General features: G+C 41.3%; 1 protein-coding gene across 1 annotated transcript; it reads right to left on the reverse strand.

The window, feature by feature from the left end:
• Positions 1-13,523: 13,523 nt before the first annotated feature.
• Positions 13,524-46,183, reverse strand: FIGF (c-fos induced growth factor (vascular endothelial growth factor D)). The gene is made up of 7 exons (XM_009872903.1): positions 45,567-46,183; positions 25,744-25,954; positions 21,989-22,179; positions 19,585-19,733; positions 18,200-18,297; positions 15,643-15,838; positions 13,524-14,178 (listed from the first exon to the last, which is right to left on the reverse strand). Exons 1-7 carry the CDS (start codon positions 45,654-45,656, stop codon positions 14,052-14,054), a joined length of 1,062 nt encoding a protein of 353 aa, XP_009871205.1. The 5' UTR covers positions 45,657-46,183; the 3' UTR covers positions 13,524-14,051.
• Positions 46,184-61,887: the final 15,704 nt, after the last annotated feature.

Raw genomic sequence — 61,887 nt, forward strand, 5'->3', positions numbered from 1 at the left:
GGCGCGGTTTGCCCTGAGGGGCTGTTGGTAGTGCGGGAGCGGTGCTACGTGCTCCAGGCAGCGGGATGTCCCCACTCCTGCTACAGCGCTGTCCTTTGCTGCGGTGGGAAGCTGCGTTAGCCCGTTGTCGCCAGAAAGAAAAAAAACAAAACCAAACAAACTTGCACGCAAAAACCCACAGTCCAAATCGATGAAATAAAGTGAGCTGTGCGCTGTAAAGTGATGGAGTTGCCTTAAAATTCCAAAGGCTTTGCCTTGCCCCAGTGGAGCGTGCTCTGGGGATCTGTCAGGGCAGGAACTCCAGCAATGCTCTCAAAGTTTTTACCACAAGTGCTGGAAGCTTGCTCTGGCTAAATGAAGATAAAAATGCTGTTACTTTTACAGACAATCCAGGAGCTTGAGCTTTGAGAAGCATGGCTGGGTCACCTGAGTTGTGCCCTGACAGCCTGGGCTGGCACTGCTTGGCTGTGTATTTCTGGTCTGCTCCAGGAGCTTTGCAGTCAGCTGTTGGCAGCAACAGCAGGGGCCCGACTGTTGCTGTCTGCCAAGAAGGATGTTCTCTCACCATGCGAGGGTTGTTCATGCCTTTCCTATACGTTTCCAGAAGTATGTTTGGTAGCTACGTCTCCCTGCCAAGATTTCTGACATGAATTTTGTCAGATTTGATTTTGTCAGATTCGATTCTGTCATCACTCCTGCACAAATACGTGAGTTGTGAGTGACAGTGCAAGCTGACCTAGGCTGCAGTGCTGGCTGGATTCCTGGTTAGGTCAAAGCTTGGACAGACATGATTTGGAGTTACTGATCCCAAGAAGGATCAAGGATGAAATCAGGCATTTCAATCTGAGGACTGAAAGATGTGAAAGCAGTCAGTATGCTGAATAGGTCACTCGTATGCTCATTGTTTGAATTTTTCTCGTGTTTAGAAAGGTGAGACTAGTGTTGGCACATCTGACTTCCTCATTGGGTGCTCCTCTGGAGTGGTAAGAAGCTGAATTTCAAGATGAGAAGCTGAGTACGAGGCCAGAAGGGGGGAGGCCTCTCACCTGCAGTGGCAGGTATCTTACTGTGAAAGAAGAGACCAGGAACTAGGGGCCTGTAGGGAGCCTAGTTCTCAGAAGAAGATGCAGCCTAGGTGTAAAGCAGTTGCCTTAAATTACATCTAGGAAAGAAACACAAAGTAGTGCCAGGAGAAAGAGGAAAGTAGTTGGGAGGTTCACACCTGCAGGACCCTATGATGTGATCCTTGGTAAATGGTGGTGGTTACCTGCCTTGGTGTCAGGTTGCCCTGAAGAATCGAGCTGTACAAGTCATTCCAATTCTAGCTGTCAGAAAAACAATACTTAACAATGTTTTAACTATTTGAAAAATTATATATTTTTTTTAGACTTGATCTTCTTGTGTGCTGTCTAGAGGAGTTTTAATTCTTGATATGCACGCTTAAAAATCCAAAGAGAAATCGTAACTGCTATGCATAGCAGCCACTCTTCAGCAAAAGGTGGGATTTGATGTGTTCTGTAAGCTGATGTTCATCAGCCACAATGCAAATCCAGAATACTGGCACCAACATGCAAATCCTTCCACGGAACAGATCCACTTAATCTCAGAAACTGCTTTTTATGCTACAGCAGTTGTGATTTTTTGTCCCTCTATATTTATCTGAAGCTTGGAGAGGTGTTTTCCAAGCAGCTGGTCATTGGCTCTGAATGTCTTTATGAAGGTTGGGAAAAGTATTGCGGCCAAGCCTTCCTGCCTTTACCCCGGCACGTTAGCTTTGGTGCTCTTTACTTCATTAAACGTATCTAGTTGTTCTTAATGTCAGACCTGTCAGTGATCAGCAGCCTTCTCCTATTGTTATGTTCAAATGACCCTAAAAAATTTGTCTACTAAAGAGCCTAGGAAAAACCTTAATGGAAAGGAAAGGAATAATGGGTTTAAGTAAGGACATAGGAAGTTCCACCTCAACATGAGGAGAAACTTCTTTACTGTGAGGGTGACAGAGCCCTGGCACAGGCTGCCCAGAGAGGTTGTGGAGTCTCCTTCTCTGGAGACTTTCAGAACCAGCCTGGATGTGTTCCTGTGTGGCTGCCCTAGGGGATCCTGCTCTGGCAGGGGGGTTGGACTAGATGATCTTTCGAGGTCCCTTCCAACCCTGAACATTCTATGATTCTATGAATCTTTGCCACTGCAAAGTTAGCAAAGGTGCTGCTAAATTTTCTGTCCATGGCTGGTTCATGAGGATGGGGAGCCACAGACTCTTCGCTGGCTGTGTTGTTGGTTTTTATTTGTAAAATTGTCACAGATCCTGGGCAGATCTAGAGTCTGACGTGCCCTGATCTGAGGTGAAGCTGTTGTGAAGGGACTGATAGCTGGAAAGAGAATCAAATTTTCTTCCTTTCTAAATGCCTGAACTCAATGCATTCACTCCCTCATTTAAAGCATGTTCAAGGTCAGAGCAAGTCTCTGGAATATGTAAAGTGGAGAGTAAAGACGTGAAACCAGTGACAGCAGAGTAATTACTGCTTCCCAGCCTGGTCCTCAAATGCTTCCTAATGCCCCCTTATAAACTGAGTTAAATGAGACAGAAGATGGAGGACAGTTAAAGAGACTCCTGTGGCTTTGTTCTGGTAGCAGATTCCTTCTTGCCTCAAAGAGACCACCTCAGTGTTCTTGAAAATGCAGGAAAACCTTCTGCTGCGTCCTCTGCTCTATCATCTCCCTCTCAGCCTCATCTCAGTTGCTATTCTGGTAGCCTGTTGCTTCTATTGCATGTCTGTCCTAAGCAAAAACTGTCACTATTTGGTTAAGTGGCTTTGCTGTGTGTAATAAGCTAGTGTTAATGAATGTATTTATTTACACTTAATATGTCTAAAGGATGCATGTTTATATTTTCAAAACATTAGTAATTCACAAAAACAGGCACTCAGTTGTACACAAAGTAGCTCACAAGAGAGCTGCAAAGCAGTGCTGCTCTGGAGCCTGATGCCATGGCAAGGGAGCCATAGAGTTCCTGGAAAAGAAACCTTGTGACATGGAATAGTGGTGTGAAAATGCACAAAGGGTTCACAGTGAAGAACATGTTCTTTCCATGGATTCAGGAAAGCAGAAAACTGTTGGAAGCCTGAAATGGAGAACATTAGTGAAAAATAGTACTGCCAGATGGAGAGTTGTGGCCTGTGGATGCAAGCGTACAGTGCGATTCATTAGTTAAACCAAGCAGGAGAGAGCCAGAGACAGCGCAACACCCAATTTGGGAAACCACAGTGTTTTCAGTTTCTGATCCTGCTGGAATTAAATATGCTTCAAAATGAGGAGGAAAGCACTATTTGGAATCTTTGTCGTGAAGGAAAGGACAAACTGTCCTTCCTTTTGTTTTACTTTTATATGGTAAGGCTGGAGAGCCAGTCACTTTTCCTAAGACTCCTACAAAGAGGGAGAGAAGGCCCAACTGTCTAGCTCAGCAGTTGTCTTTGGTGCTAGGAATTAACAACAAGATCTAATAGGTTTCTATAGTACCTTAAAAAGGTTGGGTTTGCCAGTTTTCTTCTATGTAAAGCCAATTCCAAATCTAGGTACAATACCACTCACAAAGTAGCCGAGAAAATTCATGGATTTCTTATTCAAGCACTTGGGTTTTCTTACTGTTTTTTGCCCACACTTGTGAAATCTCACAGAAGCTAGATGAAATGACATGTTAATGTACTTTTAAAATACAGGTTTCAACTTGAAAGGTTAAGAAACTGCAGTGTAGTCCATGTAGTCCATGAAGGAAATTACCATTAAACACAAACTGTAAAACAGGCTTCTTTCTTTAAGCCAGATTTCTCTCTTACATCACAGAGTCACACAGAATAGTAAGAGTTGGAAGGGACCTCTGAAGATTATCTAATCTAACCCCCTGCCAGAGCAAAATCACCTAGACTAGATCACACAGGAACATGTCCAGGCAGGTTTCGAAAGCCTTCAGAGATGAAGACTCCACAACCTCTCTGGGCAGCCTGTGCCAGTGCTCCATTACCATCACAGTAAAGAAGTATTTCCTTATGTTTAGCTTGAACCTGCTCTTTTCCAGTTTGTGACCACTGCCTCTTGTCCTGTCACTGGAAGAAGACCCTGGACCCATCCTCCTGTCACCCACCCTTTAGATATAAGCATTGATGAGATTCCCCCCTCAGCCTCCTTCAAGCTATGCAAACCCAGCTATCTCAACCTTTCGTCATATGGTACATGCTCCAGTCCCCTCATTATCTTACTGGCTCTGCGCTGGACTCTCTCCTGTAGTTCCTTGATCATCTTGAACTGGGGAGCCCAGAACTGGACACAGTACTCCAGGTGAGGCTTCACCAGCACAGAGCAGAGGGGGAGGATGACCTCCCCTGACCTGCTGGCCACACTCTACTTAATGTATCCCAGGATGCCATTGGTCTTCTTGGCCACAAGGGCACATTGTTGGCTCATGGTCAGCCTGTTGTCCACCAGGACTCCCAGGTCCTTCTCTTCAGAGCTTCTCTCCAGCAGGTCAGCCCCCAACCTCTACTGATCCATGGCGGTGTTCTTGCCCAGATGTAATACTTTATACTTGCCCTAATTGAATTTCATTAAGTTTCTCCGTGCCCAGCTCTCTAGCCTGTCTAGGTCATGCTGGATGGCAGCACAGCATGTTGGCCACTCCTCCCAGTTTTGTGTCATCAGCAAATTTTTTGAGGACACACTCTGTCACTTCATCCAGGTCACTGATAAATGTATTGAATAGGTCCGGACCCAGTACTGACCCCTGGGGGACACCACTAGCCACAGGCCTTCAACTAGACTGCCTCACTGACCACAACTCTCTGAGCCCTGGCTTTCAACTTGCTGCCCAGTCATCCAGTTCACACTTTGTAAGCTTGGCTGTGAAGATGCCATGGAAGACAGTGTCAAAAGCCTTGCTGAAGTCGAGGTAGACTACATCCACTGCCCTCCCCTCATCTATCCATCTATTTATATCATCGTAGAAGGCTATCAGATTGGTCAAGCATGACTTCCTCCTGTTAAATCCATGCTGACTACTTATGATAACCCTCTCTTCCTCAACATGGGTCCTTATTGTCTTTCTTGAAGAGTGGAGTGATGTTGACTTTCCTCCAGTCCTCAGGCACCTCTCCTGTTCTTCAGGACTTCAAAGATTAGGAAAACACCAATCGACTGTATGTACCAAGAGTGGCTTCCAGTGTCCTGGGCTTACACACAGGCTACCTCTCTGTCCTTACCAGTACAGGACAGCTGCTTGCAGTGCACTGACAAATTGCACCACCTAGGTGTCAGTTGTTCACCACTTCTAGGCAATGACCATTTTGGCACTGGAGTGCTTGGTCTGAAAAAAACCGTTGGTGCTGGCTGTCTTCTGCCTTCTCAGCTGAGCCAATGATCCCACTTAAGGGCCTCCCAAATGAAGCAGAAAAAGTTCCTGGGCACTCAGTGCAAAGCGATGGCTGTGCTCTTTCTGGCATCTGAAATCTGTCAGAAGGACCAGCTACCTCTGTACTGGCAGACCTAAGGGATATCTGTCCTGCAGCCAGCATACTACCAGCATCACCTCTAACAAGTCATAGAATCATAGAATCGTTGGAGGTTACCTCTAAGATGAAGTCCAACCATCAATCCAATACTATCATGACTTCTAAACCATGTCCTGAAGTGCCATGTCTACACATTTTTTAACACCTCCAGGAACAGTGACTCCACCACTTTCTTGGGCAGCCTGTTCCAATGCTTCACTGTTATGGGTTTGAGTCTGGTGGGTTTTTTTGTAAAAGTGGGAGTAGACTCATGCAAAACTTCGAGAGCCTCCCCACCCCCAGATAGGAGTTTGACCTGCCTCTGGCGAGAGCCAGGCAAATCAGTGCCTGTGCCATCAAGGTATTTAGGAGGCAACACCATTTCTTTGGTCTGTCCTGTCCTGTCTTTAATGCTGGGGAGTTTTTTCTCTTGGGGGAGGGGGAAGTGAGAGGAGAACAAAAGAGTGTTGCCCTGAGAAGAAAGAGGGGGAGAAGAGTCCCAGAGGAGGAGAAGGCTGCTGAAGCAGGACCTTTCCCGGAAGCCCATGGTAGTTGAGATGGCAGGAAGGAGATTGCCTGCCAGCTGGGGGAATTGACTGAGGCAAGAACATCCAGGATGGGTCAGTGCACGCAGAGCCCCATGCAAAAGGAGAGAGAGAGACCAAGCATCAGTGGAGTATGAGCCCAAAGCAATCCGTGGCCCCAAGGGACTCACGAGGAGGAAGAGGATTGCCTCCCGTGAGGTGGACACCACGTGGCATGAAGGAGAGACTGCGAGGAGCCCTCTTTCTCAAGGAGGAGTACCATGGACAATGAGTAATGGCCAGATGGACTGCATTCCCCACCCTCTCCACCCCTTGCATCGATGGGGAGAGGAGGTAGCTGGGAAGATGGGGGGGGGGGGGGAGGGTGTCGAAGATCAGCCCCTATTTATTGATGTATTCCTCTTACTATCCTACTTTGTAAATGGTGATGGTGAATTAAATCTATGTTTTTCTCCCCAAGTCGCTCTGGTTCTTTACCCGTCATCTTAAATGGTAGATTATTACCCTCCCTATCCTTAATCTCAAACCCTTGAGCTTTTTTAGTTGAATTGTCTCCCTCCACATCACTGTGGAAATGGGGGTGGGAGGAAGAGAGAGCTGGAGACCGCATGGTTTTTGTCCTAGTCAGCTTGAACCACAACATTCACCACTCTTTCATTAAAGAAATTTTTCCTAATATCCAATCATCTGACTAATCTGACCAAAATGCAATTCTGCCTGTATCTGATCTAGATGAAACAAGATACAGTAACACACAGATCTGGTAGCAGTTGCTATGAAGCCACAGCCTGCGGACCAGAATAGACTTTGTTTTACTTTTTTTTTTCCTCAGATTTGCTAGATTTTACTGTCTATTCAGTTGCAGACATAAATTTCTGTTTCTGCAGTCCTGCGGCCATACTGAAGTGCTTTAGCATTCATGCACCAGCTGCATTAGAAGAGAAGGCCTCTCTTAGAGGTCTTGTGTTTGTAACTTTAAGACTCTATTTGGCTGACTCTTTTAAAAAATTCTGGGAGCTTATGTCATAAAGTCAATATAAACTGAGTTGCCAGAACTCTCAGATGGGTTTCACTATTAAAATGCTAACAAAATTAGTTTAACTGGAAGTTAAACAAGCATAAGGACTTCTTGGTGGAGGGAAGAAAGGATGCAGTGAGAACAGCAGATGGAGCTATTGGAAACTTAAACTGTGTTTGTCCTGGTGGGGATGCAAAACACTCTCAGTGCAAAGCTGCAGAACCTGCACCTCATACATTTCCTACTACTAATGCTCCTACCACATATATGGTCCAGAACTTTATCAGCCCCGTTCCCTCTGGTCATGATACCCATTTATGTAGTACCTCCCTGCTTTTCTATGTTTTGAATTAAAAGAAAACTGGCTTCCTTATAAAAAAATAAAATTAAATATCCAATATTTTGTTAGTTTATATCCAGATTTAAACTGTAAAGGAAGAAAAATTTGTTGTAATTATACTTGAAAATCCATGAAATGAAACAAGCATTTTTTTAAGGTGATACTCTTATTGTAGCCTTGAATATCTAAAGATAAAAACAAAGGAAGGTCCATGGAGGAAGCAGTAATTTTTTATTGGACTGTTAGATTTGGCAAGACTCAGAGAGGCTTCCAGGAATGCAAACCCTTCTTGATGTTTGAAATGGAAGCCACAGATTTCAAGCTTTGTGCAGGTTCCAAACAAGTGCTTAATTAAGAGTTTAATTCGGTTACTGTGGAGCAAAGCGAGGTATTAAGGTGACTGGCCTCCAGAGGACACGTAGAGAGGTATAGGCATTATTAGCTGTGAAAACTTCAGGCATGAGTTGTGGGTAATTAAAAAATAGATGCACAGGGAAATGGGAGATCAGAGAGACCAGATGACTTTAAAGGGATTTTAATGATATGCCTTCATAACTGAGCTACAGGAAAATATTGCAGTTTATTATGGATACAATATTGATAAGAAACCCTGCGTAGTTCTTGTGAATATGTTGAGCTTTTACTTGTGTTTCATCACTTGTACTGATTATTGTATTCTGAGGAGTGAAGCTAAATAACCACTATGCACCTGTATTTGAGTGTTCAGACACAATTCTGAACAGTTTACCCATTCATAGGGAGCAAGAAATGCTTTCCCAAGGAAGAAAGAAGAGCAGAGGAGGTACATGAGTGTGCTTAGACAGCCATATCTGGATTCAGGGGCAAGTTTCAAATAAATGCTTTGCCAGTGAGTCACCTAATAGAACCTGATGGGTTAGTCTGGGTATCTTGCATCACAATTTTAGCTGGACCTGTGATACTAAGCCACACGTTAGAGAGATAGTCTTCACCAATTAAAAATACCACTTAGCTATTCAAGTGGGGCAGAAAACTGGGTGGAATGCTTCCTATTTTGTTACCTTCTTTTCTTGATGCTTAATTTGTAATCACACTCAATAACTGGATATTTTTTATATAACCACTGTTATATTTTTAAATATATAGCACTTATATAGCAACTATAATTAAATAATTGATTATTCAACCATAAACATTTTGAAGGTAGCTTTTGATGTTTAAGAAATTATGTTTAAATTCTCTCGACGTGGGAGGACCTTTCACATTGACTAGTATTGTGAAGTATGATAAAAGTGGAAACAAAGAAGAGTGTTAATGGCATAGAAGTCAAAATACAGAGTAAGCCCCGACATCATCCTTTTATGTACTCATTTTGCTTTATTGGCTAAAGGACCAGTTTCTTTTTAACTTAATTTAAAACAGTCTTTCTCCCCACTGAATGAAAAGTTTTTGAGTAACTGCTGATGTAGGAGTCTGACAGAAGCAAAATGAATAGCAGTACTTCATTTGTAACCCCTGACTTGTTTGTTTTTTAATGTAGACTGTAATAAATGAGAACATAGATTCACTTGCCCTGGTAACCACCTTTTAGTTCCAGAGAAACCAATTCCTTCCATAAGTCCAAAATTAGAAGGTGACAACCTCATTGATTTTTTAAAGTTGAAATGCATTTATCAGTCATTTAGAAAATACAAAGGAAACTGGCAGCTGAAGGAGTTTTCATGAATTTTGTTTTGAGGTTTCAAAGTTTATCTTTTTTTTTTTTGTACTACTGTAGAGCAAAATAGCTCTTGATTTAAATGGCTTACAGTGGTACAAGAAAACAAAAGAACACCCCAAGCAGATTAATTTTTTTTTTTGCTGGAAAACAGGAAGGGACCGTAAGAGTCAGCTGGAGTTTATGCCCAAAGGATTCATATAGATTTATATGTATATTTGCAATGCATATTAGTATGACAGGATTTATAGATGGTCTGTCAACCTTCCTATGAATAATGTGCAATATCAGCAATGTCACAGTATGTGACGTACGACGGCTTTCGAAGTAAATGATAGCAGAACTTTTAAGATTTGCTTGAATTTCTTTAGTGTCACCGATATTTTGTAAGATCACACATACCTCTGTCCTTCTAGAAGTCAAGTACATTTTCTGCAAGTAAAGATTTCCCAGCTCTTACAATTACAGTGTGTGTATTTTGCTATTATTCTCATTCGGTCTTTTCCTTTGCCCCCTCCCTGCAAAAAGCACATGCAAATGAAAACTAAGTACTCATAAAACCTGGTGATTTTAGAAATTTTGTGTGCATTTATTTAGAATTAGCAATTATTATTTAAGTATTCTTATTCATATTATACATATGAATATGTAGAGGCCATAATCCAAGTATCACATTGAAGACCTCCACAATATAAAAATTCAGACACACAGTAACAGGAAGTTTTAGGATTATTATTCCAGCTATGAAATCTGTAAATCATGTCCATATGCTTAAAAAGCAAGCCACGCTGAACACAGTAATAAAAGGCATTTCAAACTTCAAAGCGAATGTTCCTCTGCTTAATAACCTTCCCTCTGAGAAGGTCATTTAGTCATAGGTTAAGAGTTAATGACATCAGTCAAAAAACAGATCTGCTATGAATTTTACATACCTTGTTTAAGTCTTCTGAATTGTTATAGTAAATCTGTTACGAAATTCTGATGTATCAATATGAAAGACAACATAGCACGTTTCTATTTTAAAGTTTATTGGATATTTTTAATGGCTTGATGAATCTAGAATTTCTCAAACAAAATAACATCATGAGTTTTTTATAAATCCTCATCAAATTCAAATTATCTGATTGTGTTTCCATCTCCACCTAAGGCCTCCTTTTAGTTTTGATTTTCCATGTAAAGAATTTATGGCCGTGCCACAGCGTTCATGACATCTGGATCTTTTTGGGGCCATGGCAATTCAGACCATCACACAACACTGCCATTAACAGCATTGTGCTTAAATTTTTGAGCTTTTCCACATGAAATGTGGATGTGAATGTTACAAATACGTAGTATGTGCTCTAGCTTTGGTCATTTTCTAATCATACAGGAGAGTGGGGTGGAAAAAAGCAGCATACTGCAATGCAGAGACTGGCACAGGGCCTTAGGAAAAAATGATCTGCTAGGAAGGGAACTTGTAAGGAAAAGAAGCTGTAAGATCGCTCTGCTGCAAACACAGTAGTGAACTATTGCAGTCCAAATGGTTGATGGGTCAAGGCTTCAGAAAGTGGAAGTTCCTTGCTTCTGCAGGAGCCAACAGGAGGGAAAGGATGGCCAATGCTCACACTCAAGCAATTGTTTTGTAGGACTATGGAAAGATATTTTCATGTTCCTGCACAGCTAAATGTGAATCTGGTCAACTCAAAGCTCTTAGGCATGTCCTCTTTCCTGTCCAAGACAGTGCCATACATTAGCTGAAGCAAGAAGGAATGAATCTCTCATACTGAGTTGCAGTGGAAGGCTACAGGACTGCAGCACTGTCTTGGTGTCTTTGCATACTGAACACCAGCAAAAGGCATCCCCTTCACCTGCGGGTAAAGTGTGAGTGCTCACCTTCACCTCATTTTGTGATCTAGTGGGCCAGAGACAGTTGGGTGACAGGTTAATGGATTACAGAAGGAATTGTGTGAGGTCCTGTGCTGCAGAAAATGAGGGTGAGGTTAGTGTGCACCTACTCACACATGTACACACACACACCCCCCCCCCAAAGTCTGTTAACCTGCAAAGGTTTGAGTTTCAACTTTGTGTACCACAGTTGACACTCCTATTGGAGGCACAAAAAAGTACATTCATAAGCCTTCTGGAAACAAAGGCTAAGATTCTCTAAGGAGAATATAAGTTATAAATGAGGTAAATATTTAAGTGTGCTGGCTGCTTAGGGCACTCTTGTTAGTGAGTGCCACCACAAACAGTTTCCTTTTCCATCTTCACAGTAAGCCTAAGACCTGTTCTGATTTCAGGAGCTTTCTGGAACATCACTGCTGCAAAATGGAAATCCCTCGTAGGTGAAGGGCCTCTAGGGAATTAAATGTGAAAATAATGCTGAATTTTACATTACACTTCAGATCTAGTTTTGGTGATCACACAATCTCTGTTGTTTGAGCATGTTTCTATCAAAAATATTTACCTAAGCATTTCACAAAGCAATCCACAAGTGCACAATTTTGAGGTTAATTTGCCCATAGGCTTAGGTGGAATGAAGCCTGTGGACATGGCAACATCCCATTCCTTCCCAGTGGGATCTTCAGTCCTGAGTTAGACTTTGAGGCACAGGTCTGCTCTTCAGTGCTCTAGGAAGCTGTGAAAACCTCAAAACAGAGTTCACAGTGGTGTTCAGTGATGGTACATTTTTAGCCTGTGTTTCTTAATGGCTACTGCACTTTTCTGGGGGATTAAGGGGCTCATGTTCAAATTGCTCTCTGTCTAGTGAGAGAAGCTTTTGAATATGACTTTCAGCCCCTCAGTGACTACTTTGTCTAAGAGCCTTTTGGAGCTGAGGCAGACTTATTTGCCTCTCCAGATGGAACAGTTCTTTTCTGTAAAGAAGATTTAATACATTCACTGTTCAGAACAGAAATCTGAGGAAGACTCTACAGATCAACATTGATGAGACTCAGACATGATTAATACAGGTTTCCAGTTGCTAAACTTCAATGTAAAAAAGGCTAGGAAATGCATAAGCTTGAAGTCTTTGTATGGAATTTAGCTGTACAAATGCTGTAAAGGTGTGTTTTACTCAATATGCCTCTGGTGCCACCAGTTAAGTTTCTTGTTTGCCTCTGCAGCTCCCTGGCTCTCTGAAGGATGTGCTAATGGTGTAAACTATCACAATTCAACCACGAGGTCAGGGTGCTCTTGACTGAGCTGGATGGGAAGTAAGGGAGTAGTTCATTCCTTTTATGGACCCCCATCAAGTACACATGTATGAATTCAGAGCCTCTCAGAGGAGCGAGGGAAGTGTAAAGGTGTGCTTCTGCTGCCAGGCTTGTTCACCTGGTGTTGCTCTGGGGTCACATTCCTCTTCTTGTCCATGCAGAGCACTTGCTAGTTGCACGTGGCCTTTGCTCTGGAGAAGTGTCAGCAGCTGAGCCCAGTGCAGACCAGTAGGTAACTCTGCTGCAGGGCATCCACCCAGTATGCTCCCAGGTCAGAACACGTTGCTTGGTCAGAGGATCCCAGGCCAGTTCCCAGCATAGATAGCAAAAACAGCCTGCTGATATGTTTGCCCAGACCTAGGTCGCAGACAGCTTTGAAAGTGCTCAGAGCAATCATCCAGAGTTGAATTCTAAATGCCTTACTCAGATAAAAGGCACTTTAAATTGTTTTGTCAAACAGTTCAGTCAATCTTACAGGGTTTAGCTCTGTTTTAGAGTAATTTGTTTTTTCCCTATATACATATAAAAAAATCTCAGATGCACATGAAAAAGCCATTTTCTGTTCCCTGTCTTTTGCTAAGCTTTCCATCTCTGTAGCAGTTGTTTCATTTGCTCTATTCCTTTCATTCACAGTGCAGCATAGAATTGGAGAATTCAGCAAAGGGGAAAAAATGATTCAGTCATCAAGACTATTACTTCCAGTTCAGGATTATTGCTCACAGTATTTCCTCTGGACTGGCTCAGTCTGGACTTCAGTGGCTCAGAGAATACTGTCCTTGTACTTGATTTGGTTAAAACACTGTTACTCAGGCCTCACACTAGTGAACGGGATTTCAGTGCAAAGGAGATATTTTCACAGCATAGTAAGCTAAAGGGAAAATTATCTTTTAGTGCACCGTGCTTTGAAGAGTTAGTACTAGTGTGGCTGTTATCCCTTAGGGAGATTAACACACTGCACCAGGAACAAATAAATAAATCACACATGACTGTCGGGCAGATGTGGGGAAAATTATTCTTCTTTACTGAAACTATTGGATCAAATGACCTTGTTTTGACCTGGGTTTGGGCAAGAGCCAGTCCCAGTGGGACAAACATAAGAAGGCTGTACTTGAGGTGGGTTTGGGTTTTTGCTTGTTTTCTTTTTGTTGGGCAGAGTTTTAAAATAACAGAGAAAAATCAAAACCACTGGAATAACTGATGCATTTATTTTCTTATATACACTTAAATATGGCACATCTGACAGTAGTTGTACAATAAACTCAAAATGATAATCAAAGCTGGACAGTAGATCAAATAACTCAGTGCTGAACCTGTTAGAAGCCAAATCCCGTACACTGAGTTTCTGAAGAAAGTTTCATCCAGGAGCTGCATTATCTAAGGATCTGGAGGCTGAGATTACCTAGTCTCAATTTCTGAAAGACTGGCTGTTGACTGTGACTCTGTTATCGATATACCAGCTTAATCTTCCGTAACACTGAACTGTCTGTTTCCACTTTTTCTTCCACACAGCCAGCGATTCATCAGTTGTTGTTACCTCGTAGAGAATGATTGCCAATGTCCCAGGGGATTCACTTGCAGTTGTGATTACTCTAATAAATACATGCAGACCGGATTCATTCTTCTGCCATTACTGTGGAAGATGTTTGTGTTTGCTATTGTTTGAAAGTCAGTGACAGCTACTTTGCAAAGCAGTGGACTTTTGGAGAATAGGGGAAGCTCAGTCAAGGAGTTTCTTTGCTTTGGGACCCATGAGAACCTCTTTTCTCCTTCGGACAACGACAATGCCTGGGACACACTGGTTTTGCAGTTGGGCATGTTCTGGGTTGTGATGGACATTTGTCCTCACAGCTATTTCATAAAGGGGAAAAAAGCAAAAAGAGAGAAGCATCGTCATATGATAATTCTTCACTGTCACATTCCTCAACTTTTTCATCATGGAACACTGAAGTGTTCTTGGACAATGTTTGGAAAAGTGTCGATACCCTACAACACAGGGAGACAAGACCTTGCTGCCTAACAGTTCTTGTCTACTGCAGCATGTCTTGCTGTTGTCCATTTGTCCACAGTCATGACCTAAATAATGCTTTCTTGAGAGCAGTGAAGTCCAGAGTGTCAGCAATGGATAATGCTGCCCTCAAATTTTGTGAAGTACCTTAGCTCACCTGACACTTCAGCTTTGGTCGTCCAGGAATACCAGGCTGGCATAAAAGTCATGTGCCCAGATTATAGTAGTTTCTAGAAGCCAAACTCATGTAAACAAATTATTGCATAGATCCTCTCCCACCTGTCTGAAACACCTAATGACCAAGTCTCTCGTGCTCAATTTCATCTGTGCTGATTCACTAAGCTGTTTTTATACTTGTTGACTACTCTATGCTTGTCTGTATTTTCAGAGCTGAACCTAAAGATGCAGAGGTTACTTCTTCCACAGCTTCTTCTCTGTGGATGAACCTATGAAGTCTATGAGAATGGATGCTGTGGGTGACGGTTAAGTGAACCGCAGCTCTGCTAAGGTACCCAGGGAAACTGGGTGCTGAATGTCCTTACATAAGCTTTCAGAAAGAGCTCCTGCATGCTCATGGGTCTCTACATGTGGCCAAGGCTTTCTGAGAAGGAAATTCTGAAAATAAACTAATGCATGGAAAAAAGGTGTTTTGAAAGGATATTTTCTATTAAAGTCTTGCCAGAGAAACCTCAAAACTAGTTACACAAAAGGATTAGGGCAATGCATGGAGTGTAACAGCCCCAGAACAATTTCCCACAGCTTCTCAGTGGAATCAGAGCTGATGAGTCACTTCGAGTGTGTAAAAAACTGCATTAGCTCTAGAAAATCACTTGCTCTGAGTACAAACTGAATAAGGAATGAGTTGTATAGTGTGGGTGCCAACTCAGGGAGCTTTTGTTCCTAGATGTCTGTGAGTCTGCATTCAGCTCTGACAGGGAACACAGGATGGGTTCTACCTACCTACAAATGTGAGACTCAGTATCTCACTGTAAATCCCATCTGTCACACAGTAATTTTATTTGTAGCACAGTTTTAACCATCATTCCCTTAAGATTAGAGGGAAAAAGTATTAAATATTTATAGCGGAATAGCATCCTTGTCCAGATTTCTTTAAAGCATATTGATTAAGTAAACCTTAGACTCCTTCTATGAAGAAAGTATGTAAATATATTCTCAATTATTATTAATCACAGGGATGGTGCTATCCCAGCTGGACCTCCTAGCGAATTCAGCACTTGTGCCTCCAGCATCTACGCAAGCTAACTCACATCTTGCAGTGTAGACACTGAATGGCAAGGAACACTTACCTGCAGGTTTCAGCATGAAATATCTTGTGTTTTAGAGCACAGCTCTCCTGGCTCTCCCTACACAAATAGCAGCTGCAGTTCTCTTTACTTTGAAAGAAGTCTGTGGGACATCTCTGTCTGCAGATGCATTCACAATTTTCTTCGTCAAATTCCATGTGTTGTCCACACATAGCCAGCTCAGAAAGAGGTGGGAGTCCTGCAATGGCACATGAATCTTTTAATGGTAAGTTTTACATGTCTGAATCCTGCTTTACTAGAGACTGACTCTTTCTTCACAATCACTAGGGCTCACACATGTACTCTCTGGTAGATTCTAGTCTACAAAATTTTTGTATTGTAGCTTAGAGTGCAGAAAAGGACCTGAGAGGACTGGGCTGATTTTTTCACTCTTGTAGGTTGAACTCCATATAAAAATACTTTATTTTGGTGCTGTATACTAAAAGAGCCTAGTATTAGGTTTGGGATGCACAAATCTTCACTGGACAGTGGGTTTTAAAAAGAAAATCTCAAAGAAGGTTTAGTCTATATTTGTGAAAATAAATGCACATTCATGCAAACTATCACACTCACTACTCAGTATAATTTATTATCCATAGCCTTTGGAAATTTTTGCAAAAGTAATATTAAGTCTAGTAAGGTGCAAGCTGGTCTAGCACTTTGATAAGGCCACATAGGAACACTTGTCAGTTAAAGAAAGAAGCAAATACTTTGCTTCAGAAACAAAACCCCAGCCAAGTGAATGCACTGTCCAATACCTCATCTATCTGCCCTCAAAATACACATCTGGAGTACAATATGAGGTTAATCCTAGCAAAAAGGGAACACATTTTGTGAAAGCTTTATTAAAATGCTAACAGCACATCCCTGGTAAAAGGTCATGGCATATAATGTGTCATTGGGAAGGTAATTTCCTGTAGTTTCACAATTAGCTCTTGGATTTAGCCTATGGAATGTGGAATGTAGCCTGCGTCTGTGACCTCTGCAGCCTCAGTTCTGATCTGAGTGGCCAGAAAAGGCTTGCACATTGCTTGAAAGAAACCTTCATAATTATTTGCTTAATGCTGGAAAACCAATATCCAGACGTTATAAAACCCAAGTCCTACTGGAAGAGAGGAAGGAATCTGCCCCAAATTCTTGGAAGACAAGCCCCTTCCTCAGGGTGATAACGCTTGGCATGTGTGAAGTCATGTAGAGTGTTTCAGTCTCACTTTGTTTCAGCCTCAAAGGCAGATTTTAAGTTATTTTGTCCGAGCCACTGCCAAACACAATGTACTTCACAGAATGATATTTTATCTGAGGAAATACTGAGCCTATGTCAACAAAAGCTGTGATTCAACAAGCCACAATTGTTAATGCTCCAAGCTGATCTTACAAAAGGCTAAGAGTTAGAAGGATTTCGGCTATTCACAGTCCTCTGGACATACTCTGAAATATAGAGTGCTAATTCTTTTTTGAATGAAAAGTCTAACTTGAGCTTAACGACCTAACCTCACAGAGAAATGATCTGCTCCAGAATGAGAACAGATCCTACAGAAGCCACTACACCACAGATCTCTTGCTTATTAACAGTGGGACATTGCAAACAACATACCAGTTTATGAGGTTATTTAGTTTTATTTTAGCTTGCTAGTCTAGGAATTGCTTGCCAAGTTGTTTTTATTGTTGCCTTGGATGGTTAATTTTTTTGCTTACTGAATGTAGGTTAAACCACAAAGACAGAGCTTCCTACTGTGTCTGTCTGCTCTTGTGCTATGATAATTTTTCTTTTTTGACTGTAGCAATTTCCTGAGAAAATACAATTTTTATAGAATCTTATACAGAACTTGGAGAAATTTTAACTTCTCTTAATGTTTACTGCTATTAAGTATCCTTAGACTTACACAGTTACCCCTCAGAATACTTCCTGCAAATTTCTTTGGCAGATCAAAGTTTTCCAGGAAAAACAGATGGAGAAGGAAAGTAGTGTAAATTTCTACTAATTTTACTCTCTTCCATTTCCTTCCACAGACCTGAAAGGGCATACTTGCATACTCCTGAGTATATAGGACATATTCATTTGAAATCTTTCTAAATGTCTCGATATTATCATAAAAATAGTGAAATAGGTTGCAAGATCGTATAATCTGTCTAGAGCTAATAGTCTTATTGCTAATATGCCTATTCTTAAGAATTTCACACAATAAAGATTCAGCACCTTTCCCACGCAATATATTCCAGGCCTTATTTTTGTTTACAATTAGAAAATTTTCCCTAATGTCCATCGTGCAATTTAAGGACCACATAAAACAAAAATGTATCCAAGGAGCCTACTTCACTAACTCAGTTTAATACTTTCCTATTTCCTATTCAGGTTGCTAATACAGAGGGAATAAAATGTCCAGGCAAAAAACGTGATCTGGGGATATGAGTGCCTATTTTCAGGTGAGTTTCTGCACCATAAACCAAGTCTATCTAGGAATGTGGAATCAAATCTATAGTTCTCTCAGTGAAAAAACCAAAATGAACACAAGCGGGGGACACAGTAAGAAAAAGTGTTCAATTGTAGTTTCATCTTTACCTTCTCGTCTGTTGGAGTGCTGTACATCTACAACACATTCACATTTGTCACTATCCCAGATCCACCCATTATGGCAGAGTTTGTTGGTAAAGGGGCATCTAGAATTAAAAAAAAAATAGTATTTAGGATAGGAATTAAAAAAATAAATAAATTAGGAACATCAGTGTAATCATCTGGCATAATGAGCCTGCTAGCATGCTGGGTCTGCAGCTCATACTATGTGAAGGTACAGGATGTGTGTGCATTAGTGCTGCAAATAGAAAACCTTGGGACTAGATGGTTTTGCTGATAGGGCTGAGCTGTCTGGCTGCCAGCAACTAGACAGAACAGGTACAGCACACATTGCAGATCACATCCTTGGGAAGTAGCTGCAGTTTCGCAGGTCCACTTTTCCGTAACACAGCTCTACCCAACCCAGGGCAGTCTTTGTCCTACAATATTCATGTTTGCATGTCTGGCAGCGCTTTTGCCACTCAGACAGAAAGTGCAGCTCCATTATAAATTTGCCTATTCTTAAGGATGTACAGTGGACTGTTTTCAGGGTCAGAGGGCCAGTTTGACTTTTAGGCTCTTGGCTCTGGGAGGGGAACTCAGACTGGAGGAAGGCTGAGGTTCTTCTGTATTTGTGTAGGAAAACCGACTCAGAGTGGACATCAGGCTGAGTGAGGTCTGGAGTGGCTTTGCTGAAATGCCACTTGTCCCCCAGCCCATATATCTAACTGAAGGGCAGTTATGGGTGCAAGCTGATGTGCAGGGCTAGACAGAGACATCTGAGCTGACTTCCAATGGGTCACTCAAACTATCTGTGTTTCTAGAGCCTTTGTTGAATTAATGTAACCTATTCTCACTAGGACAATACGGTGTTTCATACTGTATTTTGAAGTTAGATGTGAAATCACCTTTCTCCAGCCAATGAACCTGACAGATGCAAACCAGGACTGGACCAGAAAGTGAAAAGCCACGATTCAGATTGTTTCTATCCTTACATGCCATGAGGTACAGCGGAGGGCTTTAGTTTGAGTACACCACCGTGTGCCCTGGCTAAATAATGCACGAGAAGAGTTGGTTGTGTCAGGTCAAAAAAGTCTGTGCACACATACTCAAATAACTCCAGTGGAGCACTGTGCTAATACGTGCACTTCGAGTCCCCACACAAGCGCCTAAATGACTCCAGATTCAGCTGAGCTAGCCTGTTGTTTGTCAGATTCTGATGTCCATTCACTTACAATTCACTGGGTTTAGTTAAAGTTTTCTATCCCTGAATGTTTATCAAGTTATTTGGAAAGAAAGTGAACGGACCATTATAATGACCAAATCGTAACAAAATAACTTTCATACTTTGGCCTAGATGACATCTGTAGAAGTTTATAAATGAACGAACTTACCCATCTTCTTCTGGGTACTGGACAGATCGTCGTATGATGGTGTACTGGTGGCGCGGTGTATTTGACAGACACTTACAGCCTGTGTGATTGGCAATTTTGATTGGCACAGGCTCAGGAACACTTGTCAAGGGAACTGAGATCTCAAAGAGCTAGGTGGTGAAATAACATTTATTTTTCAGTTTCAATTAAAATTTGCAGTTTAAAATCAAAACCTCTTATTCTTTGACACCATTTTTCCCAGCCTTGTTCTTTTCTAGAGTTATTTACCATAGGTATAAATGAGCAGGTGGGCACTGAGGGTTTTGAAGAGTAAGCAATGCCCACCAAGGTAAGCACTTCCTAAAATGGTGCTAAAATTCCAGTGCTGTATTACCAGCTTTTAAACACCCAAAGTCATTCAGAATTATTTGTAAACACACTCAAAAGCCTCTTCTGAATGCTACAGCCAAATGGCAAAGATATAGGCATTGGATCTCAGCCGTTCATGGGGCCAACTATTTGACTGTCCTATGATGTAATCATGGCATGCATCTTAATCCCTAACTTAATCCCCACAGGCTCCTCAGAGAGGGAAGAAACAGGAGTAAATAGAGGAGAGTTCATTCTTCTTCAGCTGTGTTCTTGCAGGGAATCATCCTGGAAACATCTCTCTGTTGGCTATAGCAGGACCCTAAGGAACCAAGGAGCCTACCTTCAGTGCATCCAGGCTGTTTGGGATGAACTCAGAGTAGCCTTGTGGAAGCCCTGGTTCCTTGGACAGCTACGTGTAGGAGCTGCTCAAGTGACTCACACCCCAACACTCTGCCAAGCCAGCTTCTTTCCCAAGGAAACCAAAGCACAGGGTATGTCTTCAGGCACCAGCATGTCTTGGGTTAATGCTGGGGCTGAGAAGTATTCCTAAGCCAGACTGCTTAGACATATAAATTTAGGTGTTGTAGTGTCTAACTTTAGGTAGCATGAGTATCCTTCAGTGGATATTTTATACCAAGGACAAAACAGGCTCTCACTAGCATGGGAGTAATTTCATTCATTTTAGATGGGTAAATCTGGACTGATGGTGATGGATCCAGGAGTGGAACTTAGCTAGGGGCTTTTGAGGGAATGATTATTTTGAGGGATGCGAAAGGAATGTTACGCTCTGCAAAACTGCAGTTTTTCAACAAACTTATGAACTGCTGTTCCAAAAACATGTAAATAAATAAATACTTTTAAGCCTGACCTAGCTCCCTGAGCTGATCAAATGTCTTTTGTGTGTGGCCAGCAGCTCATAACAGCTTCCTTTCCGATGTGGAATGAAAGTAATTAGCGAACATTGACGCAAGAAGGATGGGCCCTGGTTTATTTTACTCCAGCTATATTCCAGTACAACCAGACGTAGTGGAATTACATTGCAACAAGCCTGAAACAAATACAGAAGTGAATTGGATGTGCTTCCCATGAGGACTTCAGTTTCATTTCTAAAACAACTGCCCTTGATCTTTGTTCTGATTTAAAGAAAAGCCTTTTTCAATGAGTAGAACTGAAGATATTACTCCAGGTCAAAAGGTGCTATCAACTGTAAGCAGGGATGCACAATGTGAAGATTAATCAAGGAGGACCAGTCTCCTGTGCTGCTTCTGTAGGTATGAACAGAGGTCATTTTATCCATAAAGCTGATTGAAAGTACTAAACTTGGAGCTCTGCTCAGTCACCTGCTGGACCAAGATCTCTCTATACATAGACACTAGAGGGAGTCCACAGAAAGAAGCTCTCTGGCCGCTCTGTACTCACTTTTTGGCACTGGTCATTAAAACTCAAGTATTTGTTGCCTGCTGCACCTAAGCAGTAACTGAATACTGGTTTAAGCCTTTCTTTTCCCAAGTGGCTTTTGATTTGGGACATTCAGATCCCGAGCCATTTAAATTGAGAGTATCTGGTCCCTCCTGATTTAGACTCGCAAAACTGCACATCCAAAATCAGTAGCCAGCCTTTTTGGCACTGATGGCAATTCTGAAAAAGCAGCGCTTGAACTCCCAGCCTCACACAGAAAAATTTCCTGGAGTCTTTCTTAATCCTTTATTCCAGAGGATTCCCATGAACCAGTACTCTCAAGTGGTCTCAGGTCCAACAATACATTAAAGAAGACTTAAACTCCTCAACATCCTGTGAGTCTGCAGTTACTTTCTCAGGGCCTGATTTTCTGTCTCTACATATATGTATGCATTTTTAATAATGCAACTTCAGTATAAAAATGGCTGTTGCACATGCCTGCGTTCACTCTGCATGGATAAAAAATTAATTCTTCTGTTTGTTATGACAGTGCAGATAGATCTTTCATAACAGGATCTCAGAAACCAAACATCCTCCTTCCCCTCCCTTCTTGGAGAGCCAGGGTAAAAGAAAGCAGATGAATTGCCTCATTTACCGTTTTTGACACATAAGTTGTACTTGTATTCATGCAGCTCAGACTCTCCTCATTGCAGCAGCCTCCACATCTGAACACGTTCACACAGGGAGGCTTGAAAAATTTGTTGGTTGTTGTACCCAGCTCCTTGGCAACTTCCACGCAGGTTTCCCTTGGCACACATTGAGTCTTTTGCCATTCCTCATCTATGACTGGAGAAAACACCATTTTTATGAGCAATCATGGCAAAGTTAAACCTCTGATTAGTGAGGCAGAAGCATTATATAAATAAAAATGAAGTGTTGGCAGGCCATTTCCATTTACTTGGATTGATTTGCACTTACTTGGATCAATCTAAGGACCAGAGAGTGTCTGAGTGCAAAATTATCCCAGTAACTTACACCAGCTGCACTGGCAGAGAGGTCATTGCATTTATCCGCCTTCAGCTTTCAACGTGGATGACCAAAACCTCTGCTAATTCCGGTGGGTTAAGTAGAGCTGCTTCGATTTCGCTTAGGCAAGAGTCAGCTCAGTGATATCTGTCTGACAAAGCTGGCCCACACCCTGTTCTCCTTCTCTCCTTATTGTCATTTTATCTTCTTTTTTTGTGTGCCCCACCGCAGACTTAGTAGAGCCTGAGCCTGACAGCAAATGCACGTTAATGATTAACAGATTCTGGTCAGAGGGTATTAATACTCCTACTGGATGTCAGCCAGTGAGCACCGTTTCCAAAATGTCTAAGGAAATCCAAGACAAACACTCTCACACCTCAGTACCATCAGGGGTTTCAAGTCTAAATAACAGGAATGTGAATTCAAGTGTGATTTATCCATTCAAAACACTGTGGCATCTTTCAAATATTGGATTGTTGTCGACTAGTAATTTATTTTCAACAGATCTGACTGAACTTTAGATAAGACTGACTGAACCAGAGGGAGAAAACAGTGACATTTACATAATATTATTTTAAGTCTGTTAAGAGGTGGCCCTGCTATTTTTTTGATTTTGTTTACCTGATCCAAGTTATGGAATTACTCTAGAGTCATCAATGCTTATGCTTTAAGCCTTTCTTAAAATCAGGAAAAACATTTTTCCTGCCTGCCCCCCTCCAGCAGGCTTCTGAAAGATCAAAAGCAACGTCTATACTATTAGGAAAATTGCTCACTCTTTCACTGCAGTCCGCCTCCCTACTGTTGCACAAGCAGTTCATATGTTTACAGGGAACTTCTCTGGAATACTTTTAATCTGTATGACATACTTTGTTTTTAGATAGGCATTCATTTCTCGCTTTCCTACCTGACTTTCCTTTTATTATTTTTAACTTTTTCTCCAACTGACTGTGCATATTTTAATCAGATTTTTTATTGCCCAAGGTTGACTCACTCCACTTTCCAGTCATGCAAAAAATGCAAGAAATAAGAGTTTGGGATCTGACTTTTGATTTTATGACACAGATTTAGAGAAAAATCACTAAAATCAATAGAATATTCTAGAGTAAAGTTAGTCTATCAAAATAGCAATCTAATCCTAGGTCTTAAAATAGAAAATAAAGTGCTTGCCAAAGTCATTAAAGTATCTGCATGTAATCACTTCAGTTGTCACTTCAATGAGTGTAAGCGGTGGTGACCTTTCCAACTGCACACATCCTCACTTTATTAACCACTTCTCTAGCAGAAGGGTTGTTACAGGAAGGGGGGGGGTCAAAGAAATAGGTGTCACATTTTTTTCAGAAGCACCATGGTCACCCTGACCTTTTCTGTAAGCCAGCAAAGGGCAGATGCTGAGAAATTTGCCTCTGATACAGATTCTGGCTTGAAAGTGCTGCAGACCTAGGTGAGCTGAGCTGCTCAGAGGCGGCTGTGATTAGATAGAGTGGCATGAGCTTTCACTGAATTCGTAGTTAAAGCTCTAGAAAAGAGGAACAAAGTCCTGAATTTGCCCTGCTGAAGTATGGGGTGCTGTAGAAGAAGGTCTAGCAGTGAAACAAGGAGCCCTGACCCAGCCTTCTTTTCAAAACACTTTGTTAAAACAAAACACATGCCCTTGGCAAAAAGGTCAATGCTTAATAACTGGAAAGGGTGTGGGAAAGAAATACATGTTTATAGGCTTAGGGTTTTTCTAAAAAGGAACTTTAGTACCTTGAACATATTAAGATCACAGAATCACAGAATGTTACGAGTTGGAAGGGACCTTGAAAGATCATCTAGTCCAACCCCCCCAAGATATTAAAGCAAATGTAGTTTCTGTCCTGGGATAATTCCACTTTGGACGGAGGAATGGAGAAGATGACCTAACAGGCTTTTTTAAACTTAAATTTCAGTGGCTTGACTTTGAATGAGAAAGCTGACATCTCTGTGTCTCAAGTTAAACTTTTAAAGGGAAAGTAGGAAGTGACCTAAGAGCTGTTCCAAACAGAAAATTACATCTATATGGCTAGTGGTTATCTGGCTTTATTGCCTGAACAGTTATGTTTTTCTGCCATTGAAAAAAAGCCCGTTGCAATATGAGCTTGCATATCGGTTAACTTGATAACATCCTCTCTTGTCTTGCTGTTTTGACAAAAATAATGTTTTAGTTTTTCAGAAATGCTGATGCTTAAATAGTGAGTAGAAAATTAAAGCTTTTGACACCGGGTATTACTTCTAACAACTCTATGGGTTGTTAGTGTTGCTGTGTAGACTTGTAAAGGTAAGTAAACAAAATGTTTATCATTAATTAAAGCCTTCTTAATTGTTCATCCAGAGTGGATTGGATTTATCTTTTTTCCATACAGAATTTCTATGAGAAGTTTCAAATCATACCTGCAATGTGAAAATCGTTTTCAGACTGGCACTCATGTCTGCATTTCTGTGCTATGGCTCAGAGAAGCAAATTAAGGCCTTTGTTCAGATATAATTTAGTTGAGTAATGATGTGCAAATGTGCCTGCGGTTATTCAAAAAGTAGTACTGGAACAGGATCAGCAGTATCTGATTTCCCTAAAGGAAAGTGATATGATCATATCGCTTCAGGGAAAAAACTGAACAAAAACAATAGCTTGGTCAGTCCTTCATTACTCCATGGTGTAGCTTTACTGCAGGATATCCATTCGCTAGACCAAAGTATGCTAACTGATCCTTTATTTTACATCTATGACCATATAGCGCCTCTTGAATCTGTCACCTACAAGGAACAATATTCATTTTTGCTGCGGATGAGGGAAGAGACTGTGATTCCCCACATTCAGGTGTTGGTTGGTTGGTTGTTTCAAGATCTACTTGTCTCTGGAGAGACTTCCTCAAATAAACTGAGATTAGGGCAATGCCTCCTTCCTCTGCAGTTCACAGCCAGACACTGCTGCTGATGCGGTGCCTTACATCAGAGCACACCTAAGAAAAAAAAAAGAAATTTCTATGCCTGCAGTAAAGTTTGTTTGTTTCTGCCTGCAAGCAAATTCTGAGATTTCACACAGTGCTGCTGGCTAGCCCCTCAGGCAGTCATTCCAATTGATTCTTTGCACGTTAACTTCCCCTCCTTTGTGCAGATTGACAAATCGATAAATAATACATATTCCCTTTGGAGAGTATACAGAGAACAATAATCCTTATCTGGCCATAAAACAGGGAGGTGTACTCAGGTTGTTGCCTGGCATTTTGCCATACCAAGTTATTTTCTGCAAATGCCCTGGTTTTTTCAGTACAGGTGTATTCTAGGGAACCCCCAGTACCTAATGCTTTACTGCACAAGATTCAGTGATCCTGAAGCCAAGATCAGACTTAGCCTCAAAACAGCACCTACCTTTCAGTGTGTCAATGTCATAGAAAGCAGCAGCAAATCTGGTGGAGCGATGTGATGCAGAGCGGGAATCTAAATTGGCCAGACTCTTGAGTTTTAGCCTGCATTTCCACAGCTTCCAGTCCTCAGAGTGAGTGATGCGAAGCAGCTCTTCAAGGCTGGATGCTCTCCTGATCTGCTGCTCTGACCGCTCCAGTGCTGACAGAGATGTCCTCTGGAAGGGAAAGGGTAAGTCAGAAAGTCAGCACCTTTGGAGCCTGTCCCCAGTGCAACATATGGAGCACTTGTACAAAAAGGCAGTGCATGACCAAGGACCTGGGAAAACAGGAGCACACAGGGGTGTCCTGTGCTTTGACACTAGCTGGCATGAGATTCATCTGCAGGATTTGTGCCCATATAAGTTCAGAAGCTGAGATACCCACCTTCTTACCCTTTCCATCAGCGCCCTCAGAGCTGTTTGACAAGTGCAGGCTTTACTGTATCCCTGGTCCCCAACGGAACCTGGCAGACACAGATTACATCACTACTGTGCCTGATCTGGCCAGTCATGCCAGTGTGAAGTCCAGGTCACCCCTACAGACAGCCTGAATGAGTTCAGCTGCTGAGCACAACCCATGTGCCTTTGCAGAAATCCACCTCGGGTGCCAAAACACTGGTGCCAGCAGTGAGACACCACTGCAGGGACAGGTGATACCACCGTAAGCTGCCCTAAGTCCGAGGGCCCATCCATGTGGCGAGTAAGCACAATGTTCAGTGTGCTGCAGAGTGCAGGATGCATCAGCCATTTCCCATCCTGACTGCCATTTGGGTCATGCCCAAGTCAGCCAAAGAGGCCTCAAGTCCAGCCTCCGTGCTGTGACTGTACAGCAGCATTAGCACAGTCCTTGAATTTTCACCTGTGTGACCATTCTCCGCTCCCACGGGAGAACACTCTCTCTGAAGACCCACCCCGTCAGCTTAAATTTGTTATTCACTTAAAAAATACCCTTTTAACAGAAACTTAATATGGCACAGAATCCCATAACAATACTTGGTTTCTTTGTCTGCTGCTTTCCAACATCTGTGTTTGTGCCTTTATCATGGCATGGAGTATTTATTTCCACTGACTCACCAGATCTGCTGAAAACTATTGCCTCCCACCCAAGTAAAAGGTTATCTTTGTAAATCGCTGTGTTGCACTGGGCTGGTGCTCTTAGCTGTACTCTCTGGTCATGCAGTTGACTGTACTTTTTGACTTGCAAATAAAGGGCTGTGGTGCCAGCTATCATATATAAAATGCCAGTTCCTAAAAGCAAAGCTGAAGTATAGGAAGCTGGTGGTGAGGTGTGTCAGAGCCTGCAGTCTGAACTGGTAGCAAGAGAGTTCTCTGTATAGGACTGGGGAGGGGATGGAGAAAAGGGTCACCTATAAGAGGAACATTTTTAGATGAGATCTGAAACCCAGGCACTAAGCACATCTGTTATTTGTTATTCAAACATCTGCGGCATTTATTTTGCAATGATACAGATGTTAGCCTGCACATACAGGCCAAGTTCGTTTTTGGGTAATTACCTTCCACTGACCTAGAATTCCCTATGTAGTTAACTCAGAATAAGTTATTTGCTCTTCTTTTATGCCTATACGGAACATAATATTGTGCTCTAGCAAGCTGCCATGTTTCATTATAGAGATGGCTGGTTTTCATAGGTGAATGATTTCTCATATATTTCATAAGTAGCAAAAACTGGAAAGCCCATCTCAATACTTCTGGACAAATAGCTCTGAAGGAATGTGAATACTTAGCACCAGTAACGGAATTTTGAGATAGTCTTACAGACAAGCTACCCAGAATTTTGCTGATCTAGGAAAGCTGAAATTCAACTTGAGGTCAATGCGTCAAGACTTATTTGTTCTAAGAAGCACAGCTTATATTCACTCCCATTCACAAACTGTCTCTTTGATCTTGCAAAACATATGAGTGTAGGACCAGCTGGCATGATAATGGGACCAAAGATATTTAAACTGAACTCTAGTAACCATTAATAAGACTTTTTTTCTCTTTTTGTGGTAAAAATATGTGCTAGCTGAATCAACATCCAAGACTTTTAAACTAGACTGAATTTACAGAGAACCTGTAAAATGAGATGACCATATCCTATAAATTAGAAGACATATCCCTGCACTTCTACAAGAAGCCAGTAGTTTGGGACTAGCATTTCAATTTCTTTTACTTAAATATCAAAAGGTTTTATTAATGACTATTATATGAGCAAAATAAGATTTAAACTTAAGATGAAAGAGTACAGAAAAAGCATACATCCCTCCTCATAGTAATCAAAGATCTTCGGGTTTATCTAAATCAAGAATTCATACTCTTTTAAGGATTTTTTGTATTTTTGAAGCTACAAAAGTTCCTTCATGTGGATGAATACACTGAAATTAACTAAATTTGTGCCTTCACAAGTACACAAGTACACAAGTACACAAAGCCAAGTATAAGAAGAAGGAAGACAATTATTCCAGCATTGTGATGGTAGGCAGCTGGTAATCCTCTTAAACTACAGAGCTTGGATAGGTGTAGGAAACATGAAGAGAGTAGAGGCAGCAGATTCACTTCAGGGTTGAATAGCCCAAGCAATGCTGAGCAGGGCTGGAGCTGACAATGAAATGGTAACTCAGTTCCAAGGGCTCTGCATGAGTTTTGGATGATCATTGGTTAAGTTAATTAGGATACATTTCTGATGACTGCAGAGAGAATTCTGTAATAAGCATTGCTCCTTCATTCAGTTTCCAATATTGGGAAAATTGTAAGAGAAGGAATAACCTCTACACGTAGGCATTCTTTATCAATACCACTATGATGCGTTAATATCAGAGGTACATTTTTTTTTAATTACCAGAATTCAAATTCTGTTGGAGCTTTTTGGTATAAAATGACTCCTCCTAATAAAACCTATTTCAGTCTCTATACAGTAGAATCATAGAATTGTATCAGCTGGAAGAGACCTAGAAGATCATCAAGTCCAGCCTTTGTCCCAGCCCTATCAACATACTGAACAATTACCCCCAGCGCAACATCCAGCCGTCTCTTAAACACCTCAAGGGACGGTGACTCAAGCCCCTCCCTGGGCAGCCTGTTCCAATGGCTGACAACCCTTTCAGTATAGAAATTCTTCCTAATATCTAACCTGAACCTCCCCTGATGCAATTTAAATCCACTTTCCCTCATCCTATAACTTTCCACGAGGGAGAATAGATCAACTCTGCCTTGCTACAACCTCCCTTCAGGTAGTTGTAGAGAGCGATGAGGTCTCCCCTCAATCTCCTCTTCTCCAGGCTAAACAGCATCAGATCCTTCAGCCTTTCCTCATACGACTTGTGTTCTAAGCCCTTTACCAGCTCGGTAGCCCCCCTCTGTACCCTCTCCAGCACCTCAATGTCCCTCTTGTCGTGAGGGGCCCAAAACTGGACACAGCACTCGAGGTGGGACCTCACCAAAACTGAGTAGAAGGGCATGATCACCTCCCTGCTCCTGCTGACAACACCATTCCTGATCCAGGCCAGGACGCTGTTGGCCTTCTTGGCCACCTGGGCACACTGCTGGCTCATGTTCAGCCGGCTGTCCATCCACACCCCAGGTCCCTCTCTGCCTGGCAGCTCGCCAGCCACTCTTCCCCAAACCTGTAGCACTGCTGGGGGTTGTTGTGGCCAAAGTGCAGGACCCAGCATTTGGCCTTATTGAATTTCATGATGTTCGCCTTGGCCCAGTAATCCAGCCTATCCAGATCCCTCTGGAGAGCCTCCTTACCCTCAAGCAGATTGACACTTCCACCTAGCTTGGTGTCATCTGCAAACTTACTGAGGGTGCACTCCATCCCTTCATCCAAATCATTGATGAAGGTGTTAAACAGGAGTGGACTTAGTACTGAGCCCTGGGGGACACCACTCATGACCAGCTGCCAATGGGATTTAACACCATTTACCACAACTCTTTGGACTCAGCCATCTGACCAGTTTTCACCCAGCAAAGCGTATGCCCATCCAGGCCAAAAGCAGCCAATTTCTCTAGGAGAATGCTGTGGGCAACTGCGTCAAATGCTTTACTAAAGTCAAGGTAGATGACATCCACAGCCTTTCCTGCATCAAGCAAGCGGGTCACCCTGTCACAGGAGGAGATCAGGTTTGTCAACCTGGTGACTGGATCTGATCACCTGGTTGTCCTGCATGTGCTGCATAATGGAACTCAGGATGATCTGCTCCATCAGCTTACCTGGGACTGAAGTCAAACTGACCGGCCTGTAATTTCCCTTCTTATAGATGGGTGTTATATTTGCTGTCTTCTAGTCAGATGGGACCTCTCCAGTCAGCCAGGACTGTTGATAAATGACAGAGAGTGGTCTGGCAAGAATCCTCACCAGTTCACCTGGTACTGTAGGGTATATCCCATCTGGCCCCATAGATTTATGAACATCAACATGTATTAGTATGTCCCTGATCATCTCCTCGTGAATTGTAGGGGCATTTTGCTCCTGGTCCCATTCTCTTGGTTTGGGAGGCTGGCTTCCCTCAGTACAGGTGTTACTATTACTAAAGAATGAGGCAAAGAAGGCATTAAGCACCTGAGCCCTGTCCTTGTCTTTTGCTACTATATTTCCTTCTGGGTCTATCAGGGGCTGGAGGTTCTCTCTGTTCTTTCTTTTGTTATTAATATATTTACAAAAACTTTTCTTACAGTCCTTTACTTTCAAAACCAGATTAATTTCCAACTGGGCCTTGGACCTTCTCATGATCTCCCTACATAACCTAACATCCTTATGCTCACTATGAGTGGCCTGCCCTCTTTTCCAGAGGCCATAAACTCTTTTTTGCCCTGATCCTCAGCAATATGTCCCTGTTCAGCCAGGCTGGTCTCTCTATGCTGCCGGCTTGTCTTAAGGTACATAGGGAAGGCCTGCTCCTGTGCCTTCAAGATTTGCTCCCTAAGTAGTGTCCAGGCTTCCGGGACTCCTATACCCTTCAAAACCAATTCCCAAGGGATTTTATTGAGTAACTTCCCAAACAGATCAAAGTCTGCCCTTCGGAAGTCCCAAGTGGCAGTTTTGCTGTCACTGTTCCTAGCATTGCCAAGAACAGAGAACTTGGTAATTTCATGATGGCTGATCCCTAGACAGCCTCCAACTGCCACTTCTTCCACTAGACCTTCTCTGTTCACAAACATAAGGTCTGGCAGGGCATCTTCCCTTGTCGGTTCACTTACCAGCTGTGTGAGGAAGTTATCATCCACACATTCAAGGAACCTTCTGGATTGTCCCCTCTCTGCTGTGTTGTATTCCCAGCAAATACCTGGAAGGTTAAAGTCCCCCACAAGAACAATGGCAAGTGAGCGTGAGATTTCTCCCAGTTGTTTATAGAAAGTTTCATCTACCTCACTGATCTGGCTGGGAGGTCTATAGCAGTCTCCCACAGCAATATCATCTTTATTGACCCTTAGCCTAATCCAAATGCTTCCAACCTCATCATCACTGTGCTCAATTTCAGAGCTTTCATAACATTCCTTAACATGCAGGGCCACCCCACCACCTCTCCTTCCCTGTCTATCCCTGCAGAAGAGCTTGTAGCCATTGATTGTGGCACTCCAGTCATGTGAGGAATCTCACCATGTTTCTCTGATGGCCACTAAGTTCTAGTGTTCATGCTCCATCATGGTATCAAGCTCCCCCTGTTTGTTGCTCATACTGCATGCATTGGTGTAGATGCACCTCAGGTGAGCTAAAGATCCCAACACCTTTTTGTGTGTGTGTGCGTCCTGTTTCCTACCAGACCCTTCTCAGATGTTTCTATGATTTTTAAACACTTATCCCTTGTCCCAGCTGATATGGCAGAGCAAGATTCCTCACTGGTCCACCATCCTACGGGCCCTGAAGCACTTCCCCTGGGCTTAGTCTTAACAGGCCCAGTTATCTCCCTTCCCCCTTCATAACTAGTTTAAAGCTCCATCAATAAGCCCTGCTAACTCCTGCCCTAAAATCCTTTTTCCTCTCTGCAACAGGTGCATCCCACCTGCCGCCTGCAGGCCAGGCACCTCATATATCAGCCCATGATTGAAAAACCCAAAACCCTCCCCGTAGCACCATTCCCAATGATCAAGGACTTTGTCCCCTCTCTCACTGGTATTGTGTGGACAGCAGTTAAAATCAGCATTTGAACATGTGGGGAGCTCCCCGCTCTGCCACAGAGCAGAGGGAAACATGCAGAGAGGTCAAACCTCCACTGATATTTTGGGACATCCACCTCTTTGCAAAAAGCAAGAGGAACAGAACCGTCATCTGTCTGCTACTCCTGACTGTAGTCATCTGCACATGTTATTCCAACTTTTCAGACACCCCTACCTCCCTTTTTTAGGTTGTTCCTGATAACTGCAGTCCTTCCTTCCAGGTACCCCTCCCATTCTCCTCTCTGCTTTCATCGTCATGTACTGTTTGGATCTCACTGTGCTTTTATGTTGTTTATTTTTACTCTTTTCCCCATATTCTGGGAATCTATTGAGACCTACCTCAGGCTGAGCTGTTCAGCCTTCTGGTGCAGAGGAACACCTGTTTTTTTCTCCCTGACATGCCCTCACTCCACTTGCCTTACATTGACCCAGATTTTAGTTGTCAGCTATGGTGATCTGTCACTGTTGTGGGAGTTGTTGGTTGTAATGGCTGCAACCTAGATGGAGAGCAGGACTTCGCTGTAGCTAGTGTGATTTGCATTGGTAGAAAAACTATGATCTCTTGCCCCAGAAATCTCAAAATATGGCTTGAGAGAGAATGGAAGTAGAGAAGGAGCCATTTGCAAAGGGCCATGGCAATGTACTTTACATGCTCCCAAAATGAACAGGTTGCCTGTGGAGCCTTATCACTGGAAAGCTCCAAATTTCCTGAACTTTCAGTATGCATAAATGTACACCCTTGTAGTCAACCAAATACATAATGCTATTGCCTACAAGAAATGTTTTTGTAGAATTCATCAATATCAAAGTAGTAAGTTTAAGTAGTTCTTTTGTATCTCTTCAGCTTACTGCTGCTCTTAATATATTTTTTCTAAGAATGGATCTCATACCCAAAAATAAAAATCAGATTTGTATTTAAATAAAGTTGTATGTTTTTCATAACATTAATCTCTCGTATGTTCCAAAACTATTCTTCAACACAAAAAGGAGTATCTGTTTTCCTCTATCTGGGCTATGAGCAACATCATTGACATCAGGAAATGATAATGTGGGTTAGCATTGTGATTTTTGGATAATTACAACTTCTCTTCTTCCAAAAGAAACCATAACGGGCTATCTATCTTCTTCCTAGCAATCTCAGATGCCAGAAAAACCCTAAAAGTAGTTAGCATTGGAAAGGAACAAGAGAAAAAGCAGTGGTACATTCAGTGGCCTTTCCCACCTTGGACACTGGCTTAAGTCAGACACAGAGTTCATTGCTCTGTTGATTTATCCTAGTCAAATATTTGGCTTATGCATCATGTCATACAGATGCACAATCCCACACATAGTCTGCACTGTTCATACTGGGCCCCTTCTTGAGACAATCTCTTACCAGGTACTGCAGCTCAGAAGTTTGCATCTTTTCTCCATGCTTGACAAGCTCCTAGGTTTTTTGCCTAAGAAAAAACACTCTGCCCTTTTCAAACTGATGTCTGAGTGAGTCAGCAAAACTCACATGTGCAAACCCCCTTTTTTTTCCTCATGTGCTGCTCTTTCCAGCCTGACACAGATGGCCTTTGCATTAATGCTGTGTTTTAGGATCTCCTGCAGGTATTTTGAACAACAGAGGAAAGTGTGTAGAATACAATAGTAAAAGGCCCACTGGTGTCCTAAGTTTATTTGAGGACCTGTAGCACAAACACATGCCTAGGACTTAAAAATAATTATTTTCAAGGCCGTTAGTAACTACCAGTATTTTTATTTAGGAGAAGATATGCACAGGTCTTGTGTGCATGAAAAAACCAAAAATACAGGTTGATTGAAACTCATCTTTTCTCAGTTTGAGGAAACGCTTGCACATCACTCTGTAGTCACACCCACAGACGCAGGAAATGCATCCTGAAAGCTTTCACAGATGACTACTTGCCTTAATCCCCAGCCTCGCCATCTCTATCCACAGTGGAACATAAACCTCTGTTTAAAGCTTAACACATGTAAAAGCTCTTCTGAAAAGGAATGTTTTTCTGAGTTAGGGTCACAGATACTATTGTGGCAAGTGCTGCATAAATACCAATGGAAGTCTTCAACATTATCACTGCATCTGAAGCCAGGACAAATGATTAAGAAACCTCTCAATAACCTTGCACTGTTTTATGATCTATCCTCTCAGCAGTTAAGCAATAAAAAGAAGGTAACAGCTTTATCTTGCCAGGGGGAGCAGATTGTAGCTGCATAACACATAGTGATGAATCTTTTAATGTCATTGTATCACAAACATGGCCAAACAGGTTTCAGCTGAGGTCAGAATAAATCTTTCAAAATTCACCGATCTCGGGGGGGGAAATTTCATCGCAAAGTGAGGATACTTGGACATCAGCAAAGGGTACTGGCAGCATATGAGGACATTTTGAACCTTTATGTGAGTGTTCTGTGCTTAATGCAGTAGTAGCAGCATTCAGTTCAAGAGAAGTCATGTAGAAGACAAAGACTTGAAGCAACCAGAAGTTGAATTCCTCCTGTCCCAGTGCTGCCTGAAGGCTGTTCTCAGAACTAGACTCAAACCAGTTTAAATACTAGGCAGATGATTCATCACCACATGAAAATACCAAGGAGCTTTGCTGCTATGTGTGCTACACCTGAAAATAACCTCCTTTTCTTCCATGATACATTCCCCAAGGTGTTTATACAACAGTGCAGGAGCTGATCCTAGTTATGGCTCATCTTGCAGAGGTAGAGTGCCTACAGCTCGCTGCCAGCCCACAATCATTAAAAATAAATAAACCCTGATCCTATGGGTCATTCAGCAGACTGGATATCTGAGACTCCTATTATAGTTAATGGAGAAACACAGGTCCATTGGGTGCACATACATCTCATTCTAAAGTCTGTGCCGCCAAACTGCCTCTTTCTCTCCATGGGTGCTAAAGGGTGAGTCAGCATGCCACCACCTCAGCTGTACTTAGGTGACCTGAACCCCACTCAACTGAAAACAGTAAAATGAGATGAAATCCCCTCTCCTTAAGCACAATGAATTTATGAGGGACAGAGGCCAATTTTTCTCAGGTACACAGATATAAACAACCATCAAGTCCAACTTCATTGGGATCTGAAGTACCTGGACTGGCTGAGGGCCAGTGTTGGCGACTGCCTGAGCAAAGGAAAGTACTTCATTCCCTCCCTCAAAGCCATGGGATATTTGTCCAGCCATGCTGTGGCTCGCAGCACACAAGACTGTGAGCTGATGTAGCCAGGGAACTGCAAGGGAGTTCCCATGGAAAAGTCTTGTTCTCTCTTGGCAGGAGAACGGGGAGGTTCCTGCCATTGTGAGGCAAACACAAAAATCTACATGGTGTCTGAGAGTCTCTTGTTTGACCATTTTCCTGGTGAAGATGACAAGCTAATGTGAAGTCTCTGCAGTAAGAAGAACTCATTTGGGAGATTTTCATCATTGCTAGTAGTGGTTTTAGCATTACTGTGGTTTCTAGGAATAAGGGGTCAGGTACAAACACAAAATAAAGAGATGATCCCTAACCCGGTGTCTACAATCAAAGTAAAAGAGAGAAAACAGAGGAAAGCATTCATCCAAATGGAGTGCCAAGGAAACACAGAAAATACTGCTCAGAGTGATGGGCCATGATTTTGAGATAGCAGGGGCTCAACTCTTGCCAAATTTTATCATAACAAATATTGTCTGTAATACAGTATCTTGTATCGTTGGGGTGTTGCATAACAGGTGATAAAATAGCAAGGGAATCTTCTGCAGCTTGAAAACATTGGGCTTGCAGAACTAACTTACTGCTTTATCAACAAGTGACTGTATCACCCTATAAGCATCTAGCATGATGCATTTAACATTACCACATGTCTGAAACATACTAGTTTGCACTAATTTTATCAGCACCATTGTATTTCATTTCTGAGGAGAGAAAGAACATCTACTTTTCAACAGCTTCAATAACACCAGAATTTTGATTCTTGGTCGGCTATGAACTTCTGATATATGAAGTCCAATCCCTGACTGCATTCCTTCTGGAAGCATAATTATCTATGTACTATTAGTTCACAAATAAGCTATTTTCAATTATAGTGAACATGACCACAGAGAGACAAAACAATGAGATATTTTGACTTCCTACCAATGTTCTCTGAAATAGATGGGCACATAATGGGATTTTTCGGTCACTATTACAGTCTCTGCCATCTTTATCAGAAGCATGGATGAAGTATCAGGGTCATGGAGTACTTCATTCCACCTTCAAGTGGTGACTGTTTAAACAAACATTCAAATCTGTTCCAATATGTAGAGAAAAGTTTAGGCTCTCTCAGTGCACTGCCTTATCCAGACTAAACATGCAATCATTCGCCACAGTTACCACATTAGTAATGTGGAGGCACGTGCTGCTTATGGTGGGGACAAGTTTAGGTTCTGTAAGGCAGATTTCCAGCTGTCACTTTTTTAAAAGAGTGCTTTTTGCAGTGAGGATTGTATTGAGTATTGTCCAAGTATAGAGCAAAAAGTATGCAAGTGGGCTAAATTTCTTTAGGAGGCTGAAAATGGCCTCAACATTCTTTCACCGAGTATAAAATTAGCAGAGATCTTGTTACAGTTGAGAAACTGTAGGTTTGCATCAGACATAGGATAGTCAGAAGTTGGTGCTCTGAGGTGAAGTACCAGGGCAGCGCTTTTTGTTTTCCAAAGCCCTCTCAGAAAATTCATGCCTTGATTTACCTGCTTATGTTTCCAGCTGTGCCCACTGCTACAGAATTTTCTGCAACTGCCTCAATGGGAAACTCCATATAACTCTCACTAGTAAAACTACACATGTGTCAGCCACCCACTGCCTGTAGTTACTCCTGCTGTGAGGAGGAAATGGTACCCAGAGCAGAAAGCCTGAAGGTCACCCCTCTACCCTCATTCATGCCTGCTTGCCCAGAAAAAGCTCAAGGACTGAAGAGTAGGCACAGGAAAAAGCTTTTCCCTCTCCCACCCACAGCCTCAGGGCAACCTCTCCCCGTCTTCCCCCAGAGTTAAAGAGGGTTGTCCTTGGCCATGCATCCTCTCAGGAAAGGGTGACTGTGATCACACCACTTCATGCTGAAGTCCTGTGTCATAGCAGCTGAAAGAGAAAGTGCACAGAGCCCTGTCCTGTGAGAAGAGCAGTGAAGAATTGCCAGAGCACATAACTGACTGACAGATATGTAACTTGTGGGTTTGAGAGGAACATAAAATGGTAAAACTGATAGTTTGACCAGGTGTCATAAGAGGGGTTAGAGGGCTGACAGGGAGACACTAACTTGAGACTGTCACAATTCTCACTGTTGTTTAAGGGCCTCTTTTGCTAAAACCTTGTCAGTATGTCATCAGACCAAAGCTAAAAATAGAGGTGAAGCAACTTCTAGACTGCTCCACCTCTGACATTCAGTGTGGTAAAAAGTTCCTTCCAGACTTTCCTCCTGGGGGAAAGTCTCCATGAGAGTCTGTCTCCTTGGGCTCCAGCCTTACCCCCAGTGAAGACAGGAAACTTAATTACCTGTTTCCTAAACTTAGTGGTCAAGGTGGTGATAAAACAGCTTCTACTAAAGCTGCAGATGATATGTTTTCACAAGTAAATCATATTAGCTGCTCTATGGCTTCAAGAGAACAGCTGTTTTATATTTCGAATGGACTTTTGAACTGGAATAGATCTTTTGTGGTGCTACAGCAAGCAAATCAGACCTTGCACTTTAGTAGCATGCTTACATTATCAAAATCCTCAGAGACAAGACATTTTAGTTGTTGTGTTCTTGATTTAAACGAACCAAAACATTCAAAACCAAGAACTGAAAACGCCAGAATTATACATGATTTTGTGAAAGTATAAATCTCAGAATATTTCATATTCTTTTTCACATCCAAAGCAATCAGACTGATAATAATTTATCAAAATATCTCTCACAGCTATATACTTTTAGCCAGCTAGATCTTTACACCAAAATGAGGGAGCTGTTTTTTTCCAACCAGCAAACATTTTGAGAATCCGCTACAATCTTCATTAAACAAACATTTCTGCCCACAGCCAGATCTTTCAGATCTTGTGGGAAACAACCTCATAGCAGCTGAAGTGTGATTTTGAAGTTAACAACATTCACTGCATATCATTTTGTCAACAGTGATGGAACAGCCGGATGGGCGGATGGGAGAAAAGAGCAGGTCTACTATGGTGTTTCTTCCTGTTCAAGCCCAGTCATCTACATTGAGAGTTTACCTTTAGGTCTCTCCTATGGTGATCACACAAAATATCTTTGCTTGGTCAAATAAAGGACACAGATGGACTTTCATAAATGTCCAGGGTGTTAACTCATTGATATATCCGAAATGCTACTGACAGCTTTGGGAGTCTTATAGTACATTTTCTGAGCCTCTGTTTTCACACTTTTTTGTATCAACTTGCATTGCTGATGTCTGTTCAGGCAGCTGTGATGCTCAGTACAGAGCACAGCCAGCATTACGGAGGACTCACTTCATCTTACACAACATTAGGTGCTAATCTAACACTGTGGCAGGGTACACAGGTCCAAAACAGCATTTTGTCTGAGTCTGCAAAGAGAGTGTCCAGACTCTAGTCACTTTCTTTTGATATTTGTCCATTCTTTGGAAATCACTGCGGTTTGGACCGTGATTTTGGAATGGCTCAGAAACAGAGACCTGAATGAAATCAGATGACTATGTATTATTTTAATACTCAAAAATATTTTTATTTGAAGGTTCCTTCAGTTAGTACTTTCACCAGTTTCTGGGTTTACCCCAAGACACTTTAATAAATGTTTTGGAAGTAAGTGTGACTAGGCAATTGCACAGCCGGGTTTCAAAATGTCACTTCACAAAGCAAAGTCATTGCCAATACTGAATGAACTTATGTTACCCCAATCACATGCACGCATTTTCCTGGAATTGTAGTTTTTCTTAAGTAATATTTCCCTAGCAGTTCAGGAAAGTATCCTAACGTGGTTTCTGAGTCACATTGCTAATTAAAGTGAAAAGTTTTGCCTGTTTGTACGGCACATTCTCTACATGCAATGTGACACTTGATATGGTAACATGATGCAACTTTTTTTGCAATTCAACCCGACTCAAATAGAATTTGCTCCCCAACTGCACGCCATTAGTGACCACGCTGTAGTCGATGACAATGAATTCTCAAAACCAACCCAGCATGCCTCCCATCTGAAAGTAAGGCTCAGGCAAAGCCACCCTGACATCCTGGTGATAAGGAGAGCAGTCACCCCTTTCCAGACACGCAGGGCACCCACTTTGCATTGCCAAATCCCATGGGTTCAGTGGCACATCTGTTGTACTCAGTAAGACTCTGCTGAAGCAGCAAGGGCCCTGAATAGCACTCTACCACTAGCTGAGTGGTCACACAATTTAAATCACATTTGGGAGGAAACCAGAAAAAGTATGCAGATGTCTTTCAGGGGTCTGAATTTATCTTAATGTGAGCAAACTAAAATACACTGCTCAATTGTTCTGCTATCCATTGAATCAGAGGCTCATATATAGCTCTTTGACAAGGACACACAAAAAAAGCAAATTCTGCTTGGTCTTCCCATGGGTAAATAGGGTCTCTGCAGCTGTAGTGAGGGCATGCAGCATTTTGTTTCCATTCCTCAAATTCTAACAAGAACCATGAAGATTTGCAAAACATGCCGGGGAGGTATGGAGCAGGTGGAGAAGTAGATAAGAGACTGGCACACAGCAGGACAAATAAGGAACTCCTAAGGAGTAAAAGTTTAAGTAGGAAAGGTATTGTATCATATTTACTTCCCTGCTGCAAAATATCTCAGGTCATTTTTTCCTCTGAGCAAAGCCAGAGAAATACAGTCATTTTAGGACTGTGTCTCAAAGCCAAGCCCAAGAAAGAGCAATGGTCAGTTTTATGACTGGACTTACTTGCCCTGAGAGAAAGGCCTAGAAGAAACACAGATACCAGCAATTTAGTGATAACTATAAAAAAAATAGTGTACAATGTTTTTAATGGGAATAAGAATAAATGAGTTATCACCTACAGCAACAGTTCCTTATTTATTTTTCCCAAATACCAATGTGGTGTCCACAGAAGATAAGACACAAATAAACCTTACACAGGTCTAGTCTGGAGTAGGGACAGTATGGGTAAGAAAAAAATTTACAGACACAGCAGCAGAGGTCTCAAAAGTCAGAGTTTGCACCCTTTTCTTGGGGTGTTTTTCCATTTTCAAGTGGACTATTTCTCTGCATCCTGTGAGAGCCTGCATCAATACCACTGCATTAGTAGGTGCCTGTGAGGGAGAAAGCACAAGTAAGGCTGCAGGAAACAGAGACATGCAACACCTGCTGAGCCTGAGCTGATTGCTTGGTTTGGTTGCCTTGTGACCACAAATTAACAGAAAATTGCTCCATTACTTTCCTGCCTCCCCTTGGTTTCACAGAACTGAACTGCTGACTATTAGAATGAATTTCTCAAATACTGCATCTGATTAATCTAAACAGCCTGATTTACTTTTCAGAGCTCTGCTCTATCCTCAGCCATTACAATCCTAGCTGAGATGGACTGGACTGAATCAGCAGCTGGGAGGGGTTTTTTTTTTGCTATTTCTCAAGAGTGAGAACTGCTCTTGGTAAAGTAGCAGCGTGTTAGTAGTTCCCTTTCCAAATTGATAAGAGCCGAGACTGGATGCTGTGTGTCATGGCAACAGTACAGAATTGTTCTCTTATCCTTCACTGTACCTTGTCAAGGCAGTAGCAGATAAGTCAGAACAAATTGGCTTTCCTCACATCCTCCCTGATAGCTTCCCACTTCTGAAGGAAAAGCACAATCATTCATTTCTGCAGGAATGTGGCAAGAGCATTTTCACACATTTTTGGCTCATCCTGCCTATCAGAGGTGGTAATCACAGAGAATCAAAAGCAGCAGTGACAAAGCTGGCATAGTAAAATACTTCCAAAACCCACAATTTCATAAACTTTATTTAAAAGAGTTTGCTAACTTTGAAAGGAGGCTGGATATGAGGATGAAAAACCTAGTTTAAACAGGATTTTTTTCCAACAACCATTAAGAGATGCTTTTTCTAGCTGTTGCAGCAGTTTGCTGTAATGCCTTTGAGGCAGATATCCCATGAGATAGCAGATTTGTTAGAATCTCTTTTCTAGAAACTGAGCAACATTTGCAAGCAATTATTAGAGAGTTGTGTATATCTAGCTGGAAAACAATGCCAGGGGTGATTACAGAGACAAAAGCTGACATCCAGCTCTGCTGCTCAGGTTTCTTTGCAGAGCTCTGGTTTGGTTCTACAGACAGACACTGCAGCTGGCCCTAGGAAGGGAGAGATGCAAAGAGCTTCCCAGTTCCTTCCACTCAGGGTGTGATACCTTTCTGGTATTTCCATGCCTTCCCAAGGGCCACCTAGGTGGTCCAGGGCCTGACGCTCATGGGGAAATGCTGGTTTACTCTCACCAGTGGACAAGGATTATGTAGCAGCTGTGTTTCAAAGTGGTTTACACCTCTGTCCAGCTCGCAGTGGCAATCCGAGATTGTCGAATCTAAGAAGATCTTTAGAGCAAAAATGATCATTGAAGGCTACATCGATGTTTAGTGCTGAACTGAAAAAGTTCGGCTGTGGAAAAGGAGTAAAGGAGTGCATGTAACAGAGAGCAGCCACATTTACCTCCTGGGCTAAGCACACCTAACCCCTCGGTCTTCTGATCAAAAAGCAGATTTCTAGTTCAGTGGTAGCGCTCAGGCCTACCAGCTGTGGGCTTCTCTCCAGTGAACCGAAGAGAGGTTCACCATGGTGAGAAGACCCCTGCAAAAAAGAAAAGGCTGTGAGTCTGTTATAACTTGGACATTACCAGTTGTTGCCTTCTCTTTCCTTCCCCCTAACACTTTATTAATAACATAAGGGGCAAAATAAGGCAGGTAGCAACGAGGCTCAAATTCTCAGAGATCAAGACCTTGCAGCCTCATTAGAAAGGCAGTTTTAGTGTTGGAAGGCAGAAGCAGCTTTGACAGATCATTGGCTTTTCTTGGCAAAAAAAATCACTTCAGCTCTGATGAATATAGGACTTAGATCTTTGCATCTAATTTTAAAATTCTGGAAAAAGTAACCTATGTCTGTCATTGCTCTAGGAGAGGAAAAATGTGCGGAGGAGAAACAGGAAAAGACAGCAGTTTGCGGTTTGCTAGCTGAGGGGTTCAAAAATGTAAGAGACTGCGAGGACAAAACTTCAACAAAGAGTTTTTAAAACATTTCCCGATGAAAAAAAATAATTAAAAATAATAATTCTCAGTCTTCAGAAAACCCATGTGGAAATCCAATTTTTCAATGAGGACTTCATATGTCAGGCTGGCATCCAGAAGCAAGCCACTGGCGTGCAAGGCAGAGGGCTTGCTGCCAGCCTTGATGTGAGTCCAGCTGAGGAGTCCTGCCTGACACCTGCGTGGCTGCGCTGCCCCAGGCTGAGGCTGCCCACCTCTTCCCATCATGAGGCTATTTTCCAGTTGTTCATGACACTGCCAGACTTTAGATGTTCAGGCTGAAACTTTCCACACTGGATGTCTGCCCCTAAATGATTTTAATAATTTTTTTGCTTCCTCTCTCAAAATGGTTTCACCGCAGTTGAGGATGAAGCTCCTTCTTTACCCATGCAGAAACATTTTCTGGCAATCTCATCTCTGCAAACATCTGGCGTTTCCCCACTGTGGATCACAAATGTGAAGTTTTGACACCTGAGGAACCTTTGTTGGCCCAGATGTGTCTACTGCTCTCTCTGCAAAAATCCACCCAAATGTAAAAACCTCCAAGAGGAACATCAGAGACCTGCCAGGGCTTAGAAGCTAGATGCTCAGCAGATGGGGTCTGGGAAGACCCCACTCCATTCGGGAGTGGAGCAGGACATGAGTGCAGGCCACCGCAAGTCCAGCCTATGGGGCTGAGAGCAGAGAACCTGCCCTTCCTCTCCCTCAGGCCATAGGGTTCAGGTAACAAGGGAAGGGAAGCTGCCAGATCTGTCTGTGGAAGGGGAAGGAGATGAGCATTGATGGAAGATGGCAAGATCTGGAGGAGGAGGCTGAGAACATTAGGGGAGACCAGAACTAAAACCTGGGGGCAGAAGAAGGAAAGCTGGGAAGGCATGACCACAGAGACAAAGTGAGAAGCTAAGGATGGAGGAGAAAAGAGAGAACCATGGCCAGACTGGAAAGCAAAAGTGTCTGGGACTTAGAGAGACCTCCTGAGGGTTTGAGAGAGAAATAGGAGGAAGCAAGTGGGAAAGAGGGTGGGCACACAGAGAACATGAACAGAAGCCTAGTAGGTAAACTGAGGCCCTGAATCCTGGAACATTGGTCAGATGCTGGGGCTGGAACAGGCCAGGAATGGAGAGAGGAATGAAGAACTGAGCCTGACAGGCAGGGGACAACTGGCCTTGGTGTGCACGTGGATGGAAAAGGGATTCCTGCATCCAGAAGAGGATGGTGTTTCTGAAGAGTTGGGAAAAACCAAGCACAATGGAGATATTTGCTGAATCACAGCAGCATAAGCTTTTTAATGTTCACAGCATTAATTACGATATTTGCGAAAGTGGGGTAAGAGAATATTTCTTAGCCCCCTGAAACTCTGTCATGTGATAGCACATTGACACCACCTGATCACTGAAATCAAGAGGTTTAAAGCTTCAGGTGCCCTGGGCAGCGCTCAGCTGCTTGAACTCAATATAATGGAGGAAGAGCACATTGCTGGTGGCTAACCCTTCTTGGGTTTCATTGATTACCTGCGCCCCAACCTTGTCGGTTTTATCCAGGCAATACTGCCATGGATCTTAAAGAACTTTATAAAAACAAGGTATGGTAGATGATTGCAATATATCATTTCTGTGTTCTGCAAATTCAGTCTGAGGTGCAATCAGTAAGAATAGGCATGGCCTTGTGTACCATTAAACACTGTAACATGAAGGACTTTTTGTGGGGTATATGCACACACAAAAACCTATGGGTCATACCTGCTAAAACAACCCAGAAATCTAACATACTATGTAAAACATTAAAAGAAAAATAATCATCAGCTTAGCAAAAAATCTCTGTCTACACAGAAAGAGCCAAAACAAGCAGAAAGCCAATCTTTTCCTTGTGGCAGAGGCCAATGCATGTGAAACACAGCCGTTTTTAGTGTAATCTACTTGATACCTTTAGGATAGCCTTGGAAACTAACGGTGATTTGTTATTATATACAGCACCCTGTGGCTAAGCTGCCTCCTTGAAATTGGTAGCCAAATTTCAATGAAAACAATTACAGATGTTGCATGGACAGTCCTATCGCAGTGAACAAATTATAAACCATTTTAAATTAGCAAGAAGAGCTCTTGCATTTATTCTAGTCAAGGTGGATATGGTTTCAAAATCTAATTAAAGGGATAACTAGTGGTTTACCATTATGCTGGATAAACTTGTGTCCTCCATGAGGACAGAATTATCATCACTGCAAAATATGCAATGTTTAGTATTCTGTATTAGAAATCCCTTTCTGGTTTAAATAAAGTAATTCCTACGTGTAAGAAAACAAGGTAATTTATACAAGATTGATTACTCTGATCCTAATGCCTTCAAAGGACTGATTGCTGAGGTTCTAAATTAAAAGCTTGTAAATGGGGAGCAGGCAAAGGGGTTAGTCATTAGTCATCCTGAGGCACACATCGCTCACCACTTCTAACTTCTGCTGGCAACAGCAGTCTGCAATTAAGCACGTAACTTAGCTTTTCTTTTCTAAAACAAAGGTCAGCATGCAGTGCACTTCACAGACTAGTGTGTGGTCATCTCTTGCAAGCAGGAGTTTTTTCTGAAGTAAAACCAAAAGTATTAGCTTGTTTTGCTCTGTTAGTGAAAAACAAATAATTTGTTCTGGACCACACACTGAATGAATCATTTCTGGACACACCGCAAATGTAGAAATTTCTTCCAGTTTTTGTTCTGATTTTTCTAAATGATTATTCTGGATGTTCTCACATTGTCTCACAAAGTCAGACCTGAGAAATCCTACTTTCAAGGTGAGGCTTCAGCTTAAATTTTGTTACATGTATTATATAGGGAAGAAAGGTTAGTTTCTGGTAAATGTGCTCTATTATTACTAGTTGCTGCTTATTTTGAAGTCCTGGATAACATCTAATAAAACAGAAGAAAAACATTTCTATGATTTCTAGCAAACAAGTGAAAAACTGGTGAACACGTGTAGAGGAAAATTTTCAATACTAGGGTACTAATTCCTGCAATTATAAATACCTGAAATAAAAGAATGTATTTAAGAATGTATTTAAGAAACATTCTAAATACTCTGATTTGCATTTTTTGTTTATATTTTGCAGTTATTTTTAACAACTGACACTAAAAGTTTAACTTAAGGACAAAGTATACAACAATAATAACTAGTAGAAAGACATAAAATATTAAGCAGCAAGTATGATTTAATTTCTTTATAGAGTCTCTTTCTGCTATAGCTGCTAAATATCTGTGCAATTATAACATCACAAAAAAACCTCCCAACAAACCCAAGCAGCAAAACAGCAGAAAGACCACCTTGCACATTAAATGTGTGTAATTCTGGCAGTTTGAGTTGTAAAGAATGGCAGTAAATAAAGATCACCTACCTTCACAGATCCATTCTCATAGTCAGATCCTTGCAGCAGATGTAGAAAAGAAACTACGAAAATATTCACAGTTGCCCACGGTTTGTACATTCTGAACTTTAAAATCCACAGGTTACTATGCAGTCAGTGTCATACAGCTAGAGGCGTCTGTTTTGAAATGCATTTCTCTACCACCAGTACAGAAAAGAAAAGCCTCCTGAATTTCTCTTACAAACTCACAAAGGATTCCAATATCCGAGAGTAAATATCTGCCTCTTTACTGCTCAAAACAGATGTAAGTTCATCTAGAGAATGTCATTTCTTAGAGCAGATTTTAGATGCACTTGAAAGAAAATCATGATAAGGATTTAAAGAGTTGTCTGTTTGTCTCACAAGTGATCGGGCATGGATTCCAGTTAATGAAGTTAGTATATCTTCCATCAAGACACAAAGAGGCATTCAAAATCCATCTGTGGTCCAGAAAATGTAAGAAATCTGCTCTGTTCTGTGCTCCGTATTACAGCAGGCTTTTAAGAAGGTAGTGTAATGGCCAATGTTTTGAGCTCGAGAGCTGTAATCCAACTCTGTATTAAAACTTTTTCACAACCTTCATGGAAGCTTGCAGAAGCATGTGTCTTAAATCTGATACAGACTTTGGCAGTAACACAGTCAACTTTTGGCTCTAATCCCATTTTGTTCCTACCAATAGCATAGCAGTTTTTAAACTAACTGATGCAATCTAGACTGCCATTATTTTAAAGAAGATTACCTGAAACATGAAACTTCAGCACACGTTCTTACACAGCACACATATTTTAAGTTACTTCTTTAAAAAAAAAAGAGAGGCAGGGAAAGCAAAAGGAGAAAGGCTGGCTTTAATGTGTTCTAATTTGTGTGGTATAGAGTTTTTGGTATAGATTTTAAAAAGGATAGTTAAAAATTATCTTTGACAACAAACAAGATTTTGATTTTTTTAATGAAAGCACACGAATCTACAGGTACAAAAGGGAAAGGTCTATTTTTATTGCAGCAAAACAGGGTCATTATTTCTGCCTTGAGATGTGTGTGCATTTTCTCTATATATTTCCATGGTTTAAAACCAAAATGGAGATCTATCATTAAAAAATAACATAGACAAAGATAATTATTCATATTAAAACCTATATTTATCTACTCGTATATTGTGTTCTATTTCTCATTTTTCGGTTTCCTCTCCCATCCAGCCCACACTGGTTTGTACAGGGACAGCAGGAATTTCACCTCTTTGAACTGGGTGTGAAAAAGCTCCTCTGCATGAACCTGCCTCTTCCCCTCATACCTTCCCCATACTCAGGCTCCCCATGTTATTCACGCAATTTCACAGGTCCCACACTAGAAGGGACGGAACACTATCTGCCTGTGCTGTAGTTTACCATTAAAATAATTCAAGCATTTAATTCATCATTTTAAATTAATGTGTTATCTACTGCTTACGTACAGTCACCTTGACTTCACTTAATGTCTCTGTTTCCCTTCTATATCCTTGCAGGAGCTGGAAGCCTGCTAAAATAAATTAATATGCCTTGGCCTCAGATGTACTGCTTCAGCATAAGGGAATCAAACAAAAAAAATAACCATCACAACTTTTTATTGACCTGTAGCTAACTGGAGAGAGTGTCTGAACATCGATATCTCTCATTTACAGGATCATTATTCAAAACAGATCTGGATTCACAAAGCAGGCAGGAAGCAATGCATACCCTCATGCCCTAAAGCCTGGTGAGGGGGTATACTTATACAGCCTGTCTCAAGGATGAGTTCTTCCCTTCTCCTGAAGGGGCTGGGGATGAAAAATTTCACCAGACCAGGCACCTGGAGCAAACCTTCCCTCCATCCATCAGCCACATTACTTCTGTCCTTCTCACAGGCATCACATCTCCACTTCAAAGTTGGCAGAAGCAAGGGAAAGCACAGAAGCACCACTGAGGTTTTTATATACTAGTTATGGTATTTCTCCCGTCAGCCCAGCAAGTGTTTAACCACTTAAATGAAGCAAAACAGCTTTTGTGGGCAGAGTGAAAGCACCTGTGGTGGTATGTTCTGCAATTCAGCAAAGAGGGCATGTTTCTGAAGAGCACAGCTCAAGTCTCTGCTCTAAGTCAAGAAGGAACATGATTCAAACCTAAGGGGTCTCACAGTGTGAGTGGTGATTGCCTTTCTGCCCTTGCAAGAGCCACTAACCATACTGAAGCAACTGTTAGCAATCTAGCCCTAAAAAATCAATCTAGCACTAAAAAAATCTAGGGTGTTTAGTTTGGAAACATCTGAGGGAAACACCTCAATAATATTTAGTGTATGTTTTAGTTCATCATGTTACTTAACCAAATTCTATACTTAGCACATTCAAATTGCAAATACGTTTAGAAAGACCAAGCTTGCATCTTTCTTAAAGCAAACCATCCATCAGAAACTTACACCCACTTCTGGCTTTTTGACAGGAAGACTGAACTGACCCTCAGGCACTGAATCTAACTTGTTTACAAAACAAGTTAGATGCTGCAGGCAGAAGACAAAAAATACTTAGTCTCTCCCTTAGGACTCAGACACTAAGACTAGCAAAGAAATAAAAAACCCTTTTGTTAATGCAGAGGACTAAATCTAGCTCAAAGTTGTTAGTGTAAGCAAAGGCAAAGCAAGAGAAATCAATTGAAAGGATAGCAGAGAAATTTTTTTAAGAAACAGTGTTTTCACTGTCTACACCACTGTCCCCATCCCTTTCCTTATTGCTCTTGTCTCTCTCTTCCAATATAGGGTATGAATCAAGGCTCCCTCCAGCACCACCCAGCCCTGCTCTTTACATAGCTTGCTTTCAATTTTTCCTGTCTACTGTTGCAGTGAACAAACTTGCTGTCTGACCAGACACCTCCTGTGACTATGCTCTATGTTTACGTTTAATACACAAACACAAGTTAACAGCACTCACATTCTAGTTTCTTGGTTTATCTTAGTTTGCTATTATACAAGCAAGTGCTCAGTTCTGTACATGCCTTGGATTTGTATTTCTTTTAAAATCTAGCACTGTATAAAAAAGTACTTAAAATTTACATGGCTAGTTACATGGCTTTACTTTTGTAGCTGAATAAGCAGCTCCATTGACATCAACAAGGCTAGACATTGTGTAATGAACCAAGAATTCAAACGTTTATGACACCTTTGGGCGAGCAGCTAATAGATTAGTATGGTGTCAATTAGTCAGCTCTTTACAAGAGGGTACAAAAAATTTGATTTAGTTAAGTCTATTTCAAATATTGATCAACACTGGTATCTCAAATGGATGAACGATATGAATGAAAATAAATTTAAATCTATTTATCTGCAAATATGTTGTATAATTTTTGAATAATATTTTAAGCCTATGAGTCTTTATTCCAAAGTAAGTCTCACATACATTGCACAGAAACCCTGATTCACTGATTCCCATTCTTTGTTTCTGTAATAGAACAGAATATATAAAAGACTCAGAACTTGGTAGATATTCCTAAGAACAGATTAATCATAATTTCTGGGTACTTTCCAATAATTTTCAAGATAGAACACTGGAACTGCTTACTATGGGGCACTGCAGGTTTGATACTTGGGCTTTACAACACATAAAGAGAAAAAATGGCCAGTAGAGTTGACTAGGACTAAAAAAATAGCACCGTATTTAGCTTACGCATTTCTTGCATGCATACACACCCAAGGAACAGAAGAATTTCTTGCAAATGTTGAACAACTCATATTCTTCAAGCTGAAATTCTTTCAAGTGAGACAGTAAATTCCTTCAGCTATCTGAAAATAACTTACACCCACAGATAGGTCCAGACTAGTGTTACTATTTGCCAGACAAAAAGTGGAACACCTCAACCAAAAAACATCTTCATTTGGAGAAATGTATCAAAACATGAAAGGAAGATATTTCAAGCCTTTTAACACAAGAGTAAGCCATGAATCAATAGGGCTACTTAGGACATGGAAGGTTTGAGAGGATATAACCTGAATAAACTTCAATTAAAATGTTCAGCCTCAGATTGCAAAGTTAAAATTGGAGATCAATAAAGCCAGTTCATTGACTTTATTTCAAATAAAGTATTTCAAATAAAGTATTTCACCAGATACTTCACACTTGAGAACTCCACACAATTTCAAGTTTCAGCATGGTGCAATGTGCAGGGAAATAACATAATTCCCAGTGAAACTAATTAAGTAAGTACTTGTAAGATTATTCTATGAGCAGATCTGTATATTCCCACACACAGACGAACTTTTGTTTTCCTGAAAATTACATTGAAAAGGAAAAATTGCGTCAAATACTACAAAAAAGAATCTAACATAGACGTAAAGATATCCATAAGACAGCAATTACATTGCAATTTGAAGCCAGACATTATTAAATAGATGATCAAGTAATTATTAAATTGTAAATACTCTTGGAAATAAAGCAGTGCTTATTATAATGGCTACCGACATCAGAAGCTTTTATTGAATAGCAGGATGCTTGAAGTGCCACACTAAGTGCAAAACTGAATTGATAAAATTTAGAAAAAAATAGGCAAAGTCCAATCTGCAGAGACTGGGATCCAGAGCACGACAAGACTCTGCCAAGGCCGTGCTGGGGGAGCGACGGAGGCAATACTCACTAGCCCCTTCCTGAGCCAGCCCCCGTGCCAGCCAGACCACTGCTTCACAAAATCGCCAAATCTCCTAGACTGGAAAAGACTTTTAGGATCATTGAGTCCGGTCATTAACCTAACACTGACAATTCCTCAACTAAACCACATCCCTAAACATTATGTCTACTTGACTCCTAAATACCTCCAGGGACAGAGACTCCACCACTGCCCTGGGCAACTCATTCCAAATGCCCTTTCAGTGAAGAAATTCTTCCTAATATCCAACCTAAACTTCCCTTGGCGCAACTTGAGGCCATTTCTTCTTGTCCTATCACTTGTTACTCGGTGGAACAGCTTCATCTCAGAAGCTTACACTTTGGCTACCCTTAAATTAGACAGTCTAATTGCCTACTTGCTGCAGCAAACCTGGATCTCAGCTCAGGCTGAGAAGCGAGAAGCAGGCCAGCCCAACTGGGTGCCAGGCCTCTGCCCTGCTCCGGGCTGTGGTGGCTAAACCGCTATCCATACCTCAATCGAGCTAACTGAAAGTTCACCAGGGAATGCCTGCACAAGCTACAAACACACCCTTGGCTGAAGGGCAGGTGTACTCTTGAATTTAATATGAAGCACAACTTCCACCAGTTGGGTTCTCAGCCAGGCCACACTGCAGCCTGGCCTGGGGGCAGGACTCTGCTGCTGAGGGCAGGCTGCAGGAGGAGCACTGTCAGCAAAAGCTGGATAAAAATCATAAAGAAAGCATTTTCAGTCAAACTTACGAGAGACGAATGCACCTTTGAATTGCTCTGCCTCAGAAAGGCTCTGCCCCAACCTCATGAAGAGCACAGCTACCTTGCTCCCCTTCTCTAGTTCACATTTGTAATTCCTAATGCCTGGAAAGATGGAAAACCACTGTGGGGATGGACGCTGTGCTTTTTGTGCTTTATGCTGTGCTGTATTTAGCCCAAGTACAAAGAAATCGGTGTTTCTTTGGTTTCAGTGCTTCCTTTGTGTCTGTTTGCACAGCTCAAACTTCTAAGGAGCCTAACCTACACAGCCCCCAATCCAGAAAGCAAGACTCTCTCTGTATTCCAGTAATTCATATTTAGCTGCAATAATGGGAGCTCTGTGTCTGCTTGTCTTCACATCCATCTGTGTTTACATAGCCATTAATGAGGGCACAACTGGAACGATAATCAAACTTTAATTGCAGAGGCATGTAATAGCATTCACAAGCCTTCATTTCACTTGTGACTTTTGTAAGTCCTCGGTTCTTTCTAAAGAGAAATGAGGCAACCTAACAGAAAGATAAAAGGCATCTGACAGTTTAGGAGAAGAGGGCAAAAGAAAAACAGGGAGTGGGAGGGGAGGAAGGAGAGGGGTAGCTCTGACCAGGGAGCAGATGTCGTCCTTCACATCTATTGTTGTAGCAAGGGCCTTGCTTCCAGGCAGACTGTGAAACACTGGCTGGATGGGGTTTAAGTCCACCTGAGGATCACTACCTGTTTGAGTCAGAGGTCTGAAACAGCTCACAAAGCCAAAGAAGGAAGCAGATACCCTGAGGATGCATTCAACATCAACAGTTCAATGTCTGCATTCCATCTGACACTTCATCCTCTGCTCCTGCACAGTAAGAGAGGGAGGTATAACTGCAAAGCACAGTGAGTATCTGGAGTGCTGAATCCTGAGTGGGTTGAGAGCAAAACAGATGAACTCATGGGTGCTTCTAAGGAAGAAAATGAAAATAGGTTCTCATTTTCTCCTGTACACATGGCACTGTTGCTAAAACACCCAGGGACTTAAGGGTATGCACATCTTATGCCAACTTGTGTGACTCTATAGACATTTGTTGTATTATGAACATCAAGCCTAGAATTTCTCAAGAGAAAGATGTGACTGCAGATGTTATCAACATCCTTGACCTTGCAGTCTCTGGTAATGTCTCGAGCAAGTTAAAGAGCCTTATCTCCTCCTGCTGTACACATTTCTGTTCTCCTGCTACATTGAACAAGGCAGCACGAGCTGGAAATTACTCTTTGGTCACACCAAGATGTTAGATATTTCCATGTGGAAGAGCAACAACACACTTGTACTTTAAACATTTAGTTTGTTCTCATCCAGTACTGTAGAGTACTATAGCAATGCAATTTGAGTGGCTGGAGGGTGGAGGGTGGCTGCAGAGCAGCTACTAGATGTCAGGGAGATCTAACACAACCTTATAATGATGAAAATAGCATCATAAAACATCTGTTGGGTGAGAAAATACTCCTTTATTCTAGTGACTGTTGCATTCCCAGAAGTCAAAGAGCAAACACGTTACAGGCCTGGCCAGTTAAAGCTGAATTCTGAAATGGTCCTTACCACAGGATCACATTCAAGCAGCCCTGGAGAGCTTCACCTGAGTCATCATGACACTGTTTTGAGGTAAGCAGGGTTTGTGATAGAAATGGAAAATGCAAAATTAATTTCATCTTTGCACTTCAGACACCAGGTTATACTTCACCAACATAAACAATCGATGCAACTGTAGGCATGACTTAATTTATAATAACAGGATGACACAAAAAAAACTAGTCTCACAACCAAATGTATTTACCTAAAATGGAAAATAGCCTTTGGCCTTTTTCTGGACATTTTAATCATATCCAGTCTACTCAAAAGGTCTTAGTTAAAAGTAATATAGAATACCTGAAGTTCAAGAGCCTGGCAAAGTTCCAGGGCTCAGATGTTTCTTACTTCCTAGTCCTGATGTCCTGTCAGGGAGATGATGCCTTGAAATAAGCAGAAACAACCCTCTGGGAACAATTTCTGTGCCCTTATCCCAGAGTCTTGCCAGAGTATACTGTGAAAACATCCTGTCCCTCAAGGCCAGCATGGAACACCAAGGTTAAGCCAGAAACACAAGATAGTGTAAAGACACCTGTATTCAGCCTCCCTGCCTCTCCTTGTCTTCACAGAAAAAAAAAGAGCAGCTTTTTTCAGGAAATCTCAGCAGTAAAAATTCCTTAGAACCACTGCCTTCCCCCAGTATTTCTCCTGAACTGAGGCTCCAACTTTTTTCACAAGTAAAGACAACTAACTGATCAGAGATAAGAGGCAGAGAAGTAGAAATGAAGAGGTACAGAGGGAGAAAATTTTGATACAAATCCTAGGCAAACTGAAACCTTATTGTGGGAGGTATGACAGCAAGAGGACAACAATAGAAGTGTTTATACATTGATTTTCTACAAGTGATTTCCCTGCTTTTCCCTGATTTTCTGTAGCACCCTGAAGTAACATCCTTGGAGCAATATATATGCATATATAACAGATGGTCTGAGAACAAGAAAAAGGTTCAGTGTAATTGACGTACAGTGAACACTGAGAGTTTAAACAACACAGTTGTTTAAAATGGTAGCTAAGCCCTGAAAGTTAATTTCAGGATTTACATCTATTTGAGGACACTTTAGAGTAACAACTCAGTAATCTGAAAGTAAAACTTATCTGGTGCAACTTAAAGTTTGGGGATGAAATGTTTATTATTTACATTTGGTTTCACTGCTTTAACATTTACAAATACTAGGCTAATAAAAGGGTAAAGCAGCTCCCTGACATCAGCAGGGGAGAATTAATGATCTCTCTCTAGGGTGTTTAGAGAAGTAAATGTATACTGTAAAGTATGTATATCACAAAGTTCATCTCTAGCTCTAATAGGAAGATTTTTTCACACTTAAAACACAAAAGCACTTCTGTACTATTCCAGGAAATGCTGTTTCCTGTTTCTACTACATTCTGTTGCTATCAATATTGTACAAACATAAAGACAATATTCTACTGAAAACAAAATAAAAGATATCCTGGCCAACCAGGTTTTGTAAAAAGTTTTCATCACCAAGTTGATAGCGCTACTCCAGCTCTATCTGCCTGCATACCATGATCAAATCAACAGTCATTTAAGTGAAATGACCTACTAATCCCAAAAACCCATCCACTGCAGACATCAGGGTTCAGAAGACCAGGTGCCATCAAGGCTTCTCAAAGGGCAGTAGTCCTGAAGCAGCTCAGAGAGTGCCCTGGCATTCATTTGTTTGCTAGTCTGTTCATATCACACCCAATGCAAACCTATTTTTTTTATGGATCAGTTCCCCACATCTGCTCCGAAGTGTAAGATTCTGCAGCTGTGTTCAGATAACACAGAATGCCTGATGGATCACCCACAAGCCAGGGTACTGTGGAGTAGAAGAGTTCACTTGGCTATATAAACCATAAGGTTTTACACAGAGTATTTTACAATGTCATGACAGCTCTGAGAGACCTCCTTGTCCTTCTGAGAATTACTCTGTTGGTGATATTTGATGAATATACCACAAGCTTAAACCTCTAACGCTGCCTTTTGACCCGGGTATTCATAACAAAATCCTCCAGGTTCAGGAGGGCAGTCAGGGAATAGCAAGGAAATCTACGCTGTTTGAAAGAAAAGGGAAAATATAAGAACTAAGTAAAATAATGAGGTATTCTTAAGTTCATATCATCTGCTAAGTTAATCTTTAAATGCAGTGGAGAAATTTGATAGAAGAATTTCTAACGTAAAAAAAGAACAGTGGAGAGATTTGATAGAAGAATTTCTAACGTAAAAAAAGAACACTCTAGATTCTGAAATAGCATTTATTTATTAAAAGTAAGAAATAAAAAAAAGCAAAGAAAACAGGCACACATGAGTCCAAAGGAAATGAAACCTTAATTATCTAAAAAAACTGCTGTGACAGATTAGAAAATAGGAGTTAATATCAAATTTTTGACAGGTTTTAAAATACTGAAAAAAACCCCTCATCCTGAACTCTTGCTCTTGTGTTGCCTTCCAGGAATAAAATCAGTCTTTATCTGACAGGTACCAAATCTTAAAGAGCTGAAGATGTAGTAAAATATTTCCAGGTTTTCAAAATATATGAGCAATGCTCCATAAAAGACAATAAGAAGCCGATTTTAATCCAATAAGCAAGTTTTAATTTTTTTTTTCAGGATTGACTGGCAACTGAGGATACCTATAGATTGTTAAATATTAAAGAGACAGTTGGGGAGTTTTGAGTATTGGATCTATGTTCCTCCAGCCTAATTCATGATTACCTTTCTCCCTGGCCCTGTTTTTGGACGACTCTGCTTAGCTCACACCAAGGCAACACCAAGGTATGGTTCTGACAATAGTTAATTCCAGAGATCTCTATATCATTGAACAAGACCACAGCAAGGGGATTCCCTGATTCTCCTCACACAGAGCTTCACAATAGTTTTCAAGCAGGCTTTGCATCTTCAAACATGCACAAATGTCTTCCTGCTATGCCCTAAAGCATGGTACATGCATAATTACACTCTAAGAATTAAGTCATTAAGGATAATCATATTTAAAAAGTCATAAAAAGGGATTAAAAAGAAAAAAAAAGAGCCACAAGAACATCACATGGAGCTTAGAGGAGATGTCTGGCCAAATAGTCCATAGCAGAGATTCACCCAATCTGCTCATAAGTACTAGCCTGACAGGCTGGCTTGAAGCAATCTGGGCGTAAGCCTCCTGACCTTGGGAGAGGGCCTGTCACTCTTCAACAATATGTAAAAATTTCAAGGGATCACCTGAAGCTTAGAAAATGTATGCTAGTAAGAATGTTTCGTGCAGTTCTGCATCTTCTATGACATTTGATGCAAGAAATGTTGACTTCCTTGATTTTAATTGTCTTCTGCTCTTGAGGGACCAGAGCACAAATATAGTAAACACATTTCAACAGATAATTACTTATGAAACTTTTTGCCAAGCTGGACTCCACATTAAGAATATTTGTCTGGCAATCATACCACCCCACCCATCATGGTTCTGAATAAAAAGACCACTCAGCAGAAGAGGAAGCAGAACACAGCAAAAGATCAGATGAGACAGAGGAAGAGGGGATTCGACTATCACGTAGATTCATCAAGACTTGTAGTGACTTAGGATGTCTACTTTTCTTACCCAAAGAGATGTTGTTTCTCCCTGTTACAGTCTCACAGACAATCCCCAAGGCAGGAAAAGTAGGAACTACACAAGACAAACTCATCTGGAGAATAGTTAGCATACTAAGTGTAACTACGGGCCTATTACTCTTGTCCTATTGCCCTATTTTAGGAAAAAGAATTTTACTCTGGGGTAGCTAAATATTTCAGAATTGCAAAAGAGATTTAATAGGAATGATCCTGCTGACATTAATGGAAAGGTCCCCTTCCCAATTCCAACTTCCTCCCAATGCAAAGGTCAAGGGATGGATGTGTATCATGAAAATCAAGAAAAATTTGACTAATTAGTAAAAGCACAAGCATTATGGAATATTTATGGAATGTTTAGGTACTTTCTGATCTAAAATTCTGAGAGTATGACTGTAAGTTTATACTTGGGAGGCTGCAGGGAGGTGTAAGGAAGGTGATGAACCCACAGTTATGGCTTACGGCAACAGTGTCAACAACTCTCATCTTAAGTCTTATAAAGAAGTGTCCTTCAGGCTGCAATTGTTAGAGCAGAGGTACCTTGTTCTCAAACTGAGCAGTAACTATCAATTAATACACTGTATGGTGAAGTTCTAGTTTGTGTAGCGTCATCAGAATCTTTGAATAAAACAAACATTTGAACGTGAACTTATAGAAACGGAGTTTCACGTTCTTTCTAAACACTTCTGAAAATTATTTTTAGAAATATTTACATTTCTTTTCAAATCAGTTTAAAATCCTTACAAGATTTTTTCTTCTTGAATATATTCAGATTCAGTCTTTCTCAGTGTCGACCCAAAATGTTTCTACCATGTAAGAAGGCTATTTTCCATCTACTTTCAAGCTAGATCTGTGCAGCCAGCCTTTTCTCAAACACCAGACATGAAGGATTGCCACGACTCTTTTGTTGTTTTAAGAACTATAGGTAAAAAATGGCTGAAATACTCTAGTATATATTTTAAAACGCAGAAGTGATACAAAGCAGAGAAGTCTGTAAAAAGTGAATAGTCCTAGTTGAATAAGATCTTCCATTCTTATAACACAAATTTCATTTTCTGCACAGAACTGTCCCTCAAAGTCCTCACTGCCACTTTGTCTTCATTTAAACCTCGAATACCATTTTCTGAAGCAAAATATAGCACTTTATATGAAGCAACCTGCAATTTGGGCTCATCGACAGCGCTCTTCTAATAAAAGACACTTCCTGGAAAATTTATTTTCTTGAGCCCTTTCTGAGAATTCTGATTTACATCACTAGTACCAGTTTGCCAGAATACTGAACTTCTGACTTTATATAGGATCATTATTCATCTCCTCACTTGTCTAAGGGATGGATGGAAACATCAATGAAAGATCACTTCAAATTACAAATGTAGCTTCTATGGTCTGTTGCTGGACTGTCAATTTTTGGCTTCATGGTTAAATTGCAGAGCTTTGGCTATAGCCTCAAACACTGAACATTGAAGTGTATTTATAAAACTGGAGAAAGCTATATAAACCTAGATTACATATGTAAACTTTGTTGATATTTATACATAAAATGCTTACAAAAAGGTTGCTGAGAAACATCAAAGACAATTACATAAATGTTCACAGGCAATTTTTTCTGATACATTACAAACCCTGTTATTTTTTATAAATCAAAAAAGTTTCAAAAGACAAAATACATTTCACGTGTCTGTCTCTTTTAAATACAGCCAAATCAGATAAGAAATATTTTCCGTTGCTAACCTGGGCCAAGAATGCTAACTAACAGTACAGTTCACAAGGGTCTCACTGAAAATAGCTGTTCTAAATATGTGGTTAGATTAGGCTGTCTAAACATTTGTAAAAGCTCAAGGAAAGCTATCTGGGAAGGCTGTCTTTCATTTCTAATTGCAATATTTTCATAGAGTGTGACTTTTATTGGCTACTGCATTTAATCCCCTTGGGTCTGCTTCCCTTCTTCCAGTGCTGAGGATTAAGCAATAATTCCCAGTATTCTGAGACATACAGACCAGACCAATTAAACTATAGTGTGCGTATTAAAATTCTGATTCCTTCTTCTCCTTTTGTTTGGAATTATTGAGTGGACTTACGGATTTTCCTAAACCTCGTGGCAAGGGAATTAGGGCTGCAGACGCGAAAGTGGAAAAACTATGCTCCCGTGATCCGTTCAAACCAATCATCTATTTACTGCACAGAGAACACAGCAAAGCAAAGCAGTTGGATGCTGCAGGACAACACTCAGATCACCCCTCTGGAAAGTGTGCTGTCGGAGGCACTGCTTGCCCCCACAGGTCGTTCTCTGTGGGTGGCTCCCGCGCTCCCGTAACAGTCACAGCCCCACTGAGATGAAAGGGTGGAGATCGTTGGGTCCTAAATCAGTTCCAGCACGTGGCAAAACAGATCCAATAGATGACAGAGAGCATTTAAATAATAATCTCATAATATAAACCTGTTCTGACCTGTTCTGTGGGCATTTTTCATTAAAGCATGGTAGTGTCAGCAGTGCTCAGAGGCTGAAAAGGAAATTAAAGCCATGAGCTGTCAATCCACTAGCACGCTGTTCTGCTCAACCACACACTTTTGTTAGTTTTATTAAGAGCAGCTTCTCACATATTTGCAAGTCTTGTCCTCTTATCGTTTGCCAGAATACCATTTCTGTAGAGCTGAACAGGAGCTTTAAGGAGAGCTGAATACAGATTTATCAACGTACCCACCATCAGGCTTGGTGTGAGTAAAGAGTGTTAGCACTGAAACACAGTGTGACACAAAAATCAAGGTTAATGAACAGAGTTTTAAAAAATCATACAGGAGGGACAACACTGAACTGCGCTGAGGGGTTTCACAGACTTATGAGACTCAGTGAGCTCTTCAGGCACAAGTGTCTGTTTTGTTAATGTCTGCAAGCCTTAGGTACAGTTGCCATCTGAGGGACAGATAAGATTTAGAAAGGTGTCTTTTCCCCTCGTTCCTAACCTCACTGACACAAACGAGGCAGCATAACAGATCTGAGGTATTCTCACCACTGCTTTACAACTCACTTGCAGTCAGCAAGGTAATTCTGGACACTGACCAACATCCCCAGAAGAGTCTAGCAGCTCATTCAAAAGAAGTGCTAAAGGTATATTTGTGCCTGTGTGTAAGCCCTATCCGAGATGTGCAGTTCTGTGCATGCTGCTTCTCTATTTTGTGCATATATACCCATGCACACATGTACTCACGTGCTCTGAACAAGCACACAGGAGTAAATACCAAAGCAGTATTTCCAGTTTTGGCTGTGGGAAACCTAACAGTCTTGTGCATTGAAGATCTGAAGCCTAACTTAACCTTTGAAGCTATTGAGCCAAATCACACAGTATCCAGGGGAATTACTGGTATCTATGACTGGATTAATTTCCTCTAACTTTAGGCTTTTACAAACAAGCATACAGGTTTATTCGACAAAATATATGCATGTGCTTTGAAATGAGGACTGTGTCCTAGCGAGCCTCCACAGTCTCTACAGCGAATCCACTGTGACTGGCTGAGGTGCAGATAGATTCTATCTTCAGGGGTGTAAGTAAATCTTTCAGATGGCCTTCAGCCATGTGGTAAAATCAGAGAGTTTTCCAGATGCATTTGTCTTTTGCTTCTCATATACAGCCCAAAAAATGTCAATTTCCTAGAAACATTTTAAATTACTCTGCCACATAAGCCAATGATTTACCGCTTTTTGCAGAATTCACAAAGTATCCCATCTGGGGATGTTGCTTTATATGAACTGAAATATATCAACCCTGTGTCCTTCTTTCCTCAAGGTGAAATGAGTCTTCTAAAATTTTCTGCAAGTCCCTTAGGATTTTAGACACGCTGTCTCTTAAATAACTTCTAATAACCCCTTTTCTGCCTTAGTTGCTATCCTGCAGCATTAACCTCTAGCAAAGGATTTCCCTTTATATCAGTTTACTATCTATTTTATTCCATCTCTTTGTACTGGCATAACACATTGCTTTCATCTTGAGAAACTTCCCTCCATTATTAACAACATTTGTTTCACAATCACACCTTAACCATGCAGGCTGCAGGAGGGAAAAGTAAGGAATCAGCTTTTGTTCTCTATCAAACTAGGCTGCAATACTGCTGGAAGAAGCAGTTACGTTTAATAGAAGCTGTGGTTTGCTATCCTGAGACATCCATGCAGGATGCAGGGGGGATTACTTAAAAGTAAGGAATCAACTTTTGTTCTCTATCAAACTAGGCTGCAATACTGCTGGAAGAAGCAGTTACATTTAATAGAAGCTGTGGTTTGCTATCCTGAGACATACAGTAGTCTCACTGGAGATACTATACCAAATATTACATACACATCTGTTTTGATTCCAATACTCTACAAGCGTATGTTTTCTAATTTTAAAAGGCTTTTTTGATTAACAATCAAATTCTTAAGTGTAGTATGTCCTTTGCATCTTGTCCTATGCTTTACTCTTCAATGCAGCCAAATTATAACTTCACACTAAAAGGATTTTTGGTGTGTCAAATTTCTAATTTGTATCACAGTGGGGAATATTCTTATGTTAATAATGCACACATATTCACTAACAAGGTAACAAACATGACATTTGGTTTTTGGGAGCAGCTACTGCATCAGGAATATATCTGCAATAAATCAGCTAACAGGAATCCTGCTAAACTACACTGACCATGTTTTCTACCTTCCCTTTATTTGCCATGTGCAAGGAGTCATGTCTTGTTGAACACCTCTGACAGCAGGGAGAGAGGTGAAGTGCTTAAGCTCTGAGACTCTCAAAATGCCATCTCTTTTACTCTATACCTTTCGAATCTCTTTTTTTTTTCCTTCCATCCATTCTCTTATGCTTCAGCTTAATAATTTATAAAGCCAAAGGGCATAGCTCAGTAACTCTGTTTTTCCAACTTCCATACTTTAAAGGGTAGAAATACGAAATTGGGAAAACCTCCATGACTCTTTCAAAATAACTTGTGTCTGTCTACAGCTAGCTCCTAAATCAAGGCCCGATTCCTAAATAGCACTACAGAGTCTGAATCCTCCACCCAATCTCTTATTTATGAACATCTGTTTACACCAGGTCTGACCCACTTCTTTCATGCTTACCTTACAAATTGATTTTGGATGCCACACAATCTGCTCCTCAGGCCAAACTGCAGACTGTTGGTTTTGGCTCAGTACATTTGGCTGATAATGTTCTCCAGAATGGCTGAATATTGTCAAATCAACTCAGATCTCCAGGGATGGTATTACCCTTGAGAACAGTACTGCATCCTCCCAAACGATTTATTCTTAGAAAGGTACTTCAGGTTAAAGAAATATCTCTCTACTTCCCTATCAGATGAACACCACTGCTGACTATGAAAAATGAAAGGATTTGAATATTTGTTTTGTGTGGGATTGCTTAATGATTTTGCATTTCTCTCACCTTGAGCAATGACAATAAATCAGCCTTATCTGGTTTTGCTTGTACTTGTGTTTCTGTTATCTGCAATTTTAAATCATTGTAAGCTAACTCCAGACTATAATATTGTGGCTGCAAAGTGGTAAGAAATTCTTCTCACAATGATTTCTAGAACTTACGGGAGCATATTCCATGCTTTTAGGTATTTAGAATCATAGAACAATTCAGATTGGAAAAGACCCTTGGGATCATCGAGTCCAACCATTAACCCTACACTACGAGTTCACCCATAAACCATATCACCCAACACCACATCTAAATGACACTCGAACACAA

The sequence above is a fragment of the Apaloderma vittatum genome, unplaced genomic scaffold (genome assembly GCF_000703405.1).
Source record: "Apaloderma vittatum isolate BGI_N311 unplaced genomic scaffold, ASM70340v1 scaffold1427, whole genome shotgun sequence".
NCBI classification, from domain to species: Eukaryota; Metazoa; Chordata; class Aves; order Trogoniformes; family Trogonidae; genus Apaloderma; species Apaloderma vittatum.

Excerpts from the sequence above, each read along its gene's own strand:
- FIGF (XM_009872903.1), bottom strand. The coding sequence starts at position 45,656 with ATGTACAAACCGTGGGCAACTGTGAATATTTTCGTAGTTTCTTTTCTA. Across the intron at positions 25,955-45,566 it reads ATGAGAATGGATCTGTGAAG|AGGACATCTCTGTCAGCACT; the intron begins GTAGGTGATCTT and ends TTTCCCTTCCAG. Across the intron at positions 18,298-19,584 it reads CAGTACCCAGAAGAAGATGG|ATGCCCCTTTACCAACAAAC; the intron begins GTAAGTTCGTTC and ends TTTTAATTCTAG.